Below are 72,089 nucleotides of genomic sequence, written 5' to 3'. Positions count from 1 at the left end.
ATCAATGTGATTCTGTCTGCAGTATCTCTGAGCGTCTCTCCAGTTCTTCTTCTCATTGACAAAGACGAGTCCTGTGGTCACTTTAAGAAAAACAAATGTAGACAGATTCATGAATCAATTTGTTCATTGTTCTTATGCTGCTTTACTGTTTACACAGTGGTGGTGGAAGCATCAGACAAATGTTTGAGCTATCAAACGATTAAATGAGCTCTTTAAACTAAAGCCGGGTGCACACTGTGCGTTTTATTATAGTCCTTTACGATTGTTGTTGTCAGACTGTACGAACATGATTAAAATGGTGGCAAAGAAATCTCTAACATTCATTTTGGTCATGGCTTTTCTTGAAAAAAGAAAATTTGACGGTAGTCGTAGGAGAAATCCAGGGGCGGACTTAACCATTAGGCAAAGGTTACCCCCCCCCCCCCCCCCCCCCCCGCCCGAGCTACCTAGGGGCCCCCAAAATGCCCCATTAAATTATGCTTAAGTTTGTTTGTTTTTTACTTTTCGCAAATTATATATTTCTAAAAAACATTTGCGAAAAAAGGCATCAAATCATTAGTCGCAGACAGGAGGTAAAATTGCAGAAGGTAACAAACTTTTTTGTGATGCCCGCTGACAATGACAACAATGCTAACGATATGTTACAAGTCCATGGCCGTAGCCAGCTATGATGACCGAGGTCCGGAACACTGTCATTTTTTTACATTCAAAAATAAAATGTCAAGCTCTCTGAATGATTAATTAGCCGTTTAAACCACCTCATATGAGTGTTGCAATTCATGTTGCTGCGAGAAGCTAGCGCAGTGAACGGGGCTGGAGAGCGCGCTGTGAGTGAGGGCGCGCGTGCAGCCTCCGTGTTGCCAGATCCACTAATGGAAAGGTGGCAGTAGTCTTCTGGACCTGTTTTTCTGATTTAATGTGACACTTTAGGAAGTTATTAAAGTGGAAAGTTGCATGTTAGGGTTAGTGATATATTAATCTTATTTCCAAAACACAAGCTTTGAACTTATTTCGGATTATTATTATTATTTTGTTTTGTTTTTCTTGTTTTTCGTAGCAATATCTGGCAACATTTTACTGTCTAAAAATAGACAAACTGTAATTGCATAAAGCTACCACATTCGGTAAGACAAACGTCATCGTGATTATCTGTAAGAAATGTATAATCGGTCATCGTGATTATCTGTAAGAAATGTATAATCGGTCATCGTGATTATCTGTAAGAAATGTATAACACTATCAAAAACTATAGCATAATACAGATCTGTATTAATGAAATTTGCCAAATAACTTACGGGCCAGCAGGAAGACGGCTCATGCTGTTTAGTTAACCTTTCACAAAGTCATCATAAAAACATTAATTAAAGCAGTGTTTCTCAACTAGCAATCTATTCAGTCAGCATATTTGTGTTTGATCTCTGTGAATTACAGAAATATAAGACTTGCTAGACCTACTTTTTTCTATATTTCTTTGCACAAAACTCTCCAGAAAGTGCCATTTGATGGTTTATAAAAAAAAAAATAAATAAAAAATGTCGTTCTCTTTTAAAGATCGGATGGGGGGCCCCATACTACCTTCGCCTTGGGCCCCCAATTTGCTAAATCCGCCACTGGAGAAATCACACTGCAGGACTGAGAGTCAAATCTTCTGACCCTGCCAGAATTTTGTCTGAGGTAAAATTGGATCGCAAAGGTCATTAATTGGCTGTCGGTGAACATGTTAAACTAACGATCAAATACTTCAGATTTTAGCATAGGATCAGAGGAATCTTTTAGGTTTTGCTAAATTTGTCTCAGACGGCTAAATCTTGGCCAAAATTGCACTGTGTGCACCCGGCTTAAGGGTTTGTAGATTATAATTAGATCTTTCTCTTTCTGTTATCTTTTCTGTTAACAATTCAGGTAGTATATTTGCCACAACGTTATACAAGTAGATTTGACTTGGAAAATACTACATTTTGATGTTTTTCATTTACATTAATTATAGTGTTTACTATTGATGCATTTCTCTTTTTTTTTATAAAAAAACATATTTTGTTAAATAAATCTTTTTTACATTGGGTGTTTGTACTCACTATTGTTGCAAATGAAATGCAGAGTATCACTGCATTGCACATCATGCCATTCTCCATTTCTCATGAAAGCACACTCATCTCTGCCATCAGGTTGGTATGGCCCCCAGTTCAGATAGAGCGCAGGTTCTCCTGAAGACCACTGCCATTTATCAACACTCGTCCTCTTCAGGCCAATCCAGACATACTGAACACCTCCATCATTCACACTCTTATTCAGCTCGTTCATGTCGTTCATGTTGTCAGCGGTGGCCAGATCTGTGTAATTCTCTCTGCAGAATCTCTGAGCTTCAGTCCAGGTCTTCAACACGTTTATAAAGTGATACTGACGCTGAACACATTCAGATACGGAGCAGAGAGCTGTGAAAGAGAGCGTTTGATTTAATGCTTTTCATAACAGGGTCAAACCTGATCAAACTATAAACCATAAATAATACAACAAACACACTCACCAATGAGAAGAAGAACGAAATATAGAGTTTGGTCCATTTCTGAGGAAAAACACATTGAAAACTCAAAAACTCACATATTCATCTTCAGAGTAAAACATGATCGTACTAAAAACATTTTAGCAGCATAATACGATGTACAATCAATCAGACAGTATTCTCAAAATCTTATTGTAAGTTATTTGAAGAATGAACATGTTCTTACTTTAGAGGTCGTGTGTTTCTGTCCTGAGTCTGATGTTTCTGTCTGCAGATTTACACTACGTGATTATTATATCTGCTCTCATTCAGATCATCACATCATTTGTGTATTTCTCTAGAAATTATTTTCATATTTTGCTTCCTCTGTGTATTTTCGGACATCTATCCAAATCAGGAAAACAAGTGTAGAATATTCCCCCCCTTATTTGTATTTTTTACACCTGTGTCAGCATCAGTACATCTCTGGATTAAATATGATGATCACATTTCTTCTACAATAGTGTTTCTTCATCTGCGTTACGTCCTTAGGGACGTTTATAGTGTTTTTGGGTGTGTTTTGTGTTCTCTTTTTGGTCTCTTTTGTCTCTCTTACTTCCACTTTCACAGGCCGTCGCTGATTGGCTGTTTTGCCTGTCAGTCATTTGTAATGAGTTGAATGGGTGTGCCTTGTGAGGCGGGATCCTCATTATCCTGATGCTTGACACCTGGAGAAGCCCTACTTAAGGCCAATTTATACTTCTGCGTCGGGTGCGCGCAGTAGGTACGGCGTAGCATACGCACAGACGCGTACCATACGCCGTACCCTTCGCCGTAACCTGACGCGCACCTCCTCAAAAATGTAACTACACGTCGCGACGACGCGGACCGCAAGATCTGTGATTGGTCGGCTTGGGAGCATCGCGTTTCCTCCTATGTATTTCCGGCGTGTTCTTCTGCACCGCCCGCCATTTTTAAATTCTAAGTACAGCGAAACTGTTAAAAAAACAAAAAATTACCTTTTCCACCTCGATAAGCTCCAACTCCAACATGATCTGCTCTCTTTCAGTCGACATTGCTTGTAGTAACCTAAACTCAAAACAGCCGCGAGGAATCTTCTTCTTCTTGCCGCGAGGAATCTAAACACAGTGGAACATTAAAACCCTCCGCCGCCAACTAGCGTTTCGGCGCTGTACTGCAGAGCAACGCAGACCTAAACGCAGAAGTATAAATGCTCATGACGGCGTCGCCTACGTGCGTAGCGTACGCCGTACACTACGGCGTACACTCGACGCAGAAGTATAAATTGGCCTTTAAGGAACATGCAACTGCCAGTGAGGGAGAGAGAGTTTTTGTTTTGACTTTGCTTTGTGATGTGTTTTGTTTCTCTTTGCTTGATAAGGGTGTATTTACACCAGGAAAGCCCGATAGTTCACTTGCTTTGGTCCGGACCAAATAATATATATATATTTTTTGGTACGGTGTTGGCAACTGTTGGCAACAAAGGGCAACACATACGAGATGGCAGGATCGTTTTCTTGACTTTGCTGAAGATCTTGCATACAAAAAACAGGAAATGTGTCCTGAAAACCTGCTGTCCACGGCACATGTTGGACTAACTGAAAGGGCTCTGGTCTCGGCTGCATCCATCCAGTTTCCATGAGATTGACAAAGAGCTCTGATTTTAGCCGCTTCATATTCAGCTCTGGGTGAAGAGAACTCAGCAGACTTGTAGGGTTGAACCTGGCAGCTGAGCCTGCAGACGTCTTGAACAGAATCTTCTCCTATTTGCGGCCTCTACCAGGAAAGGGTATGGTTCATCTAGTAGCTGCGCTGTGACACACTGAGAGTCTTCCTCGCAAAAGCAACTGGTCTGGCCCTAAGCTCGCCTTTGGGCACTTGAGACAACACGGCCCCCAAACCATCCAACGAAGCATCAACTGAAAGAATGAAAGGCTCATTGAAATCAGCATGGCACACTCCAGCAAACTGATCTTCAACTGGTTAAAAGAAGCCTCACACTCAGATGTGGTAAGTTTACGGTAAGTGCCGTGAAATTTTTTATCCTTTGCCAACTTCCCTCGCCGTTTCTGTCCTGCAGTGAGTGCAAACAGAGGCTTTGCAATTGAAGAACAGCTGGGGAAAAAATACTGGTAGTAAAATACCATGCCAAGAAAGGACTTTATTGTTTTGACAGAGGGCGTACAGCCATAATTTTCCGTCAAGTCATCTTCATTTATATAGCGCTTTTAACAATGTAGATTGTTCCAAAGCGGCTTTACAGTGATAATAGGAAATTAAAGTAACAGAGATTGCTTGGGCTTTACAGCAGCTCTAGAATAAAGTTTTTTTCCAGCTAAAGTTAGTTTTAATTGATTCACTTCCATCACAACGATCATTAGTTATTAACTTAGGGGCCGCTGACACGACACCGTTTTAACAGAAAACTCTTAAAGGGATACTCCACTTTTTTTGGAAATAGGCTCATTTTACAACTCCCCCAGAGTTAAACTGTTCAGTTTTACCGTTTTTGAATCCATTCAGCCGATCTCCGGTTCTGGCGGTACCACTTTTAGCATAGCTTAGCATACATCATTGATATGACGCAGCGCCTGAAAATAGGCCACCTTCTGTCAACACAACGGAACTATTTTCAGGTGCTGCGTCATATCATTACGCCTGCTGCACTCATGGTACGGCAGTGAAGTTTCTTGATTATTACGCAGGAATGAGAGTATAGTTCCTAGCCATATCAGCCTAGAAAATTGCAACTTTACATTTTCCGTCGGTCTTAGTGCACGATGTAACTACAGAAGAGTCAAGTTTTAAATAGGAAAAATATCGAAACTCTTTGGTCATTTTTTTTTTTTAGAAATGCTAATGGTCTTGTCCACTCCAATGATGTATGCTAAGCTATGCTAAAAGTGGTACCGCCAGAACCGGAGATCGGCTGAATGGATTCAAAAATGGTAAAACTCAACAGTTTAACTCTGGGGGAGTTGTAAAATGAGCCTATTTCCAAAAAAAGTGGAGTATCCCTTTAAGTTCTCTCTACACAAACTTTAAAAAACGCGAACCTATGAGAACGCTGATGGCGTGCACATGCATATTAAGAGTTCAGTCTATAGGTATGCGTGTTTATATATATATATATATATATATATATATATATATATATATATATATATATGCGCGCAATCAAGTGTTGAGCTTTCATCCTTGTGATTACCTCCACTTTGGCTGGATCAACAGACACTCCTTTACTGTCAATGATGTGGCCTAGAAAATTTGACTCATCTTTGAAGAAGATGAAATTTTTTTAGGGGACAATTTTAGATTGTTCTCCCTTAGTCTCTGAAACACTGTGCGCAACCTGGAAAGAGCCTCACTTTCTGATGGTGCAAAGACAAGAAGGTTATCAAGATAGCACAAGAGCTTTGAGAAATTCATATCAACGAAGATGCCAAGCATCATCCTCATGAAGGAAGCGGGGCTGTTATAAAGCCCTTGTGGCATACGGTTTTATTCTTGAAGGCCCAGCTGTGTGGTGAAAGCCGTATACTTCTTGTCCTCCTCATTCATCAGGATATTATAAAACCCTAACGTGAGGTCCTTTGTGCTAAAGAAGCAATTTTCCCCAAGCGCAGCAAGGCAGTCAGCCTGGTGTGGAAGGGGATGTGCGTCCTTTGCGGTTCTAGCATTTAGCCACCTAAAATCTGTGCAAATACGCAACCCACCATCCTTCTTCCACACCATCACCAATGGTGATGCATACTCACTTGAAGACTTCCTGATGATACCTCCAGCTCATCAGGAGCAGCTGGGGTTAGGTGTGTATCACACACACACACACACAAACACACACACACACACACACACACACACACACACACACACACACACACACACACACACACCTACATGAACCAGTGAGCCACTGCCGCCCCACAAGTATATACTCTTAAAGCGACAATGCACTTTAACAAATCTTGGAAATCATATACATCTTAACTCAGACAAGAAAATATTCCATTCAATTATATCAAAGAAACAAAATTACATTGAAATTCAACAGATTTTGAGTGAAAATAACTAAAATAACCTTGTTACACACCCAAGGAACCCATAGTTCCTATAACTTTTAGCGGAAGTAGCCTCTTTTAGGCGGGTTTGCACCAAAGGGACTGGTAATGATTTTAGTAATAGGAACACCTTTTGGCGGAACTAAATTAGCTCCTACTTCAGAGTAGGGTCTAATCCAGCACAATAGGAACTACCAATGACGTAAGTGTCTGGTGATTGGCTGAATAGGTGACGTGAAACACCGGCTCTCGCCATTGAAAGCAATGTAAACACACGGTTTAAATATACTTACTCCATGAATTTACTCCAGAAACATGGAAAACAGCGATGGATGGACCGACGCTGAAGTCCATGAACTTCCCAACCGTAGCGCTATACAGAGGAAAGCACCGTACGTAGCAATGCAAGTTGTTGTAGGAGATATAGTCTCTTAGCCCTCCTTTTTGCTTTTTCAATCACATAACTTACACTTATACATTTCACGAAACCCACGACACAACAAAAACACAGCTCCGATCTCGGCATCCTCCATCCTTCAATTGTTCACATTATTGAATGCCGCACCGTTGAACGCTGTACTTAAATAACATAGCTGTCGGCTAGCTTAAGTCAAGCAGTGTGGGGCCCAGATACTGTAGGTTTGACCTGGGCTATCTAACAGACAAAACTGTCTGGGTCCCAGTTAGATAGCCTAGGTAAAATTAGCATTTTTAGGCCCCCAAAATGCCATTGTCGTGCAAATGAACGGCCAAAACTCGTAAAAAGTTTTCTGTATGTAGTTGAAAAAATGATGTTGTGTAAATGGTCCCTGAAATCTATCGGTGATGGAAGGCAGTGGTGGAGGAAGAACTGAATCTCAGTACTTAAGTAAAAGTACAATTAACCAGAGACATTTACTTTAGTGAAAGTAGAAGTACCACAATGACAACCCTACTTAAGTAAAAAGTAAAAAGTACCTGATTTTAAATGTACTTTAAGTATTAAAAGTAAAAGTACTTGCATAACAATTTATTATCTTAATGTCTATATTCTAATGATTAATAAAACAGTTAATTCTAACTCATTCAACCTAATACTCATATAATGATGTTCAATATGATGGAAAAGCAGTTATATTTTAAGTTTGTCACCATTTCTGATCAAGCTTACTATATAGCCTACCCTTACTATATACGGTATATATATATATATATATATATATAAACTAGGGCTGTCAAATGATTAATCACGATTAATCACATCCAAAATAAAAGTTTGTGTTTACATAATATATGTGGGTGCACTGTGTATAATTATTTTGTATATATATAAATACACATACATGCATGTATATTTAAGAAAAAAAAATATTATTTATATATAAAATATTTATATTTATATATAATATAAATTATATATACATCTATATACAGTATATACATGAAAATATTTCTTAAATATATACAAGCATGTGTGTGTATTTATATATATATAAAATAATTATACACAGTGCACCCACATATATTATGTAAACAAAAACTTTTATTTTGGATGTGATTAATCACGATTAATCATTTGACAGCCCTAATATAAACACATATTATGTTAAAACGCCGTATATGACGGCGTTTGGCTGTAAACGCGATTCATTTATGGCGTAATTCTGAACCTCTTGGCTTGCCATACTAATCCTAACCAAACGTATAATACACACGCACCCCACATCACTACTAAACCTACCTTTCTTTTACTGTCTATGAAACCTACCAATGCGTTTCCTATGCATGTAAAAAATAATTTTCGCGTATAAATTGCACGATAAACACACTGCGTGCTATAGAGACGCATTTAGTGTGACCGGGTTGATATATCGGACGGTCAGGATGACGTTTTGGCAGGGGAAAAATTTATCAGAAAATGTAACAGAACGTTGTAGAAATGTAGTGGAGTAGAAAGTATAATAATTGCTGCAAAATGTAACGAAGTAAAAGTAAAAAGTATGCACTATTGATTCTACTTAAGTAAAGTACAGATACGTGAAAAAATTACTTAAGTAAAGTAACGAAGTATTTGTACTTCGTTACATTCCACCACTGATGGAAGGTAATAGCAAACAATGCTGTACAGGTTCTATGTTGTATTTTCGGCTTTAACTTTGACCATTTTAATGATTTACAGGTCTATTACTTATGCATCACATGTTAACAGGTTTTTGAGCTACTTAAATGCACTGTAATATTAGCGTTTGAACTGGTTATTTCAGTCCAAATTCAAAATATTGGAGAGGGTTTTTTCCCAGGCCCTCCTCCTCAGACTCAATGGTCACACGGGTTGCAAGATTGAGGACACGCAGCAGGAGTGAGAGCAATTGACCGTTCGCAAAGACCCGCCCTCTTTAGTTACTGTTGCTATGTCCGATAAGCCATGCCGCTCTCACACCACACCATGTTCTCACGCAGTGAAAAATACATCGCGGAGCAGAGAGGACACTGACAATGCACTGACAGACGGGACAGACCAGGTTACTTTTAATATGAAACAACTTTCAGAATTTTGATAAGCCTCAGTTAAAGCTTCTCGTGAACTGATCATCTCTTCCATCAGAAGGAATTTAGTTTCAACCTTGGACAGATGTTAGTGCACACCGTTTTTTTTAAGGTCAAATCCAGCAACGTTAATCTACTAACTCTCCTGACAAAAATTATGTATTCGGCGTATGGCGGATTATGATTGGTCAGATCGCCTATCATTGACATGCTGTCAATCAAACTCCATGCGAAGGGTGAATTAACAATAGAAAGAGACAAGGCCTACACTATATGCTGATCAATGTATACATTTGCATTGTAGGTCGGATAGAATTTGGGATTTCCAACCCAGTTGGCTGGTTTCCATTGCTATGTTTTCCGCCAACTGGCAACCCAGCGTGTCTATTGGGTAAATGCTGTGGATGGGATCGCATCATCACACAGACCATAAAAAAAAAAAAAAGACATTCTAACACAGAACACACATTTCAAAGTAGAATAACTGGTTGTAGGATTGTTTTTCATAGAAACAAGTATGTGCATATTTCCTAATTCTCTGGAAACATATTATTGTTTTTATTTAGAGGTGGGAAAATACACAAGTAGAGGAAGTTAAATATGAAAATTAGTTTTTGAAGAAATAAACAAATGATGTGATGTGCTAAATGGGGGATGAGGGATGATATGTAGTGATCAGCAGGCAAACATGAGGGCAGACTCCCCTCATCACAACACAAATCCCCTTAAATCTGCCATGATGAAAATGACAGGAGTTTAAAACTCGCACCTCCAAAAGGTTCTACAAAAAAAGAACTAGGTGGGCCAGGAGATAAGCCTGCAAAGATAATTTCCAGGTATCATTTGTGGAAGGGAAGAATGATGACATTAGCATGTCATTGATTACAGACTGATCCCACCACCATTTGCCCATTGTTCACTCCAGTCCTGAGGCCAAGGTGTGAATGATCACAGACTCTCAGACTGACCAAACAGGTTTTGCCATTTGGCTTGTAGCCACAAAGGAAGGATTTTGTATGCAAATGGACACAATGGAGCAAAAATTCTTCATATATATACTCACCGGCCACTTTATTAGGTACCCCATGCTAGTAACGGGTTGGACCCCCTTTTGCCTTCAGAACTGCCTCAATTCTTCGTGGCATTGATTCAACAAGGTGCTGGAAGCATTCCTCAGGGAGTTTGGTCCATATTGACATGATGGCATCACACAGTTGCCGCAGATTTGTCGGCTGCACATCCATGATGCGAATCTCCCATTCCACCACATCCCAAAGATGCTCTATTGGGTTGAGATCTGGTGACTGTGGAGGCCATTTTAGTACAGTGAACTCATTGTCATGTTCAAGAAACCAATTTGAAATGATTAGAGCTTTGTGACATGGTGGAAGTAGCCATCAGAGGATGGGTACATGGTGGCCATAAAGGGATGGACATGGTCAGAAACAATGCTCAGGTAGGCCGTGGCATTTAAACGATGCCCAATTGGCACTAAGGGGCCTAAAGTGTGCCAGGAAAACATCCCCCACACCATTACACCACCACCACCAGCCTGCACAGTGGTAACAAGGCATGATGGTTCCATGTTCTCATTCTGTTTACGCCAAATTCTGACTCTAACATCTGAATGTCTCAACAGAAATCGAGACTCATCAGACCAGGCAACATTTTTCCAGTCTTCAACTGTTCAATTTTGGTGAGCTCTTGCAAATTGTAGCCTCTTTTTCCTATTTGTAGTGGAGATGAGTGGTACCCGGTGGAGTCTTCTGCTGTTGTAGCCCATCCGCCTCAAGGTTGTGCGTGTTGTGGCTTCACAAATGCTTTGCTGCATACCTCGGTTGTAACGAGTGGTTATTTCAGTCACTGTTGCCCTTCTATCAGCTCGAACCAGTCTGGCCATTCTCCTCTGACCTCTGGCATCAACAAGGCATTTCCGCCCACAGAACTGCCGCTCACTGGATGTTTTTTCTTTTTCGGACCATTCTCTGTAAACCCTAGAGATGGTTGTGCGTGAAAATCCCAGTAGATTAGCAGTTTCTGAAATACTCAGACCAGCCCTTCTGGCACCAACAATCATGCCACGTTCAAATTCACTCAAATCACCTTTCTTCCCCATACTGATGCTCGGTTTGAACTGCAGGAGATTGTCTTGACCATGTCTACATGCCTAAATGCACTGAGTTGCCGCCATGTGATTGGCTGCTTAGAAATTAAGTGCTAACGAGCAGTTGGACAGGTGTACCTAATAAAGTGGCCGGTGAGTGTATATTTAAATTACTGTATATAATAATAATAATAATAATACATTCAATTTTTATAGCGCTTTTCTAGACACTCAAAGACGCTTTACAGGTAATTCAAGAGAGGTGGCGTGAAAGGATGAGGAATTAGAAAAGTCTGTTAATGGGAAAAAGCAAGTTCAAAGAGGTGAGTTTTGAGGGCCTGTTTGAAGGATGTTGAGGTGCTAGACTGTTTGATGTGGTCGGGGAGGGCGTTCCAGAGAGTTGGTGCAGCAGCTGAGAAGGCTCTGTCGCCCCAGGACCGGCGCTTAGTCCTGATGGTCTTGAGTGTGTCAGCATCAGCGGACCTGAGGAGGCGGGTGTGAGTGTGGCGGTTTAGTAGGACGGAGAGGTATGGAGGGGCAAGGTTATTAAGTGCTTTGTATGTGAGGAGAAGTATTTTGAAGTTGATCCTGTGTTTGACTGGGAGCCAATGAAGGTTGTAAAGGACTGGGGTGATATGATCGCGGCGGCGGGTGTTGGTGAGAAGGCGGGCAGCTGAGTTTTGGACATATCCATTTGGTATATACTTGAGTGTTGTTTGTGTACATGCAAAATATACAAACACGAATGCATAAAAAACGCTGGGTTGTTTTAACCCAATTTTGGGTCAAATATGGACAAATTCATACATTGGGTTAAAAATGTAACTTAAAAATGTAACCCAATGGCTGGGTTTGTCCATATTTGACCCCAAATTGGGTTAAAACAACCCAGAATTTTTTAGAGGGGTAAAAGTTCAATATTACTCAATGATGTTTGGTCTTTATGTTTTCAGCACAATGTCTAGGTTAACCTGGAATTGGTTTTAAGAAGTGAAATATGCATAAGAAAAACCTTAAAGACATTGTTCTAAACATGAACTTGAAGCTATACGCAAAAATGAACCTCATGCCAAAGCGAGCTTCACGGTGTCGCTATTTACATGGTGGAATTTGCAAGTGGAAAGACTGAACCAGACAGAGCGTCTCCAGAGAGGAAACGGATCTGCTCGTGCGCGAGGTTAAAGCGCAAGCAGAACACCTACGGAACATGCCGGATTCCACCATATCTTTATGTACACAATAATAATCTTTTACATTTTATTGGTATGTTGTTTTTAATATTTGGCATATCCCTGTGTGTGTAATAAGCAGAGTGTACACGCATTGTACACCCGCCTAAAGGCACACATTACATAAAAAAATATTGCGCCATTGACTTTAGACCAAGTTTCAGTTGGTCTATGCCTCAGTCTATATCAGTTCCTCAAAATAGCAACGCTCCAACAATGCGCCTGAACACACCTCGTTTTCAGACCTGGGGCCTCATTTATAAAACTTTGCGTAGGATTTGCGTCAGAAGTGGCGTACGGATGAAACATAGGACGTGCGTACGCACAGAAATATTCGGATTTATAAAACCGTGCGCACGCACATCCTACGCATTTTTCCCTTAATAAATCACAATCAATTCTAAATGTAGCGCAGCTTTTGCGGCTTCATGTCACGCCCATAGTTGCCCATAAATAGTCTGTGAAACGCACACAAGTTAATATTCATCGATTGCGAAATCATGGCAAACATAGAGAGGAAATAAAAAAAACGTAACTTCACTCAATGTGAAGTAGAAATTATCGTTGGCGAGGTGGAAAAGAGGAGTAAAATGTTGTTTGGAGGGCACAGTGTGGGCATTACTAATGCCAAAAAGGCACTTGAGTGGCAAAAGGTTGCAGACACCGTAAATGCTGCAGATCACAACCTCGGGCCGGGGCCGAAATAAAAAAGAAATGACAAGCTACAGATGTCGGTTATAATCTACTTGGAAATGGGAAATAGTTCAACGCAAATGTAATTTCTTGCAGCTTTCTGAATGATTGAGACATAGGTCTACGTCATACGTTATTTTATCAAAAATAAAACAAACTAAAGGCATATGAATACCATGATTCCCTAGCTGATGAAGACATTTTTACTATGAAAACAACTTTCCCCAGTGGACAACTAATACATCTATCTATCTATCTATCTATCTATCTATCTATCTATCTATCTATCTATCTATCTATCTATCTATCTATCTATCTATCTATGTATCTATCTATCTATCTATCTATCTATCTATCTATCTATCTATCTATCTATCTATCTATCTATCTATCTATCTATCTATCTATCTATCTATCTATCTCCCTAATTATCTATCTATCTGACTGACTATCTAGCTATATAGCTATATCTGCTCCGCCAGACGGACACATTGGCGAGCATATCAGTTTTGTACATTATTTCGTTCTGTTTACCATCTTATTTATGAGGATGAATTGTATGCCAGTATTATTGCAGAACATATTTCACTTTTCTTTTTGCAAATATGTGTTAATTTGCATTTCTGTTGCAGATCGATCAAATGGGTGTTCGTGTAGGCTGTTAATTGTAAGACTTGCTTTGTCAAGTCTTCGTGTTATTTATGAGGCAGTATTGCCATACACAACGGTCTACAGTTTCACACACTTTCACGTGTTTCTTCCATCTGCCGACGGTATCGCCATTTCTCATTTCACCCGTTTTTGTGCGTACGCCTGGGTCAGAGCTTGCGTGAAGGACCGCACATTTTCCCGTCAAGTTTGCTTTTTATAAATACAAATTATTGCGTAGAGAGCGGCGTACGCCTTCTTTTGTGCGTACGCAACGTTTATAAATGAGGCCCCAGACGCCTATGGGCGCACAAATGGGTGCAAATGCATTTGTTATTTAAAGAATGTGGCGGAGGACATGAGATTGATAACTGCGCCTGGTGCTGCATTGCACCGGGTAACCCATAGTTGTCCTGGTTCTGGTTCAAGGTTCCAGTTCCAAGATGTGCTAAGCTCTAAGTGCAACTCTATGGAGTTGTGAAGTTGCTCTCTCAAGACTCTGAAGCTCTAAAGAGAGAAAACAAATAAGTTTTTCAAAAAGGACCTTCTCTGTGCTCAAGGAGTTCAACGTTCACAGGTACTTCGTGTTGCAAGCGGCAACCTCCCTGTCTCTCTCTTGAAACCAACACGGAAGTGAATTAAACTGCAATTCATCGACTGGACACTTGAGGCTGGATGCAAAAGTGAGTCAAATCTGCATCTCACCCATGTTAAAATGCGCAACTTTACAGCAGAAAAAAAATATGTTTACAGCCTGGTGCAAAAAGTGTTTTTTGTTCTATAAAACTTTGCCCTTCATGACAACTGTGAGGGGGGTGAATTTTTGTATAACTCATCCGTTTAAATTTTATTAAGCATTAAAGGTCTGCATAATTAAGGGCATGGCCACTTGAGTGACAGGTGGATTGCCGCTGACTGCTGTCTGTTAGCGTCACGTCACCTCAGCTAATTCCAGCTGCTGAACTTGCCATCTCTGCCGCGCTTGTGCTTTTTTTGGGATTATTTCAGACAAATTTAATACACGCATTATATGTTCGCCCACGCCTTTGGATTCCGTCATTGTCGAGTATGTAGAGAACAACCAGCGCTGTTTTTCAGTTGTTTTCCTCTGCGAACATGCACTAGTGCAGTGGTTCCCAAACCTGTCCTGGCGACCCACCACAACACTGCACGTTTTCTTTGTCTCCCTAATCAAACACACCTGATTCAACTCATCAGATCATTATCACATGGGTTAATGAGCTAATGAGTTGAATCAGGTGTGTTTGATTAGGGAGACAAAGAAAACGTGCAGTGTTGGTGGGTCGCCAGGACAGGTTTGGGAACCACTGCACTAATGGATGTCTGACAATTTCGTTGCTTTTTGAAGTTTTCAGATTTACAAACGTCTATATATAGGCAACACTCGTTCTGCGGTACCGTTGCTCTCACGGAACAGATAGACTATATATGCTTATTTAACTTTTTAGTGTTAAATAAAAAGTACCGTCAGATGAAATCCTGCAGGTGTCAGTGCTTTCTCTCTATCCATGCAATAGACGCATAACCTTGAATGAGTGCGGATTTCTAGTGCATTTACTTGAACTTTTTAGGTAATATCTAGGGTTTAACCCATTTGAGAGGCGGCCAGAACCAGAATTTATAACGGACTGAATAAAGCTATCTACGAACTTGAGCGTTACTGCATGATAATACATTTTTAACTAGCAGAATAATAATGCATCACGATACATATAGTCTCACTTTTAGTTATGTCTTTTAACTATTATAGTATTTCGAAGGGCAAAAACAAGAATTTTAACTATTGGCTTTACTTCTTCAAGTCAGCTGTCACTTTAGCGCGAGGCCAGTAGCATATAGCATTAGCTCCTTAGCCTGAGCTAACTTGATCACGTCGAGCTAAGCGGGCGTAGTTTCAGCAACCAGGCTCCTCAGCTCCACCCACGCCCGCCTCTTTCCCCATTTTCTGTTATCCGGGAGTGACGCGTGGTGACGTGCTGCCAAGATGGCGACGGCAGGCTCCGCCCACTTTAGGCTTTAAAAACTCTCTTCAGAAACCTACAGGTGACGTCACGGACACTACGTCCATATTGCTTTACAGTCTATGGTTGAAGGCTGTGAAACGGATTCCAACTCCTTTCTTCCCACTGCAACGCGGCCCAGCTCAGCAAAGTGTAAGACGTCGCCGCTCGCATTCAACACGTCACCAGGCAGAACATAGATATCACTTTTCAAACCTCTTTCCAGAGACCTTGGCATTAGTGTATATTGTCAGTATATGATAATCTAATTTGCATTAGATTTTGCATACCTGATGTCAGTTAATAACAAATAATATCTCGATTTATTTGTTGAATTCAGAATAAGGTTTACCTTATTACTCCCAGAGGAACTACGGTTTATAATTCTATTTTAGTCAACAATCTCCCATGATTGTTCTTTACTGTCAAGGTGAAGTTCCTTGGCCTAGCCCTGTAATATAGAAAGGAATCATCTGACACTCTCACACTCACCTTAGGTGACGTGTGACCAAAAACTCAATATTAATGTGACCCCCAGGGCATACTTTTTCATAATATAATACTTTTTCAAAGTTCAGGAGCTTTCAGGGCTGGGACCTGGGCGCTGAACATGCTGATTGGTCGTCGAGTTCATGCCGCATTTTGGTTGACTCCACGCAGCAATTTATTTTTAACCTCCATTTTTAAAAGTCTGATGGGGTGTGTGCAGTAATAGTTGTTTGCTATTCGAATCAACAATGGAGTTTAACAAATACGACAGATGGACCAAAGACGAGGTTCAGGCTTTATTAAGCTTAAACTCTGAGGATGAAATCCAGCGGGAACTGTAGCAGCAGTCTTACGTCACCGGACTAATTTCCCAATCATCACGGTACTTTAGACAGCGATGGACACGCAGACAGCAACAGGCCTGGGGGAAACAGTTCCTGGGACAAACTGTTCTGGGTAATTTAGATGGAAACGCGGCTCTAGACTGCACCTTTTCCATTAAGTGACAATATTTGCCCCCTTAAATTGATTTTCAGGTTATTTTTTTACCTATACAAAGGCAAAGTTTTACTAACCCTATTAAATATCATGTTTTCTTGAAATTCCATTTATTTAATTATTAATATAATACATAAAGCAATAAATTAAACTAAATAATTTCAATCAAATTAAATAAGTATGTTTGACCTGACATCTATTGAAATGGACAAAATATACAATTAAAGAGTGTTGAAATTTGTTTTATTTGTATTTGGTCTCATTTTTTTGGGAGCCTCATGAACTGTACTTTTATATTTTTTCCAAAACTTGGAACATAATTCAGGTCCGATGGGGTTACAATGAACTCGAATCCTCCATTTATTTATGGACACATAAAACACTTACACGTTATGCATGACATGTTTTTAAATAGCCTAAATATTTATAAGGCATTTACAATAACAGAGGTTTATAAATAGTCTAATATTAAAAATAACTTTTAAAAGACATGTTCAGAGTGCAGACCAATTTTCCTTTTTTTTTTTTTTTTTTTTTTTTACAAATGCACTTTCAAATGGTTTTTCTCTCCTATCTATCTCTAATAACAAATATTTTCTCTAATGATACTAATTTTAATTTAAGACTGTCTTATGAATGATCTTTTTAAGGATTATTTTAACATGTTGACATGCAGTCAGTTAAACACAATTTCAATTCAATATTTTTATTTTGCACTTTTGTGTCTGGTTTTAATAAGATCATAGTCTATGATCTGACTGTATACTGTGGACATGTAGTATTGAGATATGTACTGATATCTTATGTGAACTCTCTGTCCAGGAGATGGCGCCCATATACATGTACACACACACACACACACACACACACACACACACACACACACACAATAGATTTATCATCAATACTCATTAAAAACACATCACATTTTGGTGTTGTTGGACAGAATCAGACGTTCATATAGTTGGATACACCAATGTTTCACTGAGCTATTAGGCATCTATCTGCAAATAGTTCATATAATTTGTGCACTTGAGTTAGCACTAAGTGTTACTAAACTAGCAGCTAGGTGGAGCGCAGTTTACCTTTGTCCGGATTAAGTTACTGTGCTCCCACTGTTTGTTGGAAATTTCATATGGATCCAAACCGTTAAAAGTGCCGATTTTGTCCACATACCGGTCCCTGGCTTCCCTATTTAACGTATCCCGGTAAATTCCACATTCTTTTAGGGATTTTAACATCTTTTTTCTTTTCTTTCTCCCAACTCTGCTGCTTCTCCTCGTTCGACTTGCTGTATGTTTACATTCGCGAAGCTGTCAACATGGCCGCCACGTCCCAGAATGCAACTCGGCGCCCAAGCCCTATTGTTGGTCAAGATCTTTTATTGTCAACGCAAGAGTCCAGCACTCTGTAAAGTCTCCTCCAGCACATCCCAAACACTTTCAATGAGTTTAAGCTCTGGACTCAGGGGTAAAAATGATTCTTCATGCTTCGTCCCAACCATTCTTTCACAATCTGATCCTGATGAATCTTCACATTGTCATTTTGGAGTATGGCCATGGTGTATCTTCCTACCTGGTTGTTTTAGAAATGAAACGCGACTGTTATGGAAGGACACAGACAGATGATTAAAGGGGTTTATTGGAACACAGCAGGTAAATGGAGAGAAGGATGAATATGGAATAATAGTCCTTAACAGACGGGTTGGTCAGGATAGCGTTCGTAGACAGCGATGATACAGGGAAACACACAGACACACCGGGAGATGACTGGGGAGACGCATGACGTTGGTAAGCGGTATAACGTCTGTCTTGATAGGCTGTAAAACAGGAAAGTGGTCTTTACTCAAAACGAGACCAGACGATAATGAAGCTCGAGGCGTGTGCTTGAATGCTGTGGTTGATGAATGACTTGACTGGCAGCAGGAGTGTGTGTGTGATCAGTGTGTGATTGGCTGCTGATTGAATCTGTTACAGTGACACACTCCATTGATTCGGGTTAGAAGAATTGTTGACAAATATATAGAAACATAATAATCACTGCAATAATGATCCAATCATAGACACTTCAGCATTTGCCTGTTTTAATCCAAACAGCGACTTTACCCAGCCAAATAATTAAAGTGTACTTTTGCTGTGAAATCAAAGTGTTGTTTATTTATAGTTAATTATTTATTTATAGTGGAATCTTTTAAAAAAACGCCCGAAGACACAAGCTTTTAATTAACAATATGGTTAAGCATTTATTACATTTCTATGGTGTTTTATTTGTTTTGATATCATTATTAGTATTTAAATGTCTCACTGTAAAGCACTTTGTGACCCTTCCTTGTCTGTGAAAGGTGCTACATAAATACACATTAGTTACTATAGTTATTAGTCAGTCACTGATCATTTATGGACAAAATGAGAGGAAAAGCAAAAGAGGAACAAGCCAAAGCAAAAGGGATCTTTTGGTTTTTAGTTTAATCCAGCAACTGCAGTGAGAAGAACGAAAACACAGAGTGCATCCTTAAATACAGGATATAACAGCAGGATATAGTGGCATTATGAGTATTTACAGTGCAAAAACAATTATGATCAATAAGTTATGACAACGTGTGTTTTTACATTGCTTTAACTCATCAGTTATACACGAGTTATACAAGATTCATCTCATTGTTCAAGTCAGTTTAATCTAAATTAAGTTGAAATTACTTCAATTTTGAAGTACAATCAACTTGGATGTTTTAACCTTAACTGTCACCGTCCCGCTACCGGGACGCCTAACTTTACCTCACTGTATTTCTATTAAATCCTAATCTAATTATGACAAATTATATATCGTTGGAAAGGTCAACGACTTCTAAATAGATATTCTACCCCTGTTTTGTGTTACAAATTATGTAGGAAGAGTAATTGATGAATTTATGACAAGAGTGCACCTCAAAAAATCTGCATCATAATAGGAGGTCTGACCTTTGTCACAAAAAGTCGATGCACCCACTTTTAATGATTGAAACTTCTGTTTTTATGCTAAAAGTTCATAATAAAACATATAATCTAGTATTTTTCAATAAAAAATTATAATATAATATTATCCTCTAAAAATTATAATATATATATATTATCCTCTAAAATATAATATTATCTTTTTTATCGCCTTTTTTATTATATCACAGTTATCATAAATTAGGTATCATTTGAAAGCTTATAAACTCAGAATTCATCCTGTGAAAACCGTTTTATAATTGAAAGTTGCGTTACCATAGAAACGGTACTCTAAATTATTTTATCAGGCTCCTCCCCTTTTAGGCATCATTATATTTCATAATTTATGATCAAAACCTTTTCTAATCTTGACAAAACACATATTGTCAGAAAGGTCTGTGTCTCAAGGTTCCACATTTTGTGACAGAATTGATATTTGGACAGAAATGTATTAATTTGTTAAGGCAGAATGTATACAACTAAATTCAATGGAATTCAATGGCACCCGGTGGCTATTTTTGGTACTACGCCTAAACAAAATCTCATGGGAACTTCAAATTTTGTGATATCAACTTCAAATTTGGAACATAACTTGGTTAGATTTATGGCTTTGATTTTATAGTAATTTTAGACTAAAAAATATTTTGTAAAATATATATTATATAAAATAAAAAATATATAGTACAGTATATTTGATTTACTGTAAATTTAAACTTCCATAACTTTTTCATACTTTAATTTTTTGAAGTGTTCTCACTTCAGCAATAATCTGCTGAGTGTTTTCTTTAAAACAAGACCAAACTTGGGTATATATTCCAAAGCATTCTTGAATTACAACCATTTAAGTTTGAATAGTGCATTTTAACCCCCATTCTCAAAAGGGGGGGTGACAGCTAAGGGGTTAAGGCAGCAACTTTTTTTTTTTTTTTTTTTTTTAGTCTTCCATTACATTCGCTGGGAAACAGTGTCATTGATCTCCAGGATGGACATGATGCAATCAATTTTCAGTAGCAGTTTACCAAGAGTGAGAATGGAGTCACAATTTACAGTAAGTAAGGATGTACTGTAGGATAGATTTCCTTACAAAAATCATTTCCCATGCTTTAGACAACCCACACTGAGTCACCTTTCACATCGATCCAGTTTATTGTAAATATTTTTGTTTTAAAAATAATATCCATTAAAACTGCACTCAGACCCACTCATATGCCACCACAAGTCACATCATTTCCCTGTCGAGACCCTCGTAAAGCGGCTTTACCCTGATGCAAACAAACCTGACTGGAAACCTGATCATGACACTACCGTTGACTGGAAAGGAATTCATGCTGAATGGAAATATTTGTCAGATAAAGAAAGATCGAGTGAAATCTCATTGATCCTATGATTTTTTTTATATCAGTATTTACAAAACTGCATCAAATTTGAAAAAGCTATTTAAATATATAAAAATGTTAATAGAAATTACTAAAGAAAAATTTATAAAATGAACGTTATTGTAACATTGCGGTAAGGACACAAAAAATAAACATGTTTCAGATTAAAATCTTAACGACTACATTCTATTTTGTGTTTATATGTATTACAAACTGTGATGGTTAAAATTGAAATTCATAGAGGTTGATTTTTTTTTTTTTTTTTAATTGGGATAGTCAAAAGTGCTCGTAGTTGCAGAAACACCCTAATATGTTTTATATTTATAAAATGTAAACAAGGCAGAGTTGAGTTTTATATTATGTTTTGTTATAAACATACATACAGCAGTGAAGATATTAAGTGTACACGTTGCCTGAACCACGTTTGTGTGGCTGTTAATATGTTTAAGATTTTTTAAATGAAGATGAAAAGAGGCAGTGTTGTTTTATAACATATTTCGTTATGAGATACAGCCGGAGTAGCCAGAGCAAGCGTGACAATATCAAGTACAATATGGTCGACAGTAAAGGTTGTATTAATTTTACACACAAAATAGGTCAATTGTCCCCGTTTACTCAGTAGGGTGAATTCAGCTATAAATGGGCCACGTTTTGGTAAATTACATAAAATTACCATCAAATAGGCTAAGCTATATGAGATCTAATTATATTTTTATAAATTAGCATGGGCTAATTTAAAGCTATATAAATAAATACATTTTAAATGTGAAAAAGTAGAATTATTTTAAAATAATGAGAGTTAGAGTATAGCAGGGACTGTACCTTCTTAAACCACGGCACAACATTCAGTTAAAATGGGCCAATATAAAACGAGAACAACAGGTAGAATTTCTGCTGAAATCATTTTATTTTTAAAATAACGCCTATTCAATTTCAACACCTAAGTGTGCTATAGCAACACCATGAATGTATAAATAGAAAGTTTTTAGAACAAATATTTCCTTAAAAAATGCATGCAATTAAATGGTGACTAAATGGTAAATGGTTAAACAAACTAACACACGTTTGTACGAGCGCAGGATGCTGATTCAGGAGGTGTCACTGACGTATTTCGAAATATTTTAGGACACAGATCAAATGATAAGATACGGTGAAGGCAAAGGCAAGAGAAACTCCACCTCTCCATGTTTATAGAGAGAGAGAGAGAGAGAGAGAGAGAGAGAGAGAGAGAGAGAGAGAGAGAGAGAGAGAGAGAGAGAGAGAGAGAGAGAGAGAGAGAGAGAGAGAGACTGATAATAACACGCAGAGACATGAGGCTGCTGAGTGTGTAAAAGAGTCAGAGAACTATGCATCGTGAGGATCAGGAAACACTGAATCACCTGTGGAGGAACTGAGAAAAAAAGAAAAGAGAAGGGAACGAATAAACTTCGCTTTCTCTCGTCGGTGTTGAAGGTAAGAGTAGTTTCATGTCGTATCTGTGTCGGTTATTCCGTTTGAAGTTCCCCGTTAATTATTAAAAATCATTGTGATTACAGCGAGAGGTGGTTAATAGCTTCAATTGCGTTATTCGTATTGACTGTAGATCTATACAGTCCCATATCAGTGTTAGGTTAAGAGAACTTTATTCATTTTTTATTGAACAACTTTTTTAATGTTTTACAGAAGACATGAAAATGTTCAGTATTTTCATTAATTAGGAAATAAAATAAAATGTAAAGAGCAATAATTAAATTCGATTTGAGTCAAATGCTCGTAGATTGGTCCATTTTCCTCTCGTTGTATTGAATATTTTTGTTTGTTGTTGTCTTTTGCCTGAATATTTTAATTGAAAGCTTACCGGTTACAATATGAAACAAATAATTGTTGGTAGCTATTTTTTTCCCAGTGTTAAATCAAACTATACTACTATAATCCCATCTTTCCAAGCTTGGACCATCAACAAGGGGGTGTTGAAACAATGAGGTTTCTCAACTCTGGTCTTTACACACTTTAGCTTCAACCCTAATCAAACACCTGAACAAGCCAAGCAAGGTCTTCAGGATTACACACAAACAAAAACAAAAAATCACAGGCACACGAGTTTGATCAGGTGTGGAGATAAAGACTGCAGGACTTTCAGGGGCCAGAGTTTAAAGCCCACTGAAGTGTGGCGTTATTCAGTGTCTTGTGTGATTTCCAATCAATAAGGAATACAGGCCGGGACATTTTGTGTGTTTGAATCACCTGTGGGGGTATGTGTGTGTGGGGAGGGGGTTGAATCACCTGTGTGTGTGTGGGTGTGGGTGTGTGTGTGTGTGGTGGGGGGTTGAATCACCTGTGGGGGTTCACTAGAAAAGTGAAAAACACAAGCAGAGTGATACCAAAAGTGAAAAGTTTTGAAACGCCGAAAGTAAAGCTATTAATTTACGCACAACAGAAGCCAATGGCTTGTCCTCATTTAGTTTAGTACCTATAAGACGTGTAGGCCTATATTTGTCTGCGGGACTTGATCATTTGATCCGCTGTGTGTGTCGTGTCTCTGGGACCGGAGCTGCGGCGGTTCGCGTGACACTAACGTGAAACCAGACTTCATAAACCCCAATGGAAAGCAAATTTACAGAATCGTTCCCTATCCCCTATATAGTGCACTATGTGCCATTCACCATGTAGAAATTAGTAAATATATGAACAAGTGACTGATTGCAGGCGCAGCTTATAATGTAAGGGGCGGAGCTTCAGATTCTAGAGAGCATTTGATTGGACAGAAAATCTGATGAGAAGCTGAAGTGCAGTGATGTCATCAAAACCACTGATCCATATTGGCGGAAGTGAGAGACTGTAAGTTTTGAACTTGTATATCTTCTAAATGCAAATTTTGTCAATGTTTTGGAGAACTAGCTTATAGATAACCGTAAGACTGACATATTCATACTAAAAGCCCAAAAACTTTATGAGGACTTCAAAGTGGGCATGAAACAGTTACGATAGTGAACAACTGATAGTGAAAAAGCTCCTAAGACAAGACTAATGTAAGAATGCAAAGATAAATCATATTTTCACAAATTAATTTCATTGTGAATTTAAGAATGCCTGTCCTAACACCGGTGACCAGCTCGACTATACGATTAAGGCTTGGTTGTATTTCCTGTGTAAATACATGTACACTCCCTGTGTGCTGCAATAAAACACGTTTAATGATATGCCTTTAAAATGAAATGCATCACTCTATATAAACATAAACAGTGATAATTAAGTGTAATTAGTTGAACATAATAAAAGTAGCACTAACCAGTATAGATCTGCAGACTAATGTGAATCTTATGCATGACAAAATATGCATGCATGCATAAACAAATACAATGTGCATGCTACTATTTTGCAAATGCATCACGTCACTTTTTAAGAAAATAACTTACAAATACCACGGTACATAAATCTGGATCATGATGTGACCATCACTGTACGCTCCAGGTGTAATTGTGCATCACACTGCCACGGTATGCAATCTGTGCTATATTTGGACTGTAACAAAGAGATGCCAATGCCTTTTTTTTAGTGCGATCACTATCAGCAAACCATAAAGTGTGGCTCCTGCCCGTACACATCTCACATATATTATCAGTTTTTTCTCTGTGCACGTCACTTGAATATCGTCATCTGTGTAAAGCGTGTTATGGCGTGCTACTTCCTTTTCAGTGCTTTGCGATACAACATCTGCTTAACCTGAGCGGTTTGATTTGGAAACAATGATAATATACACTGTAATTATTCATGTAAACAAGTAATCTGTCAGCAGTTTTGCGGTGTTTTGCATTGTGTGTGTGTGTGTGTGTTGAGTACGTGCTGTGATTTGATTCAGAATCAGGTCTGTGTACAGGTGTAGTCAGCCGCTCATGACTCGATCGCGTTCTCACCAAAGGGTGTGTTTGTGTTTATAGTGGGTGTGTGAGAGGATTTTCACGTCTGTTGGAGGTGAATGTCTCAGACAATGTCAAATCCCAGAGACGTGCGCTACAAACTCTGCAAAGACTGGACACATTCAAATGGGAATGTCAGAAATTCAATCCAAGCATGTTGAACTTTACTTGAGCAAATCCCACTAACATCCTACCTTTCTTCCTTCTTATCCCAGTTTTGTATGACTTTGGTTTTGGTAGAATAAGGAAATAATTGTGAAAGATGTCTGGATATATTTACACTATGTGTTCATGTCTGGTCTCGCTATATCAGGAAGCAGTTACAGTTGAAACATATTTCCAGGAATTCCAACTTCTGTCCCACTTTCACATGAACTTCCCTGACTACAAAGACATGACTTGTACCTTTGGTTTTGCAATACTGATGTATTTACCTTTTATTCACTGAATAGCACAAAAACTGTTTTAAAAAAACAACAATCTGCAACTAAATTAAATTGTTTGTACAGCTTATCAACACTTATAGAAAGCAGTGTAACATTTCTACATGTATTTATTTAGTCAAATCTACTTTTTATAGGCGAAATGTTCAAATTTAGACGCTGTGTGTCTTACATCTGGCTTTTACACCGACATTTTTCTATTTTTTTTCGTCTTTGTCATATAACATCCCTCCTGCTTGTCTTTATGTATGATAATGATTCAACCCTTTTGTTCTATTTTAATGGGTTAAACTGAGTGTTAAGTCCCAAGTCCTCTATAATTAGATGATACATTACCTTAACACAATAGTGCACTCACAAATCAAAATTGTGTCTCAGTCACAGTCATGTTGTTACAATCCAGACATGTATGATGTTCATTCTTCTGTGCAACACAATGGAAATCCATGATCTTTATCTAAGCTATTGTTTCCCACTCAACAAAAGCAGCAGTCAAGCTCCTGAAAAGTGTAAACGCCAAAAAAATTAATAAAATACAACTTTTTGTTTTTATGGGGATCGTTTTAACAATGTCTGTTCGCGGAAAACTCAAAGGAAACACATTATTAACACACTTAAAACACATTTAAGCACATTGTTGTCGTGTACACACACCCTAAGAATTGAATTATTGGATCTTGCATGTCCACCAAGCTACCAGGGAACGTTCACCAAACTTATGGTTTCTTTACCATAGCAAAGACTATGAGATCCTGAAACCTTGTACTTCTGGAGACTCCAGTTTTGGAAAATGGTGGCACTGGAGACTAAAGGGTTCCTGATGGTTTCACACTTAATTCTTCACCTTAATTCCTCTTTTTTTTTTTTTTTGCAGTTAACATGTGTCTTTTCTTCTTGGCCTGTTTTTGTATGACCCTGCTGAACCAATGAGTGTTTTCCTGTCCACTGGTTACGCCGTAATTTTGCAATTTCTAGTATTGCATTAGTATTGCATCCTTCTCATGAGCATTTAATATTTTTTTACTTTTCAGTGCGAGGTAAATCTCTTTTTTGGCCCATTTCACCTGTAAAGGAAAACCTGCTTAATAAGTATGCACACCTGAATATTAGGTGTATAGGCATTTTTCACTTCCTTAACAATTACATATCACGTATAAATGATTAATTACAAAATGTATAGTAGTTATTGAGATTGATTTGATTTGGATTTGGTAAAATATCCTACAAAAATGTGATCAAAATATAATAATTCTGCACGCACTGTATATTTGAATATTTTTTTTGTTGAGGTTACAATATTCATCACACAGATGAGTGTTGATGTCTAAGTGTGTCTCAAATATTACACAAGAGGTTGTATTCTGCAACCACCTACAATTGCTGAAAGAGAAATAAACTAACAAAAGTCAAGGGTCAAGAGCCCAACTAAACAAATACTGATCATCATAATGGTGACTTCAAACCAACTATCTACACCTCTGTTAATTCTCAATAAGAAATGATAATTATTCTGAAGACGTATGACAGAAATAAAGTCAATCTGGTTAGTAATAAGTGAAGCTGGTGATGCTGTTTGTGGAGTTAATCCTCCTCTGCTGAGATCTTCAGAGATTTCATGTTTTCTTTGATCTTCAGTTGATTTCATCGAAGGCTGTGACTGAAGTCAGTTGTAGTTTCTGTTCTTGTTGTTTCTCTTTCCTTCAGTGATTCTGCTTGTTAACAGCAGGTGTTTGAATGTTTTAGGAACGTCATACTAACCTTTAAATGGAGTTCTATTAACATTAAGGAAACTGGGCAACTTAAGGAATTCCTGTAAGGAATTATGTTCTTGGAATGTTACAAATCAATATTCCTAGAATGTTGAGTTGTTGATAAAAATCAAGTTTCAGAAACATCATAATAACCTTTTAAACAATGTTGCTCTAAAATTAAGAAAACTAGACATTTTAACATTTCCATAACCAAAACAGAATGTTTGGAAAACGTTCTTGGAACAGTTTGTTAGTACACTGTAAAAAATGATTTTGTGGTGAAGTAAATACTACTGAAAAAAAATTTACATGAAAAATTTACATGAAAAAGTTAGTTAAGGCAAGAATAAAAAAAAACTAAGTAAATTCCATATCAGTACTTAATTCAAGCGAGTAGAAATGAAAGTGTACATATAAACTTAATAGAATTAAGTAAAAATTACTCAACTTCTCTGATACTGGGGTTCCCATCATGCACTGGACTTTGAATAATTAATGAGGTTGATTTTTCACTCGTTTCCAGCTTTATTTACACTGTTTTATCATTGCTTTTGTTGTTAGGATTATAGTAACTTGCCATTTTGTGACATTTCGAGTAAATTTTCTGCTCAAAATGACACATTCAAACACAAAAACGATCCATAAAATGTTACCGTCATTGTGTATTTTCTACCAATTATTGAGGCCTTTGCATTCACATGATGTTTAACATCTGACATGATGTAGTATAAATTACTTAGAAGTTCTAAGTAAATAAAGCCCATACTGGTATAATTCAATATTATTGTTTGAGTGAAATGAAATGCAAAGGAAATTTCAACTAAATTGATATTACTCAACCTTTTACTAGCCAAGTTAAAATTTCTTATTTTCTTTGTTACTTTCACTTGACTAGGTTAAGTAAAGTTTACTTAATTCCATATTCCAAGTAAAGTTAACTTAAATATTTCTAATTAAAGCTACTGATAAATATGTTTAGGTTTTTACTTGGCAAATCATTGTAAATTTACTAGCATTTTCTGAGTGAAAAAAGTTGCCTAGCTTTTTTCAAGTAAATCCTACTCCAAATTATTTTCAGTGTAACTGATTGTGATGTTCCATATTTGAATGTGTATAAAATTTGAACTTTTAATTTGAAGTTTTGTATGCATAAAAGTATTATGAAGTTTTTTTTTTTTTAACAATCAGCTTTTGTGTTTCACAGAGGTCAGTCATGCAGGTTTAAAGCAACATGAGAGTGAGTAACAGATGAAAGCTTTCATTTCTAAATGAACTGTCGCTTTCATGATTAAAATCTTTGTCCTTCTCAAGACTCTTGCATTGAGAATGTTCCCTGACCTCTTATCATCAAATCTGTGACCACAGAAGCTTTGCAGCATTAATGCTAAAGTAGACAACTCATCACTGAATGATGATAAAGAACAAACGCCCTCATGACAAACTACACACATAAAGGTCAGGAGGAAATAAAGACTGCTTACACACGCATCATTTCTAAAACTAAAAAAAAAAGAAAAAGTTCCTCAGAAATATATTTGAAGTGGGTTCTGATGCAGGACAGTGATTGATTGAAATCTCTCATGTGCTCTGTTCTGCTGCAGAGATAAGGTTAGCCGTGTGAATTAATCTCTACTGAGATTCACAACTTTAAACAGACCTGGATCTGTTTCTCGTGATCTTTAAGGCCTTTTGACTTGCAGACTTCAGTTCAGTTTCATAAACTGTGAAACAGAGCCTGCATGTATCAAATCAAGTCAGTTTTATTATTATTTAATGTGCTAAAGCATCAAGTTCCTACTTCAGTAGTTCAAAAAAGCATTTTAGAATGAGTTCTTAGACAGAAGAAGAAGCTCAATTATTAGAGTCTCCAGTTGTGAAACAAGTTTTACTCACCACATCATTCCCATAATTCCATGATATTTCATCATTTTGAGGAGTTTACTGTTGCTATAAATGTTGTGCAAGAAAAAAATCATTTTGAAGGCAAGGCAAGTTTACTATGGCAAATTTTATTTTATTTTAGCACACTGGTATGTCAAAGTGCTTTACAGAATAATAAAAAAAAAAAATTGCATTAATAAAAGGTTTCATAAGAATACAAAAATAATAAAAAATAAAAATTAAATAAAATAGTTAAAATTAAATAAATTTGTTAGTACTTTTCATTTTCACTGGCCTCTTTGTTTTTTTTGTTCTTTTATATATATAGTTTTTTAAACCTCTAAACTACTAAACATTTACTGTAGGCTGTCCATTACAAGTAAATATTTCCCTATATCATTCTACGTGAACTTCTGCAATTTGTATTGAAATAGCTTTTTTTTTATCCTAAAATATCTTACATTATATTACATAACATATTATTACATTTTTATACGTTTTTACTAGCATGATTTCCAAAGTCATTAGCAAGTATTTGAACTTTTTTTTTCTTGTACAGTTGATTTAATCTTCAAGCAAAGCCTCTGAAACTATATTTCAACAAAAATGTGTTTGCTTTAGAACAATTCACAAGAACAATCGCTCACGTTATGAGCAACTTCACTGCTGACATTCTGAAATCAAATCGGTGTGTGTTTTTAAAAGCTGCAGTAATACCTATAGTGATTTCTAGTACAGAGGTTGAGTTTGGTCTCAATATCTCAATATCTTCTAGTGGTTATGTGCATGATGTCAAAGATATTGCAAAGAGTTTGAAAGTTTTTGAGGTGATGCTTAAATCCCAGAAACATAGTGTCGGCCCAGATCTGGTATGCGTGGAATCCACATGTACCAGATGTAGGCCAGATCTGGGCCGACACTATGTTGACTGTTAATGTGTAGATACACCTTCTAGTAAAAACAACAAAAAAACTCAGTCAGCACAAATGTTTCACAAATCATTTCCTGTATGAACTTCCTGTAGTAATGAACACACAGTTTGAGGCCATGTAAGAGTCTCTACACTCGCACGCTGAAGACTGGAGTTGGCACCGTTTTCATTGTCAAATCTTCACGTCAGATTCACTCTTTGTATCATTCCCTGGATCTGCTTCTCTGTTCTCTCCTCTCCCCCAGGGCCTCTAATGGGCCGAGTTTATCTGTGTTCTGGTCGTCTGTGTTTCTTCACTCGGTGTACCGCACTGGTGCCTCTTGAACGGATGCTTTGCTGTCAGATTGAATTTGGCCGCTGCGTTCGGAGATCTGGTGTGATGAGATCATGATCATGCTCCGCAGACTCCTGTAATCACTTCAGCTAAACATTGTGTTTGTAATGCATCAGGGAGCCTGTCAGCGTCTGCCGTGTGCTAATGCGTTCACTAATGTACAGTAAAGTGGCTCTGTGGAAATGATTTTTTTCAGTCTGCTTTTTTTTGCCGGCCACCACTGTTATCTAAAGACCACAGACGTCATATACGCTGGCTCACACCCTCTTTATGAGCGTCTAATATCTAAAGCATCTCCAAAATGCAAGCAAATGTGTTTGCTCTCAATATTCAGCTGCAATTTTGGTTGATAAAAATTATATTATAGTTATATTAGGGCGGGATAGAACCTGAAACAGCTTCACCAACGAGTCATCTGTACTGGAAATACAATACAATACAATACAAAAACATTTATCTATATAGGCCTAGAGACATTGACTTTTGATGATTCTCAAGACCAAACATTACCTAGGAGGTTATTAATACATTTTGTTATACGCTTCTCTTGAATACATTTTTTCAGCTTTTATTTTGTAAAGATTCACTTTAATAACCAAAATCAGCCTCACTAAACTTTCAAACTACCTCTATATTTTTGTATATTGAGCAGGACATTTAAAACGCAGATTTTACTTAAAACCAATGACGGAAACGTTAATACTGTACAGTTTTGTAATCTGTAATGTCATGTGAAATTATTCACTGGATTGTAGTTCATTCCTGCAGAAAACACGTAAAGTACCTTTGTATTTTTTAACGGTGTTCTCATATTTTTTGCTTCAAATCAACATTTATAATGTCTTGATTTATCTCAGAGATGGTTGATTTGGTTAATGGCTTAGATTTTATTTATTGATTTAAAAAAAAATCTCTATGGAAGAAATTAATGGGAAAACAGAACAAATACTGCTGAAAAGTGTCATTGCTCAGCTATGCTTTTATCTACTGACTTACAAAACCATAGATTGAGCAGAAGTCATTATCAAATTAAATTAAACATGTTAGAAGTTCATTTGATGTGAGGTCAGTGTGAAGAGACAATAGATGCGTTCATTACCCTTTAAATTGCGCAAATTGAAATTGTGAATTCAAAATACGCCCAGTTGAAATCATTTTTTTTACGCTTGCATGAGTTGTTTTTTCAGCCAATTCTTTTTGCCGGCATGGTCTGTATTTTTGTAATCACTTTTTGCGAGAGGAAAAAATTACGTTTTAGTCACATAACATCGGTTGAAGCGTTATTGTGAAACTACATTTCGCAGTAGTTTTTATCGACATTTAGAAAATGTCGCAAAAGTTTTTGTACAAATCTGTAATGGAGACGCGGCTAATGACACATACAATGTTTGGTGTCAATATGCCAAAAACTGTTGCATAGTTAAGCCCAATTTATACTTATGTGTCGATCTCACGCCGTAGCTGCGTCGTAGGCTTTGTGTTAGTAGCGCGCTTACCCTGACGTGCACCTCCCCAAAAATGTAACAATGCGTCAATTCTACGCGCTGTGATTGGTCTGCTAGAACCGCTCCCTGGCTTTTACATGCTCCCTCTGCATGTGTAATTGCGCGTCAACGCGGACAACGACGCAGAAGTATAAATGAAAACCAACGCGTAGTCTATTGCGTAGAGGCTCCGGCGTAGGTCCGATGCAGAAGTATAAATCAGCCTTAACAGCCTCAGAATCAGCTTGCCACTATGCCATCAAACTTGTTGAGACATTTTTTTGGAGAATGGTTTAGTCAATCAAAAAATGTTTAAAGTTTTTTTTCGGTCTGAAGATGGTCTGAAGATGATCTGAGCTGATTTTGGTGAAAATTGGACCAACGGTCTAGGAGAAAGAAAGGTTTTCAAAGAGCTTCGTATATAATTTTTCCTCGGTATGACTCAATGATAAATACCAGTTTCATTAAAATAGGCAAAATTAATCAAAAGCTATTAGAATTTTTTCAATTCCATATAAAATTTTGACCAGAAGGTGTTGCTGTTCTGAGTACCTTCAGGGCATGGTCCCGATGACACACACCTAGTTCGTAACAATATGCTAATGCAGTCATAAAATTCAGCATTAAATGATACAATTCAGAATGGCTGATGTGGGAATAGGGATCAGTTGAATAGTTATGATGCCTTGAATCAAAAGATCCGTTCAGAAGTTGTAAGCAAAAAAGCCATTTTTCATTTCTCCTCACCAGTAGGTGGCGCTTTGCCGAAACACTTCATGTAGCCTCACGTTATGACCTGTAGCAAAACTAGTCTCGATTCGCTAAAGCGGAGCAGAGATACAGCCTCGTATCCAATTTGGCGTGCTCTTCGTCAAATTCGTTTGCGCGTTTTTCAAGAACGGTTGGGTTTATCAAAAAGCTTTATTTAACTTTTGCCAGCATGGTCTGAAGATGATGTGAGCCAGTGTTGGTGAAAATCGGACAGACCGTCTAGCACGAGTTACAAATGCAGAGTTTTAAGGTGCTTGGCCCCTAAAACTATTCAAATGGCTATTTAAAATTGTAACAATATTTCACTGTTTTTACAGTATTTCTGATCAAATAAATGCAGCCTTGGGGATCATAAGAGACTTCTTCAAAAAACATTTAAAAAAAAATCTGACTCCAAACTTTTTGTAATGCCACAACCAGTATGTGTGTATAAACAGTGTTTAAAACTTGCTTCACACAATTCACTGACGAAATGCTCTTCTTTTCCTCTTCAGATTGCCGAGATGGCTTTAAACCAAAGCGAGTTCTTCTTCTCCTCTTCTCTCCAACACATCACTCCGTCCCCAATCCCAGTTGCCCTTACCAGTCCGTTTTCGAATTCAAACAATACAATCTTGAGCAACAGAGGCGGGGTGATCGCCGGCGCCACCATCCTCAGCCTGGTGTTTCTCCTCGGCGTTCCCGGGAACATCTTCATCGTCTGGAGTATCCTGGCCCGAGCTCGCCGGCGCTCCGTCACCACCCTCCTGATCCTGAACCTGGCCTTCGCCGACGGGTTCCTCATGCTGCTGACGCCCTTCTTCGTGGTTTATTTGGTTAAGCGGAGTTGGATTTTCAGTCTGGCGCTGTGCAAAGTGCTGTTCTACCTCTGCTGCACCAACATGTACGCTTCCATATTCCTGATCACGCTGATGAGTTTGCACAGGCTGGTGGCGATAGTGTGGCCGAAGCGCGTGGCTGCGGTGACGGACCCCCGGGCGCTCACACGGGTCATGGTGGGACTCTGGGTTCTCGCTCTGGGACTCTCAGTGCCCGTTTTGGTTTTCAGGACCACGGAACGAAACACGACAGAGAATCTCGTGTGTGACTGCAATCACACAAAACCACAATATGTGAGTCTGTGCTGCTCTAATATTTCAAACCGAAACATTACACACATATTCAAGAAGTCAGAACTTTCTCTTCACAAAGAATCCTGAAAAGTAAAATGTATTGTGGTTTCCACAAAACTATGGAGCAGCACAACTGTTTCCAACATTGATAATAATCATAAATGTTGTTTGAGCATCAAATCATCAGTGATTTCTGAAGGACACTGAAGACTGGAGTAATGATGGTAAAAATTCAGCTTTGATCACAGGAATAAATTACACGTTACTATATATTCACATAGAACACAGTTAGTTTAAATTGAAATACAATTTGACAATATTACAGTTTTTACTGTATTTTTGATCAATTTAATGCAGCCTTGTTGGGAATAAAAGACATTTAAAAACATTTAACATCTAATCCACCCAAACTTTTGAACAGTAGTGTATATGAGATGACAAGATGATGAAAAGTCATCTTAAAATATAATTTCTCCTCATGCGTAAATAAACTTCCTGTGTATTTTCAAAATACATAAACATTCACTACACCAACAATAATAAACACATAGTTCTGATTTATTTTGTCATTGTTAAATTGTGACTGATGCAGTTACAGGGTCTTTCGCAAGTATTATTCACCCCCCTGAACTTTTTACACATTTTCTAGCTTTACAACCTGGAATTACGAGTTGGAGTTTGATAACATGTCTGAATGTGCAAAATAATGTTTTGGTGTAACCTAAAAGTTATTTGAGCCTCAAGCAAAATCTGCTGGCTGTAAGTCTGCACCAGTTCTTGAGGAAGCATCTTTGGCTGCAGCTCAGTGTTCCTGTGTTCTGGGAATGCTATCAGTTTCGCACATCTTCACGCCTGTAATGTCTGGAAATCTTCCTTGGAAAAACTGCCCAGCCTCTGTCGGGTTGGAAGGGCCTGGCTTTAACTGGGCCCTTCTGCTTGTATATCATTCTCATGCTGATTTATCCGTTTGAACCTTCATGTCAGTGAAGAGCTTCTCCATATGTTTCTGCCACAAATAGTGTTTTGTGCCAAAAACATTTGGCAGAGATCTATTTTTATATTTGTAGTGTGTCCAACAAACCTTCCGGCAAACTTTTTTTCTATAAACAAACCCAGGATAACGCTTCTCTAAAAATGTGTTCTCATACTTGAGTCAACAAAACTTTTTTTTTTTTTTTTTTTTTTACCAGGAAAAGTGAAGAGTTTTCCGTTAAAACGGCCCCTAAGTAAATAACTGATGATCGTTGCAACGGAGGTGAATCGATCAAAGCTAACTTTAGCTGGAGATTAACTTTATTCTTGAGCTGCTGTAGAACCAGTACAATCTCTGTTACTTTAATTTCCTATTATCACTGTCCTGATAATGTCCACTGTCCACAGGAACAATCCTTTGCTAAAAGCGCTATATAAATGAAAATGACTTGACTTGATTGTAATGCTGCAAGTGCTGTTTTCCTGGAATGTGCCTGTTTTTCTATACATTACCGTTTAAAAGTTTGGGATGGGTAAATGTTTATTTATTTGTTAAGTCTCACCAAGGCTGCATTTATTTGATCAAAAAATACAGTAAGAAAACGTTATACTGTTTAAGATTATTACAATTTAAAATAACCATCTATGTAAATATAATGTAAAATGGAATTCATTCCTGTGATCAAAGCTGTATTTTCAGCATCATTACTCCAGTCCTTCAGAAATCACTCTAATATGATTTGCTGCTCAAGAAACATTTATTATTATTATTACCAATGTTTAAAACTGTTTTTCTGCTCCATATTTTGGTGTAAACCATGATACTTTTTTTCATGATTCCTTGATGGATAGAAAGTTAAAAGGATATCTCATGACCGTTGTTGTTCATCTGTAGGTGGCGATGCAGTACGGTATGGAAACGGTGCTGGGCTTCTTGTTGCCGTACGGTGTGATCATAGGCAGTTACGTGTGTATCTTGCGCAGAATCCGCAAGACGCGCTTTCGCAGACGCATCCGCAGCGAGAAACTCATCCTGGTGATCATCGTCACCTTCGGGCTGTTCTGGCTGCCGTACCACATCGTAAACATGATGCAGGTGTGTGTTATACGTCAAAATGTTAATCAGAAATGTCTCAAATGTGAAAACGCTCTAAAAATGTTTTCCTCACACAGGCGGCTGCTGCTTTACATCCAGAAGGTTCTACAAAAGATAGGTGAGTACCTTTAAAGGGGTCATATAATGCCATTTTTGTACAAGCTAGTATGATTCTTTAGGGTCTAAATTAAAAGTTTGTAATATACTTTAATTAAAAATTCTCATTAGATTTGTAAGAAAACACTTATTTTACCTGGTCAAAAACACCTCTGTAAACAACTCTGAAAACATGCCGTAATGTACCCTGAGTGTAAACCTTAGACACATTCATTGTGAAGCGTGCAGCTAGCGATTTGCAAAGATTAATATAAATATTAATATGAAGTTTAATAAAACGTTACACTCACTTCAGTTCTTCTGGAGGTTCAGCAGGAACACGAATAGCTGGTACCGATCCTTTTTTCATGAGCAGCTTCTTAGCAAAACCAGCTTTATACTGATCCTCGTTTATAAAGCAGTCTGGTGAGAAATGATTCGCGCAAACATGAGAGCATTGACGTTGCTCGTGGGGAATATTCCCTTCGAAAACAAACTCAGCCACTGCGTCTTCAGCGGTTCGGATTTAGGAACATTAAAATGACTGCTGTGTTCGTTATTACACCCAAGAACAGAACACCACAATCGCTTAGACGCCATTCTGCTCATAGACAGTGCTCCAGCATATCAACAATGACCGCGCCGGTCCGCGCAGACTATGATTGACCGGACGAGCGAGGGCGGGTCTGTGTTGAAACGCTCCTGTCAATCAACAATCGTGGATGGATTTTTATCATTATATGATGGTTGTGTACAGGCACTGCCAACACACATTTCAGTACAATCAACTTGTAAAAGTGCATGTACCATTATATGACCCCTTTAAGAAAACGCTTGCGGCGTGACCTCAGTAACACCGGCTAATTTACAAACTCATTTCTGTTCTTCCTCCGACAGACTAAAGAAAATCTCGACGTCACTGCGAGCGCTCACCTCCACCGTGGCCTTCGTCAGCAGCTGCATAAACCCCATCCTCTACACCTTCGCTGGAAAGTCGTACATCCGACGGGAAGGCGTGGCTTTCATGGCGCGGCTGTTCGAGGCAACGGCACTTTATTCGACGCGGAAGATCCGCCAGAGCAATCAGAACAGCCGAGATAAGGACACCGATGAAGCAGGAAGTCTCAAAGACAAAGACTCCGATTCCATCACCACCCCTCACCCGAGCACCATTATTAAAGTTGTGCCGCAGAAAAACGGAAAGTGAGTGGAAAATGGCTGTGAAATTCAACTTTGAGAGTTGCGCTTTCCAATGTTGCATGTGGGTTAATCAAGACAGCTTGTGTTTTTGTAACAGATGAAAGTGAATACAAGTTTCTTTTGTAAAATTAAAACTGTGTACCAATTGTGTACCAAAAAGCCACAATAGAACAAGGAGACCAGTGCCTAACTCAAACCATCACCTGACCGGCGGCTGTAGGCTCTTTACTCTTTGAACAAGGAACAGGTTCAGACACATGAACGTCCACAGAGAACTGGAAGCTGTATTTAATCCAGCACTTTCAAAGATCTGCTTCATGTCTTTGCCCAGTAGAGGGCGTCACACAACTGAGAGACGGATGAACTGCTACAGAAACAGCCCGCTTGCTCATCACCACTAACGGTTTGCATGGTTGTAAATAGTGTTGTTAGTGTGTAAATAGTTTTTTCTTATGCAAATGTTTATCAATTTTTTTCTTATGCAAATGTTGATCACATTTAGAATAAGTAGATATGTTGTAGAATTTGGCTATTAACATGTAACATTTCAATTAAATTCTGTTGAATTGAACGAAAGTTTAAAAAGGTTCGTTAAATTTGCTTAACGAAACTCAAAGATCCGAGTCAGTAAAATTATCCGAACTTCTCATCACTAATTGTAAACAAAGATTCAAGACTGACCAATGAGAAGAGTTTGGTCGAGAACTGATATTTGAGAGGGAACTCTGTCATTAGGCCTAATAACCAGCATGGACATCGAATTCCTATTTTCTTTTCAAATTAATTTTCATGACTTTTCCATATCATTTCCAGTGCTTATTGGTTAATATTTTATTTTAAATTAAATTTAAATACATTTTTATAATAATTTGACAAGGGTTGCATCAGCAGAATATATATAGAGAATCCCATGACAATCAATATTCCCTGTTTCTCAGGCCCAATCGAACCCTGATGACCGTAAAAGAGGGTGTAATCAGGAAATTAGGGTTTAATTGAGACTATTGTTGTCATGGAAACGATTAATGATGTAAATCAAAGTTTGAGTATTTATGTTTTTTAATCATGTCTGGATCACTGTACAAATGTTTACACTAATGGCATCATTCATATTAAATGTGATGTTTTACACTGATGCATGTCTGCATGTGTGTGCGTGTTTTGTGAGCTTAGTTGAGAAATGAAATGAGAAACTGGAGCACTTCAGTTGTGACCCATCGAACAAATATTTGTTCTAAGAATGTTTTCCAAAACATTTAGTTTTGGTTATGGAAATGTTAAAATTTCCAGTTTGTATGATGTTCCTGAAACATTATTTCAAACATCCGGACGCCTGCTGTAAACAAGCAGAATCACTGAAGGAAAGAGAAACACAAGAACACAAACTACAACTGACTTCAGCCACAGCCTTAGGTGAAATCAACTGAAGATAAAATGAGTCATTATATATCCCAAGATCTCAGCAGAGGAGGATTAAACAACTCCACAAACAGCATCACCAGCTTCCACCTTTATTTCTCTCATAGAAAGTTATAGAATATATATCTATTTAGTTACATAGAAGTTAAATTTGAGAATTATCAGAGGTTTAGATGTTTAAATGTTTTATTTGTTAAATAAGCACCATTATGATGATCGGTGTTTGCTTTAGTTGGGATCTTGACCCTTGACTTTTGATAGTTTATTTCTCTTTCAGCAATTTACGTTTTTCAAAATAATGATTCTGCATTGATAAAGAAATTGATACACATATATAAATATGTGGTGAAGGATTTGGTTTAGGATTTGGATGTTGACTGGTGCTCTTTTATAGGTTAATGACATTAATTAGGCGGCATTTACAAAGCGGAGATCGGAAACCATTCAGCTGCGCACAATTTTAAGATTATTTGCGCTTTATAAATTTCACTTCTGAAAGAGAAGTTTCTCACGTACACTCGTACGCACATTTGAGAAATGAACGCAGGATCAAATAATTTTTACGCAACATTTTATAAATGGACCCCAGATAACGTTTGACAAACAATCTATTAACGTTACCAGAAGAACGTTTGTTCATAACTTTGAGAACGTTGCCAGAATGTTAGGCAAAGTTATGTTCCCTGTTAGTTGGGTATTGGTTGTTGTTGGTGTGAATATCAGCCGTGTTGATTTAATATCTGTTAGGTTCATGTAGCCTTTAGTGTGTGTGTGAACTGTAAATATCATTGACAAATCAACTGTCTGATTATTATGTCCAGATTGTAATATAAAGATGATGAGCAATGTTCGGAAATGTATTCTGAAAACGAGGAAAGAAAATGATGCTCAATAAATTATTAATTTTCTGCTGTTCTCTGCAGAATGTCATTCATCGTTTTTGTTCATTTCCAATTATTTTGAAGGGTTAGTTAACCCACAAATGCAAATTCTGCCATCATTTACCCACCCTCATGTCGTTCCACACCTATACGACTTTTGTTCATCTTCTGAGCACAAATGAAGATATGTTTAATGAAATCGGAGAGATTTTTGTCCCTCCATAGACAGCTACAAATACAACTTTCAAGCCCAAGAAAAGTGGGCAAGACATCATTAAAGTAATCCATGTGACTTCAGTGGTTTAACCTCAATATTATGAAGTGATATGGAGAGCTTCATGCGCAAATAAAACAAAAATACCTTTTTTTTTTTTACAAAATACTATTCTCCAAAGCGTGTTCATGAGAGAACCACGGCGCTTACTTTAATGATGTCTTGACTAACTTTCTAGGGCTTGAAAGTGGAAGTTGTGTCGACAGTCTATGGCGGAACATAAATCTCTCAGATTCAATCAAAAAGATATTAATTTGTGTCTCGAAAATGTACAAAAGTCTTATGTAGTTTGGAATGACATGAGGGTGAGTAATTAATGACAACATTTAAATTTTTGGGTGAACTATCTCCATCCTTCCCTCGGGTCATTTTGGCCCGAAACTCATTGCGCCAGGTGTATGATAGGACCCATAATCTTCTTTTATCTTCAGTTTATTTTAGGCTGTGTGGTTTTCAGTCAGTTGTAGTTGTTGCGTTTCATTTTCTGAGAGTGGAAGCATGATGTTGAACCAACATCACATTGTAACTGTCAGGTTTGAGTGAAGGGAGTGAGGACTCAATTGCAGGAGATAGTGATGTGACGTTCGGCACCGAGGCTTTGAAGCTTGTATCAAAAAAAACGAAACATCTCACATAAACCACTGTACCGGAGCTTGATTCGTCTTGCCATAACCATGTGATCAGTAATGTCCGAAGCTTCGTGTCGACCGGTTTCGACACACAACCACGTGACTGCTTCATATTCTGATTCAAAAATAGCGCAAACCCCTTGCGCAGGTTTCGAGTGTCATGCGCTTCGGTAGTAAAAAGAGGCCGTTTGGAAGTCTGGCAGCATTTTCAGGTCGTATCAAGTCCCATGTGAGAGAATATTCTCAAAGGCAGGGGAAGTAGTAAATAAAAAAAGTAATAGACTTAGCCGGCCCCTCACACTGTTGAACAAGTCCTGTTCCTTAATAAAAATCTTTAATTTCTTCAATTACACAACTCCCCAGTTCACAAGTACTTTCACTACCCAGCCTTTCACCATTCCACAATAGCTTTCTTTTATTTTGATTATATACAGTATGCCTACAGTTCATTTGTCCTATGTATTAATTATTTCATAAATTAATTCATAGACTAATTCATACATTGTGTAAACATCAACACTAACACTGATGATTTTTATTGCTTTGTGGTTTTCATAGCACAAAATGATTTATGACATAAAACAATAATTAAAAAAATTGGGAAAGGTAGCTTTTCCACCTTTTGACCACAAGATGTCGTTAGTGTGCACCGTGTTGAAAAGCTTCGAACCAATTTACGATACACTTGAGGGGAAAGCCTCAGTGCTTCACAAAGCTTAATTTCACCATCACTAGCAGGAGAAATAATGGGCTTTATTAATAACATAAAAACATAAAAACGAAAATTACCCCGTGGGGGAAAACAAGGCAAGCAAGACTTAACTCGACACGACTTTACTAAAGCAGGGAAACACTCAAGGTAACATTTAATGACGATCCAGCACAGGACTGCAAACACTAGGAGAATAAATAGGGAGAGCAAATAAAGCAGGTAACAAGCTGGACAGGTGTGGCAAATTAATCAATAATCAGGAAACAACATGGGATAGACCATAGATATCCATAATCAAGGCTAGATGTCTCGTCCGCGCTGCTGGCCAATGGAGGTCGACGTCCGCACCTGGCGGCCATCTTGCCACAGGCAGCTCGCTCACTCGTAACATTGATTTTACTGGTGCATGTACTTTTTAAATAACCATAACTTGCTCAATTTTCGACTGATTTTCAAACGGTTTGGTTTGTTATAAACGTCAGAGATGTAGTTATGACACTGCATACTTAGGAATAATAAGTGTATAAATTAATAATCATCCAGAATTATAGCCACGTTAATAACGTTTGTAAGAAACCAAACCGTTTGTAAATCCGTCAAGATTTCAACGAGATAAGAGTATTTGTGTTCGTGCTGATCACTCATCTTACATCAGGCACCACAGAGCCCGCCAGAAAGCTTGCCTGTGACAAGATGGCCGCCGGTGATGCCGATAGAGACTCCGCCGTAAGACATCTAGCCTTTATTATGGATATCTATGGGATAGACAATCAACAGGAGAGCACATGGTACAAGGAAACACACATGACAAACCATGTGCTCACACAAAACGAGACATGACCACGCAGCTAATGAACACTCATAAGCCATGACAACATGAAAGCACACAGCTAGTGTAAAACACAAGCTGTGTGCTACACAGCACAAGACAACATTACAAGAAAGCACGAGGCCGATGTAAACACGAACTGCGTGCTACACAACACACAACAACAAGATAGAGCGCACGAGAACGAGCAAAAGCTCACCCTGTGCGCTCACGACAGAATACAAACACGCGGAGCATGTATGTCTGAATCCCGACACAGAACCGAAACCAAACTACACTGTCGTGCCGTGTCCAAACACCATGTCCCGCACGTGTAACAAGGCATACAGACAAGAGACAGGATCAGGAGTGTCAGAGCTCTGTCACAAAACCAAGAAATAAACTAGACAGAAGTGACAGAACCCTGACAGTAACATTGACTCAATGCCATTACAATAGATTTTTGGATGAAATTTAAAAAAATGTTCAACATTAATTACAGGTGCAAAAGAGATGTAGATTCAATGCAGAAACTCTTAAAAAATATTGGGTGTCATTATTTTAAAGGGGGGGTGAAACACTCAGTTTCAGTCAATCTCATGTTAATCTTGAGTACCTATAGAGTAATATTGCATCCGTCATATCTCCAAAAAGTCTTTAGTTTTATTAAATTTATAAAAGAATGATAGGCTGTACCGAGTCTTTCCGGAAAAAGCCGAGCGGGTGGAGGCGTGCCGTGTGGGCGAAGCTAAATAATCACGCCGAAGTTACACGCCGATAGACACACACAGATATATGAAGCAGTTCTACTCACCGCCTGCGGTTCCAACGCAAGACCATTAACCTTTAGTGTTGGGACTGCTCCATCCTTGAGAACTAAACGATTAGCAAATCCGGCTTCGAACTGGGCATTGTTTATAAAAAAAAATCATCCTCGAAATACATGGAACAAACGAGAACACTTGCACAACTGTGTTGATGTTCTGGAAAAACAAACTCCATCCACTGGTCCCTTAACGCTTGATTCTTTGGGAATCTGTGCAGTGTTGTCTTGCCTTGGCAACCGAAAACACACTTCTTTGGTGACATTCGAGCGCAGCCGATGCACAGCGCTTTGATGGGCACAGGTTACGGCTATCGCTCTACACAGGGCCGGCTCTAACCCTTTGGTTGCCCTAGGCGGGGTTGAGTTTTCAGTGTGCAAATTGAACAAAGAAAAATTCAAACCTCTTTTAATTACAGTGTCTGTCTTCATTACACTACTACATAATAATAGATATAATCAGGGGCGTCACTAGGATTTTCATTTTAGGGGGGCTAAGCCCCCAATATGATTTTTAAAAAATAAATAAAAAAATGTAACACTTTAGTTTAGGATCTAAAGATCACTATTAACTATTTTCATTACGATGCAAAGGCACGGTTTTATAATAACTGTCGACCCAAATGTGAGGTAAGGCAAATAAGGGGGTTCGGGGTCTCCCCGAGAAAATTTTGATTTCTCTGATCTACATATGTGCATTTTAAGATGTTCTGAAGGCCAAAAAACTTGGATAGTGGGCAGCTGATTATTTTTTTCTCCTCATTAGCATCACACTCTTTTTCTCTTTGTTTTTCTCTTGCCCTGTCTCTTCCCCTCCTAAAGCTGAGCTTTGACTGATATAGGCTTTTCATTTTTGTCTGTCAGTGAAGAAAGTAAACATAGGGTAAACTGATAGGTTGATTTTGCCTATGAATCATTTTCTCAGACGCGTTTATTTACTGAAAGCTACTAAAGGTATTTAAGTTTATTAAATGCATTCACAATATGTAGGCTACACATTTATTATTGATCTTATGCCTAATACAGGGCCGTAGACAGGGCTTTATAATCACAGAGGTCCTAAATTTGAGGTTGGTAGGGGGTTCAAATTTTTTATTTCTCTGATATGTGCATTTCAAGACGTTTGAAGACCAAAAAAAGGATAAGAAATAGCTTTAAAACCATGTCAGTGGGCAGATTATTTGTCAATACCTGCTCTCTTCTCATCTCCATCACTCTTCCTTTTTTTCTCAGTCTCTTCGTCCCTTTCTCTTCCCCTCCTAAAGCTGAGCTTTTTTAATTTACTAAAGGCTACAATTTGTATTATATCCTCAATATGTACACATTCATTATTAATCTTGTGCCTAACATGATGAAAACGGCTTTGTTAATGTTTCTTGTAAACTAATTATTACATTACATGAGTCACGTTACATAGGCCTATTTTCAGTTCAAAATGGCGAAATTAGACAAAACTATATTAGTTTGCCTGCTTATTTTTTGTCATTCGTTAAACATTTATGACCTAAAACAAGTAAAATATGAAATGTTAAGTTTAGCTACTTACATCTTATCTCGCAGACTCGCACTTGACCGTACGCGTCGAGTCGCACTGTTAAAATTCGCGCTCAGCAGCGTCTGTGAACATAAAGCCCGCCTACTTTGATTTGATTGGTCATCTCAAATATTCTGACATTGACGAGCAGTGACAGACCAATGAGGCTCAGATGAACACACACATGAACACACACACCCTGTCCTCTGTTTCTGACGTGCTCTCTGCTCGGCGCCGCTGCGGATTGAAGATGAAGAACGCGCTGAATCTGATTATAACAAGACTGAAGCGAACACGAATTTGTGTAGCCTACATTAATCTCACATTTTTAGGGGGGCTAGGCAGAAGTTTAGGGGGGCTGAAGCCCCCCTAAAAAGGGCCTAGTGACGCCCCTGGATATAATATTAATCCCATGACAGTAATTGCAATAGGCTATATTGTAAAACAAATGCACTGAAAAATAAAGGAAACTTTCATGAGTATTGTACAAATTTCTATACTTGAAAGTAAGTTATATATTTGGAAGTAACCCAGCGCCGCCAATTAAGCTAAGCAAAACAAAACAAAACGAATGGGCCACCGATGTACGAGTTTTATGGGCCGTTAAGACAAAAATAGAAAAATAAAAGTATGAGATGTATCGGCCCAAAAAGCACGGCGGGCCCGCGGGAATCTCCCGGTTGTCCCGATGGCCAGAACATTTGACACCTTAAATGTACAACCTAGAAGCTTTGCGCAATATCACTACGTGAAATATCACGGCCGTACAGAGAAGGAAATGATTAGTTGAATAAAGTCGTTATTTTTGTTTGTTTTTTTGCGCACAAAAAGTATTCCTGTCGCTTGATAAACTTAAGATTGAGCCACTGTAGTCACTCGGACTATTTTAACGATGTCTTTACTAACTTTTGGGCCGGCAAGTTTCAATCCCTAAGAAGCCTATGGAGGAGTGATCCAGCTCTCAGATTTAATCAAAAATATCTTAATTTGTGTTCCGAAGATGAACGAAAGTCTTACGGGGTTGGAACAACATGAGGGCGAGTAATTACTGACAGAGTTTTCATTTTTGGGTGAACTAACCCTTTAAAGGGAACCTGGTGCAGTTTTTTGTATTATTTCTTTCCATGTACAACTGCACTGCAAACAAAAAGCCTGGTCGGTTTCATTCAGATCACATAAAGCCAAAATCCAGTGAACAGCAGATCCAAGGAAAACACTTCAGCACCGGTAGATCTGTGAAAATGAAGCCACTGGACAGAAATCTCCTGCACTTCTGTTCTAATGTTGCGAGTGAAATGTCCCACTCTGATTACGACAGTCTGTGGAAATGCTCACTCTCCGCTGTTATGAAACAATGCGAGTCGTTTGGAAATCGAAGTACACTGCAATTATCAGTGATCACAGGACTCCTCGTCTAAATCCATTCAAAACAGAGAGAAATAGGGATGAAGAGGGAAAAAGATGGAAACTGGGAAGACCAAATGCAACAGAAAGAAAAGATACCAAAATAATAAATGAAACTGCAAATTACATTTTGTAAGTGTTAAGTGTTCTTTTCTCTTTCCTGTCTGAGGCAATTGGTCGTTTCTCAAGTCGTGCAAGTGAAGAGGAAGCCATGACGTTAAAAAAAAAAACACTATTTAAAAGATGTTAATGATAAGGAAACTGAGACACTGGATAGAACTGATTCTAAAACAACTACTGCCACGCTAATATCCTCGGCTGCGGCTTTCATACTACAAGACCTACAGTACAAACCAGTCCATGTGATTATACGCTCTCTCTCATTGAGGTAAGGCTTTTTCATGTCTATATGTGTATATATATCTATTCATATGATGTGCAAGGTACAGAAGAAAGTATGTTGGTGTTGTTTTCTTGAGAGTAAATTGGACTTGGTGACTGTTTTTTTATTTTATTTCTAGTCTATAATAGTCACATAATGGTTATGCTTGAAATGTTCTTCTTTAAGAATATTACAACATTTAGCATTGCTACACGAGCAGAGAATCGTGTCAGTCAGAAGACAATACATGTGTCTAAAACATCCTATCAGCAGGAAACATTTCACAGAAGAGGCAACTAGTAGAATATCAAATATTAAAATACAAATTACTTAGCACAAATTTTAACCAAAATAAACATAATCAGTAATCACAAAAAGATAAATAGGTCACCGTAAACATAAAAAGGTGCAAGAACTGCAACATAAGCATATTGTAATTGAGCGACATACCAGTGCAACATGTTGTGCTTTGCTGAGTAAAAAAAAAGTGCTAAAAAAACAACACTGAGTATCTCAGTGTTGCTTCAGCCTCTCGAGCCACTAGTGTTGCGGGGGGAGGACTGGCCATCTGGGGCAGCGGGAGTTTCTCCAATTTCAGTGTCGTTATTATGCAATACATTGTAATTCCTAATTGTCAGTAACAAGCAAAAAAAATAATAAAAAATAATAATACATATTACTGCATAGCAGGAGATTATCAGCCATAAGAGAAAGAGTGAATTTTTGTGAATATAAAACATTCATATTGTGAATAACTTGGTTTCCCGATAGACTTTCAGTAATTTCACTTGTGTAAGAAAATGATTCATAAAAAAATGTGGGAAGTTGCCATCCTTGAACAAAAACTTGTCAAAACTTGTGGCTTTCACTCAAGTGTGTGCTGTTGTTAGGACAGTGTCATATAAAATGTAATATTTTGACTGTCCTTGTATTGAAAAGAGCTGTCAAAATTCTACTAATTTCTATTTGCCATGGATACCAGGAAAGGCTAGGCGAATTATAACAAAGAAGTATGCCAGCACAAACATATTTTTTTTATTAATTTCTAATATAATTTATATTTCTTTATTGCTTATATTTTTAGTGTTAAAGATTTACCAGCACAAAATGAGCCGGTGTGTCATGTGTTTTGTATTGCGGACCGGGGACCAAGGCCAGGGCCACTTTCTAGTCCCAGTCCTCCCCAGAGTAAATGGTAAATGGACTGCATTTATATAGCGCTTTCACAGACCCAATGGCCGCCAAAGCGCTTTACATTTTGCCTCACATTCACCCATTCATACACCGACGGCGGTGTCAGCCATACAAGGCGCCATCCAGCTCGTCGGGAGCAGCTGGGGTTAGGTGTCTTGGTCATGGACACCTCGACACTTGGCCAGGTGGAACTGGGGATTGGACCACCAACCTTCCGGTTTGTAGACAACCTACATGAACCACTGAGCCACTGCCACCCCAGAGTGTAGCATTAAGTTGGGTGGGTGAAGTCAGAGAAGGTAAACATTTAAAACAAATCTCCAAAACCCTGCATTGTGTTGTTGTGCCGTACCCGAAGCAAGAATACGCCCCAACTGACAATACGATTAAAAGTGTTTTCCTGCAAACGAAAAAAGGAACTGCTCTTTGTGTTGGGCAATATTATCACCACTACTGCAAACACAGCACAAGACTATTTATACAGATGCATGGATGGATGGATGGATCCCAGATAGCAACATGGAGTCTGCCCAGATCCGGCCCACATCTGGCACATGTGGAATGAGGATCTGGCCCACATGCCGCGTGGAATGACGGCCCTTGGGTGGCTCACTCCTGTTTGCCAGATCTAGGCCACAAGCAGGCCATAGCAATGCCACATGTCATCCATGAGCAAAGAAATAAACCAGAAGTGGACCTCATCTGAGCCACAAAATCTTTGTATAGCAATCTCAGCCTTAACAAGCCTGTAATGCTGTTTGCGGAGTTGTTTAATCCTCCTCTGCTGAGATCTTGCGAGATTTAATGTATTTCTTGTATCGTCAGTTGATTTAATCTAAGGCTGTGGCTGGAAATCAGTTGTAGTTCTTGTATTTCTGGTCGTCTCTTTTTCTGTTTTCTTCTTTCTTTCAGTTATTCTGCTTGTTAACAGGTTTGTTAAGGCTGAGATGATTATACATATATATTTGCTCTTGGCTGACATGTGGCATTGCTCTGGCCTGCTTGTGGGCCAGATCATCCTTCCACATGTGCCAGATGTGGGCCGGATCTGGGCCGACACAATGTTGCAATCTGGGATGGACGGATGGAACCAATGGCAATCAAATAATTATCATCATATTTCAATATGTCAATAGTAATCACTTGGCATACACTTATTGGACCTCTTTAGTCCAGATCCAGTTTAAACACGTTGGAACTAACTGTATTTATAAGCTATACATATTTTTCCCAGTGTATTTTTTATATGTGCGTTTGTTTATCGTTTCTTTGCAGGCAAAAGGGAAAGTGATCTTGGCATTATTTTGAATTTCAAGCAAACACAAGAAGCAACAATCAACTTTGAATCAAATGGCCACTTTTGTTCCTGCGGAGAGCCCAGTCGTATCTGGAACACCTCCATCTGTCATTGTGCCCCCCTCGCCTTCCACACTATCCCTCTCCCATCAGATCGGGATTGCAATCCTGGTCATCGCCTTCGTGTTTGGTTTCCCTGGCAACCTGTTCGTAGTGTGGTCGGTCCTGTGCCGGGTCCGTGTGCGCTCCGTCACCTGTCTGCTGATTCTGAATCTGGCCGTGGCTGATGCGCTGGTGCTCCTGAGCGCACCGCTGTTCCTCCGGTACCTGGCGGGAAATAGTGGCTGGGAGTTTGGCAGCACCGTCTGTAAGACGATCCATTACCTGTGTTGCGTCAACATGTACGCCTCAATCTACCTGATCTGTCTGATGAGCATGGACCGCTGGCTGGCCGTCACAAAGCCGTTTCTGTCTCAGAGATTGAGGACCAAGAGAAGGCTCCTGTCTGTCATGTTGGGCATCTGGGTGATGGCTTTTCTGATGGCTTTGCCCATGCCGTTCTATCGGTGAGTCCGAGAGATTTTGTTCCAGTCACTACAACAACACAACACAACATAACTACAACACACATCACACTTTGAATTAAGCAATAACACGAAGCCATGCTATTGTAAAAATAAAGGGTGCTGCATGATACTCAGCACTGCAGATTCATATGAAAGAACAATATTATGATAGATCCGATTGTCCAACACAAAAGTTGACATTCTCACTTCCAAGGCATTCAAAACTGAAGAAGGGTTATGCGCTATTAAGACGCTAGATGTCGCTATATCGACAAACCAGGAACTCCATTGGTTTCAATCGCTTCCCTTATGCATCAGGCCCACTGAAGTGCCTTGAATCACGCAGCTTTGTTTGATGCGTTGACGTAATTTCCACTGAAACAGGAAGCTAAGGCGGGACATATTGAATGGCTCCTCCCCTTTTCAAATAGCCAATAGCGTTTAGTTTACTTCACAGACTGTAAGTCATACTTGCGCTGATGATATGTTGGATTCAATAGTAGAGGTGTGAATAAATTCTAGCCATTTCATTCTTAACCAGCGTACAGTTGGGAAACTGAATAAAACTTGAGCGTTTGAGCAACCGAACTCACATCTCCAACCCATATTGCTCCGTGCTTTGGCAAGGCTTTTTTTTGATGCTTTAGATTCTTGAGAGCATTTGATTGGACAGAAGATGTGATGAGAAGCTGAAGTCCGCGGTGATGTCATGATAATCGAGATGGTCCTCACTGCAGAACACGAAATCCAGGGTGAGGAGTTGGATCTGGATATATCTTACTTATATCTAAACCTACCCATCTCCACCCCTGATCCCTAACCACACCCCTAAACCTACCCATCTCCGCCCCCTGATCCCTAACCACACCCCTAAACCTACCCATCTCCACCCCCTGATCCCTAACCACACCCCTAAACCTACCCATCTCCGCCCCCTGATCCCTAAACACACCCCTAAACCTACCCATCTCTGCCCCCTGATCCCAAACCCCACCCCTAATCCTACCCATCTCCGCCCCCTGATCCCTAACCCTACCCCTAATCCTACCCATCTCTGCCCCCTGATCCCTAACCACACCCCTAATCCTACCCATCTCCGCCCCCTGATCCCTAACCACACCCCTAAACCTACCCATCTCCGCCCCCTGATCCCTAAACACACCCCTAATCCTACCCATCTCCGCCCCCTGATCCCTAACCCTACCCCTAATCCTACCCATCTCTGCCCCCTGATCCCTAACCACACCCCTAATCCTACCCATCTCCGCCCCCTGATCCCTAACCACAGCCCTAAACCTACCCATCTCCGCCCCCTGATCCCTAAACCCACCCCTAATCCTACCCATCTCCACCCCTTAGATCTGGATCCAACTCCGCCCCTGGATCTCGTGTACTGCAATGAGGTGCTACTGTAATAATCAGTGATCCATCGGAAGGGGCCTTTAATGCATTTGTAAAAGCAGAATGATTTCATTCTAAATCTGGGTGCAAGTGCTATGAATCAATGAAATATTCAAAAAACACTTCTCCACAATATAAAACATGTAACAGGCAGACAAAAGTACATGTGCAGGGATTAATTGCAAAAAAACAACCCCAAAAAATGTATCATGTAATAATAAGTTTAATTGAATTTCTATAGCGCCTTTCCCAAGCTCAAGGACGCTTCACATTGACAGTAGATAACAAGCAGTTTACACATAGATAGACAGACAATGGGCATTTGCCCAGTCCAAGTAATGAGCAATTGCAGTTGCAAATCACATTACATTTACAATACAAACATAAAACAGGGCAAAGAACATTAATTACAGACAACATAGTGGGCAGTTGGAGTGAAGATGCAATAGAATTATTGGAACCTAGGTTAACATTGTGACTGTGTTATGTCAGATTAACATTTCATGCCTGATAAGAACAAATGTGTTTTGAGTTTATACTTAAATACATGCACTGTGGTTGTTGTCCTGAGAGCCAACGGAAGAGAGTTCCAAAGCTTGGGGGCTATAACAGAGAAAGACCTGCCACCCATAGATGATGTACAGGGCGGCCCATCCTTCAGGCGACACAGGCAGTCACTACGGGCCCCAACATGCCTGGGGTTTCGTTACAGTTACTGTCAAAAAAACATTATTTGTTCTCCACTGAAAAAATGCAATTGGCACACGGACAAATGTGATATCTAGAGATTTCAAACCTTCCTCAAAAGTGCTCAAGTTGTCAGAAATGTACAAAATAGGTCACAGAATTGATTACTTGACTATCTGAACTGCTTCCTGTGTTCTTAGCAAGTGTGTATGGCAGGAACAGCTCTTCTGTTGCCAAAATGTGTTTACTGAATAATTCTGGGCAATGAATTTAAAGACTGTAAACCTAAAGGCCTATACAGTATGCAGTAATTAATCCTAACTTCTCAGGTACTCTCAAAAATCGCTAAGCCTTTGGACTAGTTTAATAAAATTATCAAACAGTTGATTCATTTGAACTTAAACTCGATTAATTGAACTGATGAGTAAAATTCATCTTAATTCAGTGTGATCAGACACGTTTATTTGACATATTCTGTGAATTTTCCCTAAATGTAATTCAGCGGAGCGTGTTTTGAAAGCGCCCATCACTATACGTGGACTGTAAATGATGCGTATTACACGCCATGAAGTGCGTATCATATGCACACAAAACATTTTTTTGCCGTTTAAATGGCAAGATAAATAAAATGCGTGGTATAGGTACATTTGCACCAGTACACTGGAATCAGTTCAGACTCTGACTGAAGAACAGACGAGCTGCTGATATGAGCATGTGCAGTTGACTCGAATGAGAGGATGAAATTAACTATTTCGCTTATTCACTTTATATGCGTTTCACATCATGATTGTGCGCTTTAATAATTGCATATACGTGACGTCATTGCGTGGTTAAATAAACAAAATGGTGAATCTGCAGCACACTTTATTAAACAAACTCCAGACTTTACAAACTCAGATTCGGGAACAGGACTCGGGAACGGAACAACCAACATCCAATAACAACATCAAGAACTCACAAACACTGAACTAGACACAGGGCTTATGGTGCGTTCTATTATTTATCCGCGTCGGAGTTCCGAGGAAGACAGACGTTGCCTAGCAACACGCACCAACACGCCCCCTTTCCTCGGATTTTCCCCATCGGATTTCAGACAACCGTGAGGACACCGAGCAAGAATTCTGATACGGAATCCAAGATGGCCGCGCCCTGTGTGACTTAGTATGAATTGTTTTCATTGTTTTTGGACCGCTTTGGTTGTTTAAATGAAGATTTTAATCACTCGTATTACTGCAATATACTTACTGCGTCCGTATCACTGCCTGTGGGAATGGGAATCGGTCTTGTTGTGAGTGCAATATTGAATGAAGCCTTGTTTCAAACGGGTGTTACTAACGTGGCTAGCGTTGCTAACAGAAGATAAACTAAAACATGAAATAAAGTGAAAATTTTAGAAGTTCAAATGGCTGAGTTTTGATAAGCGCCTGGTACTCGGCCAGTGCTACCATAGCAACAGCTTTCCGGGTGGCGTCCGTGTTTTTTTCTCCGACTCGGATGCACAAAACATACCAGAACGCTTGAAGTGTGGAAATGGCATCATATCCGAGGGCCGAGTCGGTTCGTTGACAATAATAGAACGCACCAGTAAATACATACTGGACTAACGACGAGACAAGGGACACCTGTGAACATTTAACCAATGACAACATGACACAACAGACAAGGGAACACAAGGCAAGATCACATGACTAGAACAGGGGATCACATGACAGACAAGAACCAGGAACCAGGAACAAGAAACAAAACCCAAACCATGACAACTTGCTCACATGCTAAAAGTATCCCTTGCAGTATGCAAGTATATTCAGTAAGAATTTTTTGCTGCATGGCATAAACTCAGTTGCTTATGAAGAGGAACATACAGCATAGTTGAATCTAATGTGGCCACAGAGCCTAACCACACGCTCTACTCTTCAGCTCAATGGTAACCACAAAAACCAACGTAACAAAATGGCTTTGAAATGTCAGTTAAATACGGTGCCTATTTTCACTAAATGCAAGGCAAGGCAAGTTTATTTAGCACATTTCATTCACTGTAATTCAAAGTGCTTTACGCAGAAATGAATGAAAATAATCACAAAATAAAAGCAAGACAATTAAAACCAGTTGTAAAAGGAATAAAACAAGTAAAAAGATGATGCATAGATAAATTTCTAATCTCACAAAACAACGGTGTGTCTTATGTTTCACAGCTGCTTATTTCACTGTGAGATTTCTTCATGTTGATTGTAATGTGTCTGTGGACAAAACTTGCAACAAATGCAAAAACACTTATTCATGTAGCCTCAACACAAATGAATTAAGTTTACTTAGCATTTTACAAATTTAATTCTATTTTCTATTTTTGGCATCACTTTTTTCTTGATTTGACCCATTTCAGAGGCGGCCACAATTCCAATATCTGTACACATAGCCATCATTTAAACCGTCTCCTGTGACTTATCTCTCTCTCTCTCTTTAAATGTTGACCTCTTTCATTTGCTCTGTACCGACAGTATCGTGAAGCCGCTCCGTCCAGGTGGGCTCATCTACCTGTGTACACCGTACCACTGGGAGAGCAGCACTCATGAAATCTTCCAGTACCTGTGTGAGACTCTGCTGGGTTTCCTTCTGCCCTTCACCTTCATCCTGTTCTGCTATATCTCAGTGATCTGCCGGCTGCGTAGCACCATGTTCCAGCGCAAAGGAAGAGGAAACTTCCTCATCCTCCTCATCATCGCTGCTTTTACCGTCTTCTGGCTGCCGTATCACCTGATCAACATTTTACAGGTGAGTAACACCCCACTGTATGATGCCATCGCAATTATCGTAAATACGTCACATTTACCACTAGGAAGCTCTGGGATCATTCTGATACCCAAGTTCAGTCGTGTGGGCCATAAACCATAAACACTGCATATTTACATTTGAATTGTATTGTATGTATTTTTACACAAAGTAAATAGCCTGTATTTTTTTCCGAAATTCAAATTCCACTCTGACTAAATTGGTAGCGTGATTAATGTTTATATATGGTTGTCAATGTAGTCTCCCTGAAAAAGGAAACATAGATATTTCAAAGAACAGACACAAACACTTGTTGCGTTTACCTCAATCTCAGTGTAAAAGAAACATTCAATGTTGCACAAAATAACCATGAAATGCATACCAACTTGCATATAACAACATTGCATTCTCTTTATACACAAAGTGAACCATATTATTTTTGCCGACAAAACAATTAAAGAGATGAACATCAATTGGCATAAAACATTATATCCATCCTGGTACACACAATAAACAAGATAGCTTGCATCAGTACGTGTGACACTTAAAAATAAAGAATAAAAAAAAACAAGAAAATGAGGAATAAATCATATTACGTGTAAATTTAGAATGAACGTAATTTAATTTGTACTCAAATAATCTGTTCTCAAAGTGCATACCAATCTCAAAACATTTCATTTATCACAATTATGATAACACTGCACATTATCAGTTTTTAGGAGGTCATAACACATGGCATCATTAACTTAACACAAAATTAAGATTAAACCAGCGTTAAGAGATAATAGTATCACAGCAAACTCATCTTAACAGCATAATAACATACAAATTGTTAGACAACTATCAAACTTCATATATTAACAGCACAGTGCATGAAATGTGCTAATGGTAGCATAGCATCAAAAGCTATTCAGCATGTATTAACCTTAATGTTACATATGCACTCTTATTGTAAAGTGTTAAAATTTTTATTTGAATCCAAGTCATGCTTAAAGATGGTGATCTGTAAACATCTGCACAAAGGCCATATCATTGAAATTACACATGTATGTTATATGTAGGCCTATACTTTCACATGTTTTTTGCTTCTATTTTAGAACACTTGATTATTATTCAAAATAAGAAAATATGTGTTACAGTGACGATAAAAAAAGAACTACACCGCAAAATCCACAGAGTTAAATTAACTCTGCTCAGAGTACATATGGTCCCACTCTACAGAAAGCTAAAATAACACTGAAGAAGTGTTAAACTCACACTGCTGTGATTGGCTGTGAGACTTCAGTGTAAACGCCCACTGCTGTGTTTGTCTGTGTGAGACTTCAGTGTGAACGCCCACTGCTGTGATTGGCTGTGAGACTTCAGTGTAAACACCAACTGCTGTGATTGGCTGTGAGACTTCAGTGTAAACGCCCACTGCTGTGATTGGCTGTGAGACTTCAGTGTAAACGCCCACTGCTGTGATTGGCTGTGAGACTTCAGTGTAAACGCCCACTGCTGTGATTGGCTGTGAGACTTCAGTGTAAACGCCCACTGCTGTGATTGGCTGATGTGAGACTTCAGTGTAAACACCCACTGCTGTGATTGGCTGTGAGACTTCAGTGTAAACGCCCACTGCTGTGATTGGCTGTGTGAGACTTCAGTGTAAACACCCACTGCTGTGATTGGCTGTGTGAGACTTCAGTGTAAACACCCACTGCTGTGATTGGCTGCTGAGACTTCAGTGTAAACACCCACTGCTGTGATTGGCTGCTGTGAGACTTCAGTGTAAACACCAACTGCTGTGATTGGCTGCTGTGAGACTTCAGTGTAAACACCCACTGCTGTGATTGGCTGTGTGAGACCTCAGTGTAAACACCCACTGCTGTGATTGGCTGCTGTGAGACTTCAGTGTAAACACCCACTGCTGTGATTGGCTGCTGAGACTTCAGTGTAAACACCCACTGCTGTGATTGGCTGCTGTGAGACTTCAGTGTAAACACCCACTGCTGTGATTGGCTGCTGTGAGACTGCAGTGTAAACGCCCACTGCTGTGATTGGCTGCTGTGAGACTTCAGTGTAAACACCCACTGCTGTGATTGGCTGCTGTGAGACTTCAGTGTAAACGCCCACTGCTGTGATTGGCTGCAGTGAGACTTCAGTGTAAACGCCCAGTGCTGTGATTGGCTGCTGTGAGACTTCAGTGTAAACGCCCACTGCTGTGATTGGCTGACACGTTTGCATATGAAGTAGCTAGCATTACATGTGGAACTCTCTCTAAAACTTTTACTACGTTTTAACTATTACAGCTATCGAGATTATAAGGAAGCGTGAAAAGTATTGATCATAATGATCTATTCCCATCAAATAAAAGGTTGCAGTGATGAGCATTGAGCTGTATGAAAATTACACCTCTGGCTTTCACCGAATAACAATGCAAACACGATGCAAATACAGTAAGAGCTTCGTTGTACTGTACATTGTAGCAGCATCATGATTTTGTGATGATTGATTTTAACGAGTTTTGGCAAGTGTCCAGATAAACTCGCATTGTTTGATTGATAGCTTGGGCAATTGGAAAGGGAGCGTCATCCTACTAAGAGAAACGACGTGAAGTTGATTGTTTAGTCACTGGCTTGATTTACTGATGCATAAGCAGTATTCACCAATATTTTGAGAGATAATCTGTCTGAACTTGAATAATTACCTCAGAAATCACTGATCACAGATCAGGCATTAGAATAAACATGACTACTTACATGTTCAACGATATTTTGACTCAATTTCAAAATTTTCAACATACAACATATATTGCAGAGATGACGATTTGATATGTGTTTTTATCTGGAATATGTATTTTTTAGAGTGTTTTCTCATCTGCAATATGTCTTTTTTTTCTGTCAGAAGTTATAATATATTATTTAAAAGACATCTTATCTTAAAGATGTACATGTGCTATCTGGATTCATTTCACCTGTTGTCCACAAACACGCTTGACTTGATGATTGGCTTAAAGGTCACCATTTATTGGTTATGTATGTGACACGAGGCAAATCATTTAAAAAAGACTAAAGACAAAATCACTATTTGTGAGGTCAGTTTACTAATGTGTTTTTATGCTGTCAAAGCAAAAAAAATGTTTTCTTTTTTTTACATTAAATACATCTGCGCTATGCAAATTAGTGCATAAATTGTTAAAAACAGCATTTACTTTGATCATTTTTAATACACTATCCAGAAGGCTCAGCCTTCCATTCTTGCCAATGCATGGTTTTCTTGTGTGTGAAATATAAAGTATGAACATTAAGGTTCAATTTTCTCACATTTTATGTCAGCACATTTCTCTTTCTTGTTGGTCTGTTCCTACAGGTGATCGGCATGATGCAGGACTCCCCTTCTCTCTTAAAAGCAGCAAAAGTGGCCCGTCCCAACGTGACAGCGTTCGCATTTATGAGCAGCAGCGTGAACCCCGTCCTGTACGTGTTTACCGGCAGCTCTCACATCCGTCAGGCTGGTCTGGGCTTCATGGCCAAACTCTTTGAAGGAACCAACTCGGAGTCAGTCTCCAGCCGCACCAGGTCCAGCCGCGGATCTAACGCAGAGAGCTCCGTTTTCACCAAGCTGTCCGTCAAGCTGAGTCGCAAAGGGGACGGGACAAGAGCTGAGACCCCTGGTGGTGAGGAGGAGACTACAGCAGACATGCACAACAGAGACGAGATGAAGACTCTGACCACCCTGCATTAAAGTGCTCATATAAAGTGCTTTCATTCCCCTGAAGTCTAATGTTAGTTACGGTTGTTGGACTCTCATTATCCCACTGAAATAATATCATCATCTTCTGCTGCTGATGTTTCAGAAAAAACGTGTCTTTATTTCCTCTGTCTAAATACTTTATTGTTATTGGCTGGAATGCAGACATTAAAACATTGTTACTTTTTGTTAGAATTTGTCTCTCTGTGGAAAATCTTGTTATATGCAATCCTGCTGTTTTCTGTTTCTTTTTTTGTTAGTTTATAAAACATGAATACATCTGCATGTAAACACATCCTCATCTCTCAGTTGTTTATGCCCACACTATGTTACGAGCTGCTCAGAGACACAAAGGTTGAGATCCAAATGCAGCTTTATTTGAGTAATCCAGAATCATAATCTAAACACAGGCAAAGGGTCAAGAACAGGAAGGGAGTCCAAACAAACAAACAAACAAACAAACAGGGGTCAAAGCCAAAAAGGAATCCTAGAAACAGGCAAAAATCCAAGAACCATGAGACAATGAAAGTGTAAACAGCTAACAAAACCTCACAGTGAATGAACCAGGCTCATATACACAGAGTTAACAAGGCTATGAGGAACAGCTGATGACAATCATGGTTGATTAGTCCGGGCAGTGGGTTATTGGTAATGTAGTCCGGGGTGGAGTGCCCTCTGGTGGCTATCAAGGGCACTCCAACTGCACTCAATTTAGACATGTCAGTATCGACAATTTTACATTTCTGACATGAAACAGGAGAAACAGTGAGTGTTATTGTTGTAGATATATTTTATTACATGTCTGTTTTATTTCTTTGAGCTTGACTTCAAAAATCAACAACAACAAAAAAGACCCTGTCTGAAATATTTGTAAAATGTGTCAAATGAATTTGTCATTGTTATCACGGGAAGGAAACTGTAAATATTTGCAATAATACATTTAGAAAATTAAAGTTTAATTGGGTTTATTAGATGGTGTTGTTGACATGTTCTTTTATGTTTAGCACAAAGGGATTCGATAATATATACCCAACCTTCACTCCTTTAAGAATAAACAATATTTAATTGAGCTGAGGTTGGTGCTCATTGATTCACATTCATCAAGTCATGTCTAATGTAAAGACATGATTGATTGATGAAACTCAGTATAAGAGAGAGAAGTACAGATATCCTTAAAACACAAATGAGGAATTCAGTTACATGAATTATCGAATGATAAAACAAAAATAAAACAGTATAAACATGTATCTAATGGTGAGTATATGATGCCCTTTGATCCCTCATAAAATTCAATTAATTCTGAAGTTAGTAAACACACACACACACAAAAAAAGACAGAAATAGTTTGTAAAAGTAAACAGTGATTCTGGACGTTGAGGCTCTTAAAATGGACCAAACACCCACAGGAATCACACTGATGAATCAACAGAAAATCTTCCACTGGAGGAAAACAGACCCTCAAAAGAATAGTTCAGACAATTTACAGCTCAATAACAGTTTACTGATGAATATATTTGAACTATTTAAACAAACATCTGAGCAGAAGATTGCGGTCTTTTTTTTACCCGTATTGATGGAAGAAACAAAGCTTTGGAAGAAACAAACCAATTGCTTTGCAAAAATGATTTTGAAAACACTCCCCAGCCAGCACAGCCATGAGGAGCCCAGATGGGGTTGACCTGATCTATCTAACTGGGGCCCAGACAGTTTTGTCCTCGATCAGTTTTCATGTAAGCCCCACATGGGTTAGCCCAGATGAAATGAACCCTTCTCAGTGTGCACACTACAGGGTGTTCAATGGAACTGAATCAGTGTCGGAGTTAATGAGATATTTAGGTGATAACAAGCAGAATGAAAGGAGAGAACAGAAAAAGAGACGAGAACACACTTCAGCCAAAGCCTTATATGAAATCAACTGAAGATAAAATAAAACATTAAATCTCTGAAGATCTCAGCAGAGGAAGATTAAACAACTCCACAAACAGCATTACCAGCTTCACTCATTACTAACCAGATTTACTTTATTTATGTCAGATGTCTACAGAAGATCTTACTGAGAAATAACAAAGGTTTTAGGTTTAGAAGTCACCATGATATTGATCAGTGTTTGCTTTAGTTGGACTCAAGATCCTTAACTTTTTAATTTTAGTTTTTCTCTGGCTGCCTCAACTTTGTGTTTGTAAAGCACTTGTGTTATCGCAAGAGAAAATATAACCTGGTTATGGTTTAATGATGACATGATCATGAAGTAATAGCCTGGTTTACTGATGTCTGATTATTTGCTTGATTTGTAACTTTAGTATTGGTGATTGTAAGCCTGTGATTTCCCAGCTTGAGATCCAACAGCAAAATGAGCAAATTCTAAAATACATTGTGAATCAGAATGTAGTCACCAAAGCTTAACCATGATGACCTGGCTATAACAAATGTGTTTTATTAACACAAAGCCAAATAACACCAATAATAAAAAGTCATGAGTCCAACTAAATCAAACACTGATCACCATTATGGTGATTTAAAACGAAACATTCATTAAAACATCAACATCTAAACCTCTGTTAATTCTCAAGAACTTTTGTAGATGTACAGGTATGATAGTAATTAAGTCAAACTGGTTATTAATAAGTGCAATAATGTTTAATGGCTGGAAGTCAGTTGTAGTTCTTGAGTTTCTGCTCTTCTCGTTTTTTCTGTTCTTGTTGTTTCACTTAATATCACCACTGATGGTCAATCATAATTATCTCATTACCTTCAGCACTGCTTCAGTGTTATTTCAACTCTCTGTAGTGTGGACACATATGAACACTGAGGGGTGTTCATTAAACACTGCGGATTTTGCTGTGTAGTGTTGCTATAAAAACACAGAACGTCACGTGTTGTCATCTCATAACTATGGGAACAACGATATGGCATAAATGCAGCACTTGATAGGTATTCTGAATCACTGGTTCGAAAACAAATCATTCACAATGGTTTTAAACTTCACAAATCGTGAATCGAAAGCGACCATCAGGTACAACTGCCTACTGAGGGTGAAATAATTGTATGTAAAATTACTACAAACCAAGTGACAAATGAGAATAAAGGAAGTGAATACATACATTTGTTATTAAAGGTATGTATTTGCTTTCACTCCTAATATCTGCTGCAGATGAAGTAATTTGTAAATATATGACTAGTGCAAAACACAGGAGTGATTCGAAGAATCTAGCCAAACCACCAGAATACCAAGATCCCATGAAATCAACTGAAGTGACTTGTGCTTTACTTCGTTTTTGAGTCGACTGTAAATTTGAAATGTAAATGTAGCTTAAAGCCACAGATTAAAACTCATTTTGATTTCATGGGCTCTTTAAAATATATAGTGCACAATAGTATTTTAAATGCCCAAAGTATGTTATGATGATATTAAAAAGACTCATAAGATGCTTTTCAGTTACAGAAATTATCATTGTACTTTGAAATTAGCACATTATCTGATAAGAACAAGTGTTAAAAAAAAAAAAAAAAAGAAGATTTGCCAGTTATGAAAGAACACACACATCTCCTTCAGTCTTCATTTCTGCTGCAGATGAAGTTGAGTTTGTGGTGTTCAGGACGGCTGATCCAGCGCTGATCTCCTCCAGACTGAACTGCTCCAGATCTCACTGCAGACACACAGTCCTCGTCTCCTGTGCCGTTCCCTGGAGCCCAGTTCTGATAGCACACGGTCTCTCCGCTCACCCAGAACCAGAGGCCCACAGTGCAGGAGTGACGTAAACCCAACCACACCGCCTCAGTAGACGCACGTTTAACCACATTCATCACACGACGCTGCATCTGGACTGAATGAACCGAGACCAGATCCGTATAATTCTGTCTGCAGTATCTCAGAGCTTCAGTCCACGTCAGAGTCTCAGTGATCAGAATCAGTTTATCTGGACACAAAACACACCACAAGCAAACACTAGAGAGAGACTGATCAAAAACAACATGCAGAACACACACTGTGGAGGAATCTGTCATGTCAGACATGTAGCGTGAACTTTAAAGGTGACCTATAGTTCAAAATTGAATTTACCTTGGTATAGTCAAATAACAAGAGTTCAGTGCATGGACATGACATAGAGTGAATCTCAAACTGGACTGTTTTCGCGTTCTCATTTAATTCACGTTTATGAAAAACACCCCTGAAAAACGGTCGGTTCTCCACACAATACCGACTGTGACGCAATAGTCGGGATCATTAATATGTACGCCTCCAAATATTTGCATAATGCCAGCCCTCAATGCCAGGCGGAACTGCGCAGCCGAAGCATGGCAGTTGCTCAGTGTGGATGTACACATGAACACAAAAGTATTTTTTAGTTCCTTCATCTGAGCCTCTGAAGAAACAATGGGTTAATTTTATTTTCTCTGGAAATTTCCAAACATTTCACCGACTGTTTCCTCAACTTGGGCCAATACAGAGCTGGCCTCGGATCGAGCTACCAAGCAACACTTTCTGATGAGTAATTGTTCAAGTTCAGACAGGTAATCTTTCTCTCAAAATCGTTCAATACTGTTTATGCATCAGTAAGTCAAGCCAGTGACTAAAATATCAGCTTCACATCGTTTCTTTTAGTAGGATGAAAATAATCGTATTTAATTTGTGAACAAATTATATACAGAAAGCGATCAAAGAACAATCTTTCCACACAGCGCGAGTTTATCTGGACACTTGCCAAACTCGTTATGAAATCAATGACGCACGTTACTGCACAACGAAGCTCTTACTGTATTTACATCATCGTGTTTGCATTGGTGAAAGCATTAGAGAGAGTGCAGGAACTGCTTTGCAATGATAAGATCTTCATTCTCGCGATCAACACACAGTCATGTGCTCAATGCTCATCACGGCAACATTTTATGTGATGGGAATAGATCTAAATACTTTAAAAACATCTCACGATTCGTTAATCTCGATAGCTGTTATAGTAAAAACGCATAATAGCAGTAGTAAAAGTATTCGGGAGAGAGTTTCACATGTAATGCGTTGCTATTTCATATGCAAGTGTGACAGATGGAAATAAGGCGTTTTACCAGTAAGTCATAATAAGCAGTTGAGTAAGTAGTAATAGTAATAGTTAACGAGTTCATAGCCAGGTAATGTTGTAATTTTTATAGGGTAATTTATAGGATATGTTATGGTTAAAATTGTTATTGTTCGTGGAAGCAGTGACAGTACAGTAGTTTTATTATTTCGGATTTTGCATATGCAACATGTCATTCTAACAGCAGAAGCAGTAAGTGTAAAAAAGCGCTGTAGTTACGGGAAGCACCAGTAGAGGGGGAACAGTTGAATTATGTTACGGTGCGGCTCGCTTCCTCTCTTCAGTCATTATACACTTGATCTGAGGAAAGGTTGTCTCCGTACATCTTTCATCACTATTTCCCTTTTCAGGTATGAATCGTTTATAATATGTGATATTGTTTACCTGCATGTTATGTGGATGTGTGCACGTGTCGAGTAGAGTGTTTTAAGTGCCGTTAGTTGAATATTGTGAAGTTACGATGTTAATTACATGACGACAAGTAAGCTAGCTTTGGTAATGCTAATTGCGACCTCGTGGGTGAACGCGCGGCACTTAGTAATGTTAGTTATGCCGTGATAGTATACTTATCGTAGCTTGTGTTGCACACGGTTATAAAAGATACTGAGTATTATGAGTGGAGTAAAGAATTGTGTATGTATGGTATTAGTATAATTGTGTTTTGTATTGCGGGTGTATTCCCGTATTTAATCGGTAGTGAAAAGTGTTAAATGCTTCAGATAATATTACTGACTAGAGATAATGGTTAGGATTGTATAAGAAATGTAATATTATTTTGTGTATGGAAACTGTACTGACGTTGCATTTGTTGATATTCAGTCATTATACACTTGATCTGAGGAAAGGTTGTCTCCGTACATCTTTCATCACTATTTCCCTTTTCAGGGCTTTTACACAAGCATGTCAGCCAATCACAGCAGTGGCCGCGGTTACACTGAATCCCACAGAGACACGCCCCTTCAAACAGAGTGTTCAAATCAGAGGCTAAAAGCAGGCTAGGAAAAATGCCATTTATTTCTAAATTATGATTATTTTTTATCTAAAAAACATACTAACATTATAAGGGTAACCCAGGAAACATTATAAAATAATAAAAAAAAACATTCTAGGGCACCTTTAAGAAATCTGGAGGTGATGGATGGAGTGTGTGTGTGTGTGTGAGGATCTGCTCACCTTCATGACACACAAAAGGGAGTTGCTTGCTGCAGGGGTCGTCTATCCATTTACCCAGAGCGTTTGGACTGATCACTGCACAGTTTTCATATCCTCCATGATTATTAGGTTCATCAGAAGCCCAGTCTCTGAATGAGGAGTCACTCTGATCTGACCACTGCCATGAGTCTCTGAACAGACCGATCCAGACATCATTAGGTATTTGCTTATCATTGATAATCTGTTGATTCTCATTCTGGTTCCTCACACTGACCAGATCAATGTGATTCTCTCTGCAGAAACTCTGAGCGTCTCTCCAGTTCTTCTTCTCATTGACAAAGACGAGTCCTGTGTTCACTTTAAGGAAAGAAATGGAAACAGATTCATGAATCAATTTGTTCATTATTTTTGTACTGATTTACGGTTTAGATATGAATAAGAGCAGTGGTGGAAGCATCATTAACCAAAGACTGTTTCAACAGCTCATGATATATTAAATATTCATACTATATTTGTAATAATTTTGCTGATACAACATTAATTAGCGTTTGTGAATTTTCTTGATCATTTTTCTTGATTCATACCTGAGAAGACAATGACCTGCATAATGAGCCTCTCACAGGTGTGTCACTGAGCCACAAGAAAGAATGCAAGGACAAAAATTTTTTATATATATATATGTCACGATTCCTGTCTTGTGTTCCCCTTGTCTTGTGTGGACTTTTGTTATTTCCTGTTTTGTGCCATGTGTTTGTAGTCATTTGTAGTTTTTCGTGTTGATTAGTTTATTATTGTTCTCAGGTGTATCTTGTTTCCTCATTACTTAGTTAAGCTTGTTTGTCCCTGTGTATTTATAGCCCTTGTGTTTCACTTGTTACTTTGTCAGTTGTTATACATGTAATGGTTGCTTTTGTTCCTCGTGGTTTTGCTCCTTTGTTCTGTTTTACCTGTTATTACTTTATTAAATCCTGCATTTAGATCCTCGCCTTCGCCTGCGTTTCTCAGCCCGTTACAATATATATATATACTACAAAATTGGTTCACAGTTGGAAACATCTTGAAACAATCTGTATTTTTCCACTTGTATTTTTGCTTGCAAATTTTAAAATATCCTAGGTAAACATTTTTAGTAATTGTGTAGTTAATTCACATACTGTATTTTCAGAAAGTTTTGGATATGTATCCTCTCCCCAAATTTGTCACTAATAAAACACAATAAAAAATATTTAAAGAGAAGGCTTATATTGACCTTTAAAGATTTTGTTTACATCTACCTTGTAAATATATTCTTCGCTATTTTATTAAAAAGGTTACAATTACAACAACAATTAAAATTGTAACAATATTTCAAGTGTAATCTTTCTTTGTAAAAACTAAAGTATACATTTTATCATAAGTATTTCAAGGATTCATTCTTTTGAATAAAGCCTACATTGGAACAAACACTATAATAACTATAAAAACAAAAGCTTATTTGATGTGGCAGTAATCTATATTACAGTAAAAAGTTTATAACAAAACTAGTCAACGAAATGTTGTCTTTTATATTTCGTCTGTAACGTAGGCATATCGTTGCGATCTCATGAAAGTGCGTATCTATAGCACAAATTAAATTTCTCGTACCAAAAATAGTTTTTGCATGCATACGGAGTTTACGTGTGCATATGATACGCACTCTAATCACACACCTAATCCTACCCAAGGGGTTTACAGTGCGTATCATTTGCACGCAAAAACTATAAATAAATTACGATAAATTAAATGCGTGCTATAGATATGCACTTTCATGAGATCGTGTTGTTTTATGATATGTTAGGGCATATACAAAGACATTTTGTTGCTTATACAAAGACATTTTATTTCAACATATTTCAGTCGATTTTTACTCATCTCAGTAAAGCATTATTGTTTGGTAAAAGCTGTTCATTCATTCACACACAGAAAGCGATTCATATTTAAACAGTCTTTTTGCGGTTTACATAGGCTCTTCCATATCATGATTACAACAAAGCACTTAATAATAAAAAAACTTACTAATTACATCAGATTGATCCGTCGCTCCTCGAAATGAATTTAAACCAGCACTTCTGATGTAAATTTCCAACCCGATCTAACGGAAATTCGTACGAATTTTACGAGGTGGCTAATTCGTACGAATTCATACGACCTCACTCGGACGAATTAGTTCGATTTTTGCTAAATCGTACATATTTTACGAGTTGCTCAATTCGTATGAATTCGTACGAATGACCTAACCCTGACCCCGCCCCTAAACCTACCCATCACATTGGTTTAGATAAAATCGTACAAATTCGTACAAGTGAGGTCGTACGAATTCTTACGAATTAGCCACCTTTTAATCACTCGTACAAATTCGTACGAATTGATCGTGAGATAGCGTTGAAATTTCCCAGGATTATTCCTCACAGCCTCGCAAGATGACGTAAAGTATTGTAATCTGATTAAACTTGTTGAGTTTTATCGAGTTGATGTGGGGGCTTTCACATGTTTGCCTGTATCGCCTAAGAATAATTGCGTTTGAATAGCGCGTGCTCTCCGCGGGCGCTTCGGTCTGCGCAAATGCCGGAAAGCGCCGGAAGTGATCTCTCGCGCGTGTACGTCACTCATTGTTTACACAGAGATTTCGGAAGTGTTACCTTTCACTGTGAAGATCTAAACATACACTCACCGGCCACTTTATTAGGTACACCTGTCCAACTGCTCGTTAACACTTAATTTCTAAGCAGCCAATCACATGGCGGCAACTCAGTGCATTTAGGCATGTAGACATGGTCAAGACAATCTCCTGCAGTTCAAACCGAGCATCAGTATGGGGAAGAAAGTTGATTTGAGTGACTTTGAACGTGGCATGATTGTTGGTGCCAGAAGGGCTGGTCTGAGTATTTCAGAAACTGCTAATCTACTGGGATTTTCACGCACAACCATCTCTAGGGTTTACAGAGAATGGTCCGAAAAAGAAAAAACATCCAGTGAGCGGCAGTTCTGTGGGCGGAAATGCCTTGTTGATGGCAGAGGTCAAAGGAGAATGGCCAGACTGGTTCGAGCTGATAGAAGGGCAACAGTGACTGAAATAACCACTCGTTACAACCGAGGTATGCAGCAAAGCATTTGTGAAGCCACAACACGCACAACCTTGAGGCGGATGGGCTACAACAGCAGAAGACTCCACCGGGTACCACTCATCTCCACTACAAATAAGAAAAAGAGGCTACAATTTGCAAGAGCTCACCAAAATTGAACAGTTGAAGACTGGAAAAATGTTGCCTGGTCTGATGAGTCTCGATTTCTGTTGAGACATTCAGATGTTAGAGTCAGAATTTGGCGTAAACAGAATGAGAACATGGAACCATCATGCCTTGTTACCACTGTGCAGGCTGGTGGTGGTGGTGTAATGGTGTGGGGGATGTTTTCCTGGCACACTTTAGGCCCCTTAGTGCCAATTGGGCATCGTTTAAATGCCACGGCCTACCTGAGCATTGTTTCTGACCATGTCCATCCCTTTATGGCCACCATGTACCCATCCTCTGATGGCTACTTCCACCATGTCACAAAGCTCTAATCATTTCAAATTGGTTTCTTGAACATGACAATGAGTTCACTGTACTAAAATGGCCTCCACAGTCACCAGATCTCAACCCAATAGAGCATCTTTGGGATGTGGTGGAACGGGAGATTCGCATCATGGATGTGCAGCCGACAAATCTGCGGCAACTGTGTGATGCCATCATGTCAATATGGACCAAACTCCCTGAGGAATTCTTCCAGCACCTTGTTGAATCTATGCCACGAAGAATTGAGGCAGTTCTGAAGGCAAAAGGGGGTCCAACCCGTTACTAGCATGGGGTACCTAATAAAGTGGCCGGTGAGTGTATTTAGATATACAGGAAATCGCAATGGAAGACGATTTCGATATATCAACAGACAACGTTGAATTTTTTCAGAGAGATCACTTCCGGCGCTTGCGCAGACCGAAGCGCCCGCGCCCTCAGATCACTTGGACGTGGCTGTGTTTACAAGAGGTAAAAACGATATAAATACTGTTCGTTTTCTCACACAAACCGCTCGTTTCGTGTCTTAGGCCATCAATGTGTACTTACATTTACGAGTCATTAAATCATGTTTAATTTGGACTTCTCTGTGCATGCTCTTTGAGGTGGACCCCATAGACCTGCATTATATGACTGACAGACAAGAACGGTTTGACCTAAAAATATCAAAATTGAAACTACTGCGGAAACAAAGACACCTACATCTTGGATGCCCTTGAGGTAAGCTAAAACATAACAAAAAAAAAATTCTAAGTGAACTATCCCTTTAATCTGCTTGTGGTTGTTTTAAAACAAACATGCATTGTCATCTAGAAAACCCATCCTGGTGTCGACCTCCTTGTTTTTTAGACATTTTGATTATGCATGTATTGCTAATAATATATAATTTACATCTCTGGCGACAGATGCTAGAGGCTGCAGTCTTTAGCCTCCTTGTTAGAGCGCCCGACTCTCACGCCGGAGTCCCGGGTTCGAGGCCCGGTCGGGTCGAGTGGGACCTGGGTGGAGGGGTTACATAGGCCTACTAGACTTTTGTGTGTGTGTGTGTGTGTGTGTGTGTGTGTATTTGTTTTCTGATTTTAACTATAAAGACCGTTGCCGTGCTTGCATCACTCCCTTACTTCTCCTATAGTCCCTATGGCCACTTGGCCTGCGTGAATGTAAATGGAAAAAAAAGGTTTTGAGGTAGAGTTGTAATTATTCGTTACATTTATATAGCCCTTTTCTAGGTACTAGTAATTAATAGATCTGTTTAGAAGTGGACTTTTCCTATAACCACGTTCCTGTAATTGAATGATCCTGTAATGGCGCTCGCACTGCTCATTTCATTGTGTACTGTGAGTAGCGTGGACGCAGTGGAAACGTTGGGTCAAAGACTTTGATCTTAACTGCACGGGATCGCTTTGCATCTGAAGAGACTTCCGGTAAGAGGAACTGTCTATGCGTTGCGCAATCTATGCACTAACACCTGCGTGGGTGGCCTCATGCAAATGTGCATGTGATGGACTTGGTTTACTGAGTTGTTTATGGTTGTTATTGTTATTTGTGATTAAGTTAGTGTTTAAATGCTGAGTCTAAACGTGCAGTAGTGTTAACAGTCATTTTAAAAATGTCAATTATTAAGAGATAATTCATATAGTCAATCTGCTAAAATTAATTTTCTGTCTAAAATTCACTCTTAAAAATGTGTAATTAATTAATTTGTTAATTTTTATTATGGTAAACATAGTTAAATTCCCTTATACTGAAAATACAAGTCTGGTGATAAAAGCTAATTCTTTTAAAACTTATTTGCTATGGTGTAAAATAGTATTAGTAAAAATAAATGGTATTGTGCTAATGCTTACCAAATTAAACCCGTATAAACGTATGTACAGTATGAGATTTTGGTGATTGAATTTATGTGCATTGCTGTTGACTTAAGGTTTGTTGTAAATATTTACTCTAACTTGTTGTGTGGTTTTAAAGGTTTTTCGCCTACTGAAATTCTGCAATAAACTGAGAGAAGGCAACTTAAGTCTCATTCTTGTGAGTGGAATCCAGTGTTCATTTCAGAAGTAAGGATCCCTTTTCAAGTGTGGGACCCATGCAGCTTATACCACTTGACAAGGTGCGTTGGACATTGGCTGCTGCTGGATGTAACCGATCGGTGAGAGTTGCCGCGTGCAGGCGAGGAGGAGCTGAAAACGGAGACGTGAAGTCAGACACTTTCTGCTTCCCGTAGTGACGCTCATGCTGAGATGACTCCATATTAAATATACACAGCTTTTGTGTCTCAGATAAGGTCCAGTTCTGGTTTATTTTTTAGAGCCTTTTTAGAGCACCGTACTTCTTTTTATACTGCTCCCTTGTGGGTTAAGTTTTAAAAAGTGAGCCTATGTAAGCTTCAGGTTCCTACAATGATTGTATGAGGATTATATTAAAAAACCCGAGGTGTAAATAATATTATTTTGTATGTCAAGAGTAAAACCCTTTATGGCTTTAATGTATACATTTATTTGTCGGCTGGATAATTCACAGAATACTGTTATTATGCTGTTGTCAAACCCTAGGCAAAGTATATTGTGATACCAGTCTCCTATGAGAAAGTATTGCCATAATTGTCTATTTTAAATGTTTTGTATTGAATGTAATATTGTGTTGGTTGTTGTACGTTTTCTCTCTAATGGACCTTGAGTTTGGAAATAAAGTTAATTTGAATAAAATAGAGGGGTTTGCAATGGAGATGTCGTCTTATTTCATTTTTACAACATGAAAATGTTTGTACGGCTTTTTTGCCGCGCTGTCGTCTCCGACAGTGTCAAAATATATCTCTTTATTATATTGTCATTTTCTGCTCGTCCGACGCTTCCCAACAACACAACATTGTTTCTGCAGCGACTTTCAGCATCTTTCCTATAACAACGTCTGACGTTTACATTTTACGTGGCGTGAGAAAGTTACACAAACCACGCGAAATCCAATCAGAGCAGTCATAGACGGTGGGCCGAGGCCCCGTATCTGCTTTACTTTTCGAAATGAATGATCCCCATGGAGGGAGAACCTGAATTTGTAAAGTTGGGACGGTTGTTTTATCCTCAACGATATGAAAAGTGTTGCCACTCCCATTTGTTGCACATTTTCCCCCGAAATCATAATGCACGACCGTAAATATGCAGGCAAACGCGGTTGCCTACTATATCAGTCGAGCCAATAGCGTGGCAAGATACTGACATAGGATTATTATTAACCAATCAGATGTAGCTTATTTAGAACAGTTGTTACGCGGATGATTCAGCTGTCAGACACGAACAGCATCTGCGGCGGCAGCACAGTGACAATCGCCAAGGACATTGTTTTTGTGATTGTAAGTATTCATTTAATTAGAATATGATATCTATGACAAATGTTTGTTTTGTACACTGTGTTGTTCAAACGTATGTAAGCGTCTCGTTAGTGTCGTTTTAAGTAGGGTAGTTTCAGCTGGCTAACTGACATAGTAGCTAGCATGTCTAACGTTAGGTCACAGCTCTGAACCAAAACTACAACATTACTAGTAGATTAATGCATCCTTCATTTTAATTCCAAAATCTAAACCAAGCTAATCTCCTGCATACGATCTCTTGCGATCGTATGCATGAGATTAGCTTGGTTTAGATTTTGGAATTAAAATGGATGTAAGCGTCTCGTTAGTGTCTTTTTAAGTAGGGTAGTTTCAGCTGGCTAACTAGCAGTAGCTAGCATCATGCGATTACATATTTGATTTGGTGTAAAGTTTTAAGTACTTAATTCTAATGGTAACACTTGGTCCAACTCACATAGGCTACAGCTCCACTGTATGTCCCCGGATAATTACCTCAGACTGTTTTGCAAACGTTCGCCAAAAACTCAAGGTAAACATGAACCTCTTGATATATAAAACATATTTAATTATCAGTTATATCTGACATAACATTAAAGGGTCAGCAAGCAGCCAATATTATAACCAGAGAGCTAAGAGCTCAAGAAGAACGGCATGTAATAGAAATAAGATTAGACTATCAAAGAACATATGCTATCAAACAGAGCAGAGTTATAATGTACATAAACATCGTACAGATTTACTTCTGCTGGAGTAGCCAACACACACACACACACCCCTCCCCACATGTGCATTTACATAACCACATGTGCCCTAGTCATCTTCAAGTGACTTATTGTCACAGTTTACACACTGACAGAGGTTTGTACATGGCAGCTCATGCAGTTTACATGTGCATCTACCCTTAACACAATTTGTTTTTTTACATGAGCAGTGCACAAGTTCCAGAATGGCCTCTGGAGCTGGCGGAAGTGTCATCCAGTCCACTCCGTAGAAATCCCCTACCACCCTTCCCCACATCACTGAATTAAGAAATGGTTTGAAACTTTAGGCAGGGGAAAACTCATCCTTCATTTATTGGTTTCACCTGTTCCCTTAACATGGTTAATAAACCAGTTTCACAGCGTTCAGGTGTCTGGCCTTGTTGATGTTAATAATGCCATAATTGGAAGGGTACATTTTTGCAGGATGTTTTTATTATATACAGTGTATTAACAGTAATATATTTATATTATTTGTACTATTATACTGTTACTGCTATTACACTGCACATAACTGTATGTGTTTGATCGTACTGGAAATCCATATCTATTACACTCTTATAAGGCTACTGCTAATACATTGCACATTTATATTTAATTAATATTACT

At 38.6% G+C, this 72,089-nt stretch overlaps 4 protein-coding genes across 4 annotated transcripts in view; 2 read left to right on the top strand and 2 right to left on the bottom strand.

Annotated features, from left to right (window-relative positions):
* The window catches only part of LOC130071044 (C-type mannose receptor 2-like), a 3,724-nt gene extending 930 nt beyond the window's left edge, over nt 1–2,794 (bottom strand). The window contains exons 1-4 of the mRNA XM_056235655.1: nt 2,728–2,794; nt 2,525–2,563; nt 2,076–2,432; nt 1–80 (exon numbers count right to left, since the gene is read on the bottom strand). The exon at nt 1–80 is cut by the window's left edge and continues 265 nt beyond it. Of these exons, the coding sequence (XP_056091630.1) occupies nt 1–80; nt 2,076–2,432; nt 2,525–2,561 (474 nt within the window). The 5' untranslated portion in view covers nt 2,562–2,563; nt 2,728–2,794. The remainder of the gene's footprint in view (nt 81–2,075; nt 2,433–2,524; nt 2,564–2,727) is intronic.
* A 30,302-nt stretch (nt 2,795–33,096) lies between these two features.
* ltb4r2a (leukotriene B4 receptor 2a) lies at nt 33,097–37,356 on the top strand. The gene is made up of 4 exons (XM_056235654.1): nt 33,097–33,717; nt 35,585–35,785; nt 35,863–35,903; nt 36,779–37,356. Exons 1-4 carry the CDS (start codon nt 33,109–33,111, stop codon nt 37,086–37,088), a joined length of 1,161 nt encoding a protein of 386 aa, XP_056091629.1. The 5' UTR covers nt 33,097–33,108; the 3' UTR covers nt 37,089–37,356.
* An 8,210-nt stretch (nt 37,357–45,566) lies between these two features.
* On the top strand, nt 45,567–57,580 carry ltb4r (leukotriene B4 receptor). The gene is made up of 4 exons (XM_056235656.1): nt 45,567–45,953; nt 48,458–49,003; nt 53,587–53,860; nt 57,206–57,580. The coding sequence occupies exons 2-4, from the start codon at nt 48,492–48,494 to the stop codon at nt 57,578–57,580; spliced, it is 1,161 nt and encodes a 386-aa protein (XP_056091631.1). The 5' UTR covers nt 45,567–45,953; nt 48,458–48,491.
* A 3,508-nt stretch (nt 57,581–61,088) lies between these two features.
* LOC130071047 (C-type mannose receptor 2-like) overlaps nt 61,089–72,089 on the bottom strand; it is a 16,936-nt gene continuing 5,935 nt past the window's right edge. The window contains exons 4-5 of the mRNA XM_056235657.1: nt 63,832–64,167; nt 61,089–61,503 (exon numbers count right to left, since the gene is read on the bottom strand). Coding sequence (XP_056091632.1) covers nt 61,136–61,503; nt 63,832–64,167 — 704 coding nt within the window. The 3' untranslated portion in view covers nt 61,089–61,135. The remainder of the gene's footprint in view (nt 61,504–63,831; nt 64,168–72,089) is intronic.

The sequence above is a fragment of the Rhinichthys klamathensis genome, unplaced genomic scaffold (genome assembly GCF_029890125.1).
Source record: "Rhinichthys klamathensis goyatoka isolate OS25496 unplaced genomic scaffold, OSU_Roscu_1.1 h1tg000427l_1, whole genome shotgun sequence".
Taxonomy (NCBI): domain Eukaryota; kingdom Metazoa; phylum Chordata; class Actinopteri; order Cypriniformes; family Leuciscidae; genus Rhinichthys; species Rhinichthys klamathensis.
This window is presented reverse-complemented; position numbering and strand designations above follow the sequence as displayed.

Coding starts and splice junctions, on each gene's coding strand:
- ltb4r2a (XM_056235654.1), top strand. CDS start 33,109: ATGGCTTTAAACCAAAGCGAGTTCTTCTTCTCCTCTTCTCTCCAACAC. Junction 33,718..35,584: donor ATCACACAAAACCACAATAT/GTGAGTCTGTGC, acceptor GTTCATCTGTAG/GTGGCGATGCAGTACGGTAT. Junction 35,904..36,778: donor GAAGGTTCTACAAAAGATAG/GTGAGTACCTTT, acceptor TTCCTCCGACAG/ACTAAAGAAAATCTCGACGT.
- ltb4r (XM_056235656.1), top strand. CDS start 48,492: ATGGCCACTTTTGTTCCTGCGGAGAGCCCAGTCGTATCTGGAACACCT. Junction 49,004..53,586: donor TTGCCCATGCCGTTCTATCG/GTGAGTCCGAGA, acceptor CTGTACCGACAG/TATCGTGAAGCCGCTCCGTC. Junction 53,861..57,205: donor ACCTGATCAACATTTTACAG/GTGAGTAACACC, acceptor CTGTTCCTACAG/GTGATCGGCATGATGCAGGA.